The following is a 72,089-nucleotide window of genomic DNA, read 5'->3' as shown; positions in this document are numbered from 1 at the left end:
GGTAGAAATTCAAAACCCTCGGAGTTGCTACGAATTTCTTCATAGTATCAACTTCTTTGGCGACAGCAGTAACCCTGCCATCAGTTTGTTGTTCCACGGCAGAAATACTTTGCTCTATTTGTTTTACAGAAGAAACTCCTTCTTGTATTTGTTTTTTACTGAAGAAACTCTTTCTTCAATTTGTCCAACTTCATTTTCAACCGCGTCTATTCGGCCATCCATAGACTCTTTTTTCTATTATGCAAGTAATTCCTTTTTAAATTTCTTTTTGAACGCCTTGAAGGACCTTCATCTCTTTCTTGAACTGATTCTTGACCCGCTTCAAACTTTACGTGAACGGCTTTTATTTCCTCTTTAACAAGAATCTTTAATGTCTTCTTTAAATGATGCTTCCAGCTTCCATCTTTTCGTGGAATGCAGTGACAAGTTGTCTCAACTGCTCTTCCATGGCTCTTGTGATTGGCATTTATATCCCACTTCTGACACCAAAAAGTGTTGCGTGCGTACGGGTTCATAATGAATTCAGTTCACAAGTCGATAAAACGTTAATAAAATTTGTAAAACAAAATACTCAAATATCCTCAGAGATATTCGTACAATATCGCAATAGCTCACAGTAGTTATATTTTAAAATACTAAAACTCTTAATAGATCTCAGTTCAAAGTAAAGAAAGCTATTCCGATTTCACCGTGAATTCGCTGAAATCAACAAAAAGAAATAAGTAAACAATTGAATTGAGAAGTTTTCCTCCAGCTTTTAAAAGCTTTTTAATCAACACGAGAACATTCTGGTATTTTTCTGATTTTTCTGGATAGCGAAATAGTTCAGTTACGAGATATCTATTTAATAAAATATTAAAAGCGCATGCTCCTGTATTTAAATTTTTCCGCCATAGCTTTCTCTTGAAATAAGTTTCGTGCTTCATAGCACGGGAATATAAAACGATTTTAATTACAAATTCTACTAAAGTTAGCTAAATAAATACAAAATGTTTAACAATATGAAGGCATGGAGCGCGAAAGAGGAATCCGAGCATCAAGATAAATGGAGTCTTTATAAAATGATTAACCAACCTTATATACCTAGGTATTATAATTAAGAACAGACGTTCTTGGGTGCCACGCATTAAAGTGCTTAAGCAGAAAATAAATCAGCTTTGCATTTCCATGATTAGAAAAACAGGACCTCATTGGGGCACTATAATCCCTACGCAAAAAAGCTACTGTAGATCAATTTCAGAAAAGATTATATTATATGGGGCTGCTGTATGGGGAAGGAAGCTGACAGCCCATATGAGGGGGCAGTATCTCACTATCTAGGGAATTTAACTACTGATAATATGCAAAGGATACAGAACATCCCCAACTGCAGCACTCCAAGTGCTGGCGGGTATCCTTCCACTGGACCTTCTGTTGACCAGAGAATCATTATTAGTAAGGTAACTGTGCCTGCAATATAACATCTCTCTGTGGCAAAATACATTCTACCCCACAGATTATGAGAAGCGCAAGCCGATCATGCTTGGACAACCTGCAAATCGCACACAGTACTCCTGCAATACACTCCGATAGATAAGAAAGCACTAGCTGCATATACAGATGACTGAAAGTCCGACAATGGCACAGTCTGCCCCTATTGTGCACTCCAAGAAGGAGAAGTGGTAAGAAGTTGGGAAAAACGACTGGAAGACAAAATTATCGTCTTTCAAGCGAAACTTCTTTTATTAAATACAGACACCAATTCGGCAAAATATCAATTAGCAACAAAGGTAAATATATATAGCGACTCTGTATCAAGTTTGGAGAACATCCGAGGGCATAAGACAAGGAGTCTTTTAGTGCAAGGAGCCCACCAGCGGCCGAGCGGTAAAGTCGCTGAACACTGGTAGTTCGATCCGAGGTTCGAATCCCGTGAACGGGCTGGCTGCATGGGTGTTTTCGTTGTTTTCCCCATGTGTAACGTGTATACGAGCCAGATTCCCTTAGAAAGTCCTCCACGAAAGCATCCCTCCCCTTAGGCAGATATCCCTAGTGTGCTTTGCCATAATTATATACACCACACCACACCTTTAGTGCTAGGTATACAAAAAAAAAAAAAAAAAAAAAAAAAACTCCTAATGATCCCGCCAGATGACAGACCCAACCTGATCTGACTTCCAGCTCATGCGGATATTACTGGCAACGAAGCGCTGTACTTGCTTGCGAAATCTGCAGCCTATGACTCCAGCTAGACTGGGAAACCCAATAAGTGTGCCACAGTCTTTTTAAAAAATAATAACCTTTAATAGCCTAGTACACGAATGGCAGAAAAGATGGGAAAGGAAAAGCACACGAAGGATCAGGTACAAGTTCTTCCCGAAAGTTTCATGCTCAATTTAAACATACAACGGCGCACAAACTCATTTCCGCACTGGCCATGGTCCTTTCCCACATTATCTTAAGAAATTCGGCAAACGACACTCATAATTAAACGAATGTGGTGCGGTAGGTGATGCAGATTCAACTTCCACATACGGATAAATTGTATTTAAAAACACCAAGCAGTGAATACTGGGCGAAGTGGGGGGAGAATACCTGCGCCAATAAGAAGGCGAAAATTAAGATAGAGGATGTGATCAGGCTATGCTGAGCAAGGTATTAAGAAATTCCTCCTCTTGAGAATTGGATCTTCGGAGCATAATTTCAATAGTAAATAAAAGACATGGGAAGAGGCCTTTCAAAAGTGGAGTACATTGAACTGACAACTGACAGATAACGTAGCAGCAAATTAGTATAGTTATCTCTTACAGTAATATCCAAGTAATTGAACAATAACAAAGATAATCTCTTGAACATGTACTACAACTACAATAGCAGTTGCAACTATTCCAAGCAAATCAGCTAAGGTACCAGTAAACTGAGTTACGTAACACCCTACCCAGTTTAAGCTGAATAGTACTACAACAACTGAAAAATAAACATTAGAAAAATAACTCGCCACGTAGAATAGTAACTGGATTGTAAGAACAAAAACTATTGCAATGTAAACTTATTACTATCCATTTTGCATGTACTTTGATAAAAATAATGTTGTAAAGCAGTTAAAAATGACGCAGAAAATCCAGTCGATGTCTAACTGAACTATAAGTTTGCTTTGATTATCTCAGTAAAAGTATTGTAAATATGAAATCAGATAATCTTTAAATGTGCGCATTACTCTCATGATCATATCTATCTCGTGAAACTTGCAGAAGACAATGCCTGTAATGAACATATCTATGCTCATACACAGGCCTTGTATACTTTTATATGAAAGTACACAGGCCTCTTATACTTTTATATGAAAGGAATATTCCCTTCTGCCAGGATGCCTAGTAATATAGTAAGAATTTTGCAAGAAAATGAGGTCAGTTGTTATCTCAGGCGGCGCTCTGTAAGCAAAACATAAGTTTCCAGGTCGGCAAGTGCAAATATCTTTACAGAACACTCCTTTATTTCGATTTAATTTTACTTTAAGACATTTATAAGTTAACCTAACAGCCCGAGGTTCATCAAATATGTATTGATCTATGCGATGATCCTTCTGTAGGTAACTGATGATCATCACATTTAATAGGAACTGATGCATTTCATATTAAACAAATTTAAAAATTACCTAAATTTATTATTTTCTCCCACACCATGACTTTAATTTCATGAATAATTTCATCAAATGATGATCTGATGAAAGTTTTCATCATTTTTATGGATCAATGTCCAGTTCTGAACCTGTAACCAGAAACCTGGGCACTGTTTGTGTTTGCTTTATTAAATTTTAAATGACAATCTAATTTTATTTAGATTCATCTGCGGTCAAGAAATTAAGTTACTGATAGTCATGGATATGACAGTTCAGAACAAACATTGGCAAAGAAATCGGTTACCAGAACCCTATGTACATGAACCTTGTAAGGAAATACTTCCATTCTTGCTGCTTGTCGTAATGGTATAATTGGAAACCACGTTCGGATATCACTAGAAGTGCGGGATTTCGAATGCTGGTGAGAGCACTTTTTTCTGAAATAAACTTAATGATCATAGATGGGAGGGATCTTATTAGGCTGTAATTAATGCTATTTGTTGTTGTTACTCCAGTATTTTGACATGCATCCCTCACGTATTTTTCGTTGATGAGCTAATTTTCGATAAATGAATAATTTAGCCAGTTAAATTCGATTCAGCACGAAAAGGAATTTCAAGTGGCATTGGAAACTTCATAAAATATTTAGTATCTCTATTTTGGTTTGAGTTTCCAAAACTATTAAAATGCCAAACTATGTTAAAAAAGATCTCCACCTATGCTCTCCTTCTCTCTGGGTTTTTAATATATCTGTCATAAAAACTGAAAATAAAATATTCCATGATTACAAATACTCATGTCTAAGTGCATATAAGTGTTATGCAGCTATACGTAAGCAAACAATACTTACGGAATTCTGATTTATATAAATGATTAAAATAAATTCATGCAAATAAAAAAATGATATGCTATATAAATGTAAAAAGTAAGACGTTGATCAAAGTATATTAATTGCTTTAATCTTTACCAATGTTTTACCTTGAATTACTTTATTTTATTTACATACAGAATTTAAAATATGAGGTATTAAAAACCATGTAAAAAATTGTAACACATTTCTGAAGTCTAACGAACTTATATTTTTTTTTTCTTTTATATATGATTGTATTAAGTTCCTTACTCACCAATTCGATTAAAGTTTTCTTTGCGTGTGGAAATTTAAGACGAGCTATAAAACAATACCGAGAACATCCTATCCACCAGTTGGGTTTTTCTGAACTAACTTACACATCTTCTAGTTCTAGATATCTACTACAATCACGAAGAAACGGAATTTATTCCTCTCAGTGAAATTTCACAAGCAGTTATTGCTCGCAGCTTCTCTAAATTATTTCCTTTTATTGGCTATGAGAAGTTTTCAAAATGAAATGTTTAAACAAAGTTATCCAACTATTCGTTGCAACTACCAAACAATTCTTTGAATCCGTATTACACCACAGCATTTGAAGAATGTGTTGATCAAAGAAACGACTCTAGTACAAAGTTTTTATTATTGCTTCGTCATGAAATTGGAAGAAAATTGGGGAAAGAAAACATATATACTACTGTGTCTATTTCAAGCACAACTGTTAATTTTTATCTCTTGCATTTACTATATTTATTTCTAATAAAATGCCATAACTCTGAAATAGTTTTCCTTCCCATATATGATGGAAACTTATCTTTTAATACCACAATATCTTATATAATTCATCAATAAAATAATGAATATTTGTAATCCCTATGCTAGTTAAAATTTTGTCTTATTATTATGGACATTGTTCTATAATATGTATTACAAGCATACTGGCAACACAATAAATACATTTTAGTTAACTCCCAGTTTCAAAGGTTTAGCTGAAATTTGAGACAAATATTTAAAACTCCTTGCTTTTAACATCCAGCTTTAATAGCAAAAGTGGATAAATAATAGTAATGGAAGCAAATCGAAGAGTACAGACACATGATAGACATGGAAGCCACGTTAAAATAAGCTACAGCCTGTAGAAATTTAGTGATTTATATCTCCTTATTAGAGGGCCCACCAGCGACCGAGCGGTAAAGTCGCTGAACACTGGTAGTTCGCTCCGAGGTTCGAATCCCGCGAACGGGCTGACTGCATGGGTGTTTTCGTGGTTTTCCCCATGTGTAACATGTATACGAGCCAGTTTTCCTTAGAAAGTCCTCCACGAAGGCATCCCTCCCCTTAGGCAGATAGCCCTACTGTGCTTTGCCATAATTAAATACACCACACCACACCACCATCTTCTTATTAGAAAGATGAAATCATCATTATGAGAAAGCGAGATTTCTTTATAAGCTTTAAAAGAATATATACATAATATCGAAAAAAGCTTAGGGCATGACAGGAAGGTTACATTCCTCTCAAAGCTTACTCAGTAGAGAGTTGTTAATGCGTCATATGTTTCACTATCGTTTTTGTAGGAAGCGCAATCTTTGAAAAAGCCTGGAGTTGGAAAAGCAGATTTAGAAGCCTATTTTGTTTTAAGAGTATAAATTGGAAACAAAGCTGCAGAGCCACTAGAAGAATATGCTTCGCATTTGAAGAGATGTCAGTAAGGGAACAGCCTGCTGAAATATTTTTTCTTTATTTTAAAAGGCTAGGCAGAATGTTACAAATAATTAAGATCTTTTAGACAAAGGTTACTTACAATAGAACTGAGAACAAAAAGAACGAAGTCACTGCTTAAAGAGCTTTTTTGCCTCTCAGTACCTCGACTATTTTGTAAGATCACGAAGAGCCCCACATTGGAGCTGGTGATCATAGTACATTTCTTCTTCAGAATCACAGAGCAAGTAGACTCAGTTGAAATGCTTATGTGGTGCTAGTTAGCGGCACGGCATAAGCAACATAAACAACACCGCATCAAACATGTCTTGTAGATGAGCGGAAAGCCGCTACTACATTTTGTTTTCGGCTATCGGGAATAAGATAAGGATTTATCCTTCTCCAAATTTTTAAGGCCGTAATAGTCTGGAAATGTCGTAAGACATTAGACATAAAATAATTTGTAAAAACAAAAAATAATAAATAAGATAAGAAACCAATAATAAATAAGAAACGGCTATATTTGGATGTCGTAGTAAGCTGTCACCTTTTTTTGCAAGCAACCCCACTTATTCATTACCCGAAAACCACAATAGGGTAGCCTTTGGCGCAAAAGTGCTCAAAAGTGGTTCAGGAAATTGCCTGCCGGAGACGAGAACCTAAAAGACGAGCATCGTATTGTTCATTTATCCACACACCAAAAAGTCTAGCTGGATAAGGAAATAACGTAGAATCCTTATGAAACATACCAGGAGCTTGCATACAGGTTTAGAATATGTGACAAATGCATTCGATCATACTTCATAAACATAGAATGGCGATTGAACATCTGCTTCTTGTAGTTGTTGTGCCATAATAAAGCATCATACCAGGGCCATATGGCGAAATATGGACCATGTATGATTACCATAAGAAAACATCACTGATCGACTTCTGGTAAAATTTGATTGGCCTCTAAACCGGACTCTCAACAAAAAAAGGTGATGCTGTGTGTTTGGTGGAGCAGGGCTTATATTGTCCATTATGAATATCTAGAAAGCGGAAAAACCATAACAGCTGAATTCTACTCGTCACAAATGCAAGGAGTTTCAGCTGCACTGCACCAGAAGCAGCCAGCACTGGTCAACAGAAATGCAAGTTTTAGACTGCATAAAAGAAGATTTTTTTCAGTAAGTGCATTTATAATCTTTAGTCTCGTTGGGTTCAGTTTAATGGAAGTCAATGGTGATTATTTCGAAGAATAAAATGGGTGTTTAATTTTTTGTGAACCGTTTTTTATGGGTGACAAAAACCGCTCGAACTTTCTTTGTTACCTGGTATACATGTACAAATTCAAGTGTAATAGTTTTCAAAAATAATCATAATATTAAAATGGCTTTCTGAAGTGGTCTTATGTTAAATATGAGTCGCAACTGAATAAACAATTGTTTGAAAAATACGTTTAACGTGACCAGAATCAAGTTATGTATTGTTTTTTACATGAGATCATTATGAACGTTCTTCTTTCTGTCATCTTACAAAATACGTACCTATTTCAAAGTATACGTGCACGAAATATAAAATTATGTACTTCAAATACTTACAATTTATACACCAGATGTTTGTTTAAATTGCATTTTTAAACCTTTTTCTCACAGAAGCATTAAATTTCCAGATAAATTACAGAAATCTTAACAACATTAAAAAAATCAGAAACATCAGTTTCTTAGCCCATAGTAAGAATCACGTTTATACATAAAAATACAACAAACATATGAAGACAAAGTAGTGTGGTACTTATTACCTTCAAACTAAATGACACCATATCGTGGCGAATCCTTTAATCAAATTCTACAGTATTAGTTACAGTGCAACATTTTGAATGAAAGAAGAATTTGTTCAGTCGGTTATTAATTCGAAATCGAACAGTTTTCCCGTTGTGAAAATTTCCATATCCAAATCACATTTATGAAAATATATTCAATTTAAGAGCCTAATTATGGAATTTTATTACCAGTAACTGAAAGCATTTGCAAGTAAGAATTTTCAACTTTTAACTGAATTTAAAGCTGCATAGTGAGAAGCGTCATAGAAAAAGGGAGAAGGGAATCTACGTGAATAAATAATAAAATAATTAAAATGTTATGATTCTTAACGGCACTTATAGAATATGCTAGCAAGCACCGTGAAAAGAACAGGAAGTTTTTATTAAACACGTGTACTCATTGTAATATATCAATAGCATTTTCAAGCAGATACAATATGGCCGATTAAGAAAAAGACAGCATTTGCTAATTTTAGGCTGCTGCGCCGTGACTATTTTTTAAATCTAACACATTCTAAGAACTGCAAGATGAGCATTATTACAAGAAACCTGTAACGTAGAAACAAGGAGAATTTAATACAGTTTACAGTTTTGTTACCACCCCAGTTTTTCCAAATAAGTGTAGATAAATTACAAGTTAACACTTGCCTTGTTTTTTTTAATAAAAACATGAAGTCATTTCTATTCAGTATATGCCAAAAAGTTAATATATGATTCCAAAAGAACAATTTGACATTCTAGTACAACCGTATGCACTTTTACCTGGGTTCATTTAGATAACGCAATTTAAAATTCCTTAACTGTACCTAGCAAACAGATAAACACATTACCATAGCGACATAAACATTACTTCTCATATTACGTCCCTAAGCAAACCATTAACATATTGAATTCACAGTAAACATGAAAAAATGACCTTTATCCTAATCCCGGAAATAAACTCTTAATATATATTAAAATAGCAATACTTAGTTTTACTTAATCATCACTACATGCGAGGAGCACAAAATGCACACGTGTTCTCCAATACAAAATGCATCTCAAAAAAAGAAATCTAGCAGATAGTTTGTCTTTTCTTTCGTTTACGTTATCGTCCAAGGGCCATTTAAACAATAAAATGGCAGCATCCTCGAAGTCAAGCTTTTTTTTCAAAGCTGCCGCACCCGTTTACTCTTATAATGAAATAACTTGCTCTTTCAGGGTTTCCGACCATTTACGAGTAAGACGCCTCCTTTCAAATTCCAGTCCGTTAGCAGGCTCCACTGTGGCTCGTTTTTCTCGTCAGGTAATAGAAAGGATGTTCCTCTTCACCGAAGGCGAAATGATTCTTTTAATATACAAACTATTTATCTTTCGACCAGCATCTGCAACTTAACCGTTCATATTCCAGTTTCTCGATTTCTCAGTAACAACATTGCACAACATTAAAATTAACCCTGAAGCCGGAATCTCTACATAATAAGTATTTTATTAATATGCAAGCTAACTATTAAAGAAAGTATAAATACCCATACTGTATTGCTGATCTACAACCTGGGACATCTAGAAGAGTTATTCATACAACCTGGGACATCTGCAAGAGTTATTCATATCTTACCATAACTCACATTAATTTACCGAAGTGATAGATTTTGCAATTTCTTTACTGGCATTAAAGTTCTCAGATAATTGAGTAAAAATAATAAAGTATGCAACTTTTAAATATCAGCTGCAATATTAATAGTAAATTTATTATCATAAGCATAAAGAATAGATCTTTCTAATCGATATTTTGAAACATCGCCTTTAGTGATTTCATCTGAAGACAAATTAAACTGCCTTTTAACTCTTAAGTACTTTCACTTCAGATAATTAGCTGAAGGGGGATTAATTGTTAGGAGAAAAGTTAACTTTAATTAACTTATGGATAAGATTATACTTTATCAAACTAATTTTCACAAGTTGATAAAATTACAACGTCTCATGTACATTAAAAGCTATGCCACAGTTTCTATATAGATGCATTATTTTAATTTCCCGTACGTAACGTGTCCAGTTTAAATTTAACATTTAATACATTTCTATAATAAATAAAACATTTTTCCTCTAAATGGTACAAAAACATTTATCCAATAGTTGCGAAAATTCTCCTTAATTAGACGAGAAACTTTGCTAGTAGTATACCATATATCGAAACACTATAGAAGCAGGTTTCTGCTTTAAGGAAAAAGAGTTATTTCTAAAACGTATATTCATATATTGGCAAGATGATTTATACTGTTAATTATCTAATGAAGCAAAACGGTAAAAATGACAATACGTCAAGTAATAAATTTTAATTATAGATATCGGTAAGACTATAAAACACGACAGAGAAAATTTTTTTTAAAGGCCAGGTATGTTCTATCTGTAAAGGAACGCGATTAAGAATACTGATGAAAATGTTATTTATGTCTTTGAAGTGAAAAGAAGCATTGCAATTTGTTAGAGGAAAATATATAAAAATTGCCTGCGTAGGAGGGAAGGATAAAATAAATGACTTCCTAAGAAAAACGGGACCATACATACTACTTCACGCTTGACAAAAACCACGAAAACACCCACGTTAATATTTTTTTTCCCATTTAGCTGAAATAAGCCTGGAATGAAACAACATCTCTCACTGGTTTCGATCTTACTAAAGGAACTATAAATGTAGACGTAGTTTGATACAAAAAAACAAAATTAATGATTTTCAGACACAGAATTCGTACTAAGTAGACTAACCATTTCATAACTTTTCATGGTCCCGAACATTTCGACAAAATATTAAATGAGATGAATTTTATGAACATATGGAAAAACAAACGTACTGATGTCCAGAATATAAGTTTCTTTCCCTACAACGTTAATTACATACGAATTAATACATTTCATCTCTTATTAATGTAATTTAAAAGTAAAATAATATATGCAACAAAATGAAGATTCAAAGGCAAATCCTAATACTTTTCACAACTTACGAAATCAAGATTACAATACTGTGTTAGCTCATGGTCTATCTATCTAACAGGACCCTCAAAAATACATAACGTGTTCATGATAAAATTAATAATGAGTACATTATTGGTTTTTGCTGTGTACATGCTTAAATGAATATTCTCAATTTTGAAATCGAATAATTTATGAGTTATTTCTGTTGCAGAATAAATAAATATATGTATTTTAGTAATTTAATTGGAAATATGGGCATGTGTTATTAGATGTAGGAGTTTGGAAGAAACATGAAAAGTAAAGCATATACACACATAAATATATACAGATACAGCATATAATTTATATATAACTGTACATATAGTCTTCTGTAAAAAAATATTTTTAGGTTTGGTTTGTTTGATTACGGCAAAGCTCTCAAGAGCTAGGCTACCTAAGGGGAGGGATGCATTCATGAAGGACATTTTAAGGGAAACTAGGTCGCCTTCATGCATGAGGAAAAATACGAAGAATTCCATGCAGCAGCCTGTTCGCCGGGATTCGACCCATGGATAGAATAAACACATTTTAATTATTAAAATTCACACGGAGACCTGCTGCTTCGATGCTTCCAACATATATTAATTCACCATTTATAATTTGCTCCACAACGAATTTTTTTCAGAGTTATTCCAACATTATTGAATGTTTTTTTATAAATCTGCCCCACAACTTTTGCTTTTAATAAATTATCGCGAAGCATTTTTCAGACTTCCTGAGTTGGGAGTGAGTAAAGACAGCAATTCTTTGAGCGAATAGATCTGGAAAGTTACTGCGAGGTCAATAATAAAGCTTTTAGCTGTTAAATCACCCATAGTAAAAGAAATCGTTGGTGAAACTTGTGATTCTTCTTATTCAGTGATCTAATTTGATTAAAAGGAACGTTTCACATATCCAGTTTCTCTTACTGAAAACAGAGAATCATTTTCTTATACTGCTTCGCAGTATATATTTTCTTTTTCTAATGAAAATATAAGTTCCTAAATAAATTCCTTTTGACTAGAAGTAAGAGCAACAAATTGTATTAGCATCTATAAGTCGTGTGATGGTCTGGTTATCTCCACATCTCTAAACATCGTCGGATTTGTTCACTTATCCACTTGTGATACGTATATATTATATATTATCGACATGATGAAAGAAGCAACAAATTTATTCCGAAGTAAAACACAAACAGGTATTTTGCACTTTTTATACAATATATATAATTTTTTTGATTCATACTGAAATTCTTCTATGTTCTTAATGTCAGCGTTCGGATATTACAACACACTCAAAAAAAGTCTTTAATATCTCGTCTGCATTTCATTTAAAAAAAAGTCCTCACATCACCACCACATGCATGCCGCATTCCCCCGTCCACGCTTATTTCTCCTTGGTTACCAGATTCTCTTTCTTTTCTGATTGGCGGGCTGGCCTTTCCAAACTCTTCGACACGGTTACTTCGGGAACTCTTCAAATCGAGTATATCATGACAAGTCGCATAGTACTCCAGGTTTAAATTCGCACTTAATTTATTTTCTAAGCAATTTTTTCATTTTAAAACTGTGATGGAAGATACATCAAAATATATACTATTGTATCCATATCACATACTTCCGCTACAGATAGTCGTAAATACGCTACTAATTTCTTTATTTCATAGAGGTGCTGCCTCATTTGGACTTAACGAGTCTTCTTTATGGTTGGCAGACATTCCCTGGTACGTATTTCGTTCAGTGCTCCTTTAGATTCGTAAATAGTACGAAGCATTTCTCATATTTGCTTTGCACCCCCGTGCAATGATATCAGAGCTTGATCATTTAACATCGACATCAGAATTGCCTAAAATTTGTTGCCTTTAACGAATACGCAATCCTTCGTTACATCTGATTCTTTACTAAAACCAGGTACAGTTCTTTAGATGAGAAGAGTGCATCAACACGCCGACTGCAAGTAGTATAATTTATTCCGACAAATGGAATTACAACATACCGTTCTTTTTCACTTGCCATTGCTCACAGAAAATAACTCTCGACCAACACAACTATTTGCTGATGCGCTAAATAATTTATTCTTTGGAAGAATAATCGCGCTCTATTGTAAAGAGATGCAGACTCTGTGATACAACTGACTCTGACATCCAAATAACACTGAGGTTTCATTGGATCAAAAATAAATGTTTTTTTAATATGCTTTATAAAAGATAGCGCAATAAAAAAGTCAACGGTTATTAAATGTGTCTGCTCTGTTCACATCACTATAGGTAACTGCACTAACTACGTCTTTATTTATATAAGCGTAGCTCAACGAATCTATCAGATGATTTCATGGACTTCAAGGTTAGGTTTTACATGCCACTTTAAAATATGAAATATTGCTATTAACTTAAAAATTCTGAGTGTGTGATTATATCTATAACAGTTACTGGTCATAAGTAGTTAATTCATATGCAGCTATTGATTGAAGCGAGTGTTTAAATCTTGCGTATTTTATTCATGTTATGTAATTCTAGCATGTTGTGAGGCATAATTGTTATTTTAGCCCAGTTATAAGAATACATAACCCAAAAATAAAAAATTCACAAATCATTAAATTATGCCTTTTTTGTTTTAGAAAAGAAAACAAAAAATGCTAGTCCAACTAATTTGTGGTATAAATGGAAAAAATGTCGTTTAAGATGACTCAATTCGAAGGTGGTTTAAGAGGTTTAAGCGTAGAAATTTCAGCCTCGAAAAGGATGGTACTTTGATGATAATTATCTGAAAACAACGGCATATTAACAGTAATTACCCCTGAAACTCTTCATTATACAGTTCAGGAACTATCATACAAACATAGTGTTCCACAAAATCAGTACACGATCATTTATTTGAGGTATTATATGGGTACCCCATACTTTAACAGAGCAGAATATGTTTTTATGAGTTTTGGCATGCGAGTTTCTGCAGAAAAAAATATAAAGAGGCTCCTTTTTCACACAGCTTATTGCTCGAGACGAGAGGTGGATACTATTGTGCAGGCAAGCCTCCACATTTATTCAAAATCAAGTGTGTTCACTGCGACCGCTGAATGACAAGGCGAAATTGACGGCTACAACCGCTTTCTCTTCCTTCTGCTGGTGGACTCTGAAGGTGTAGGACGGCTTCTGGCTGTCCTCACCCCGGCTGACGCGTGAGCCATAATTTTTATTTTATCGTCCTTTTTTTAGACTGCCATCTCCAATTCTGGATGTAGAGCAATGTGTTCCATGCTGGATGTAGAGCAAAGAAATTCGTACTGAAGATTCAACCAAATAAACTTATATACTAACTACTGCCGTAAATTAACGATGTTCTACAATTTAAAAATCTTCGAAAGGACTTCATGTGCATGTGTTCCACTTACCGGATTATATGAGTGTTCGCCTTATGCTTCTTCAAAAATATATTGAAACAACCAATCAACTCAATTTCCACCGTTAAAAAAAAATTGACTTTTTTATCACGAAACTAAATGAAAAGTTGATGGAATGAGATGAAAAGTTGATGCTTTACGTTGATGGAATAAGATCTACTTTGATTGGAATATTACGCACATCTCGTACGAGAGGTTAGGATTCAAAATGGTAGGACTGATGCTATTCTATTTATTCGGCCACTATACGACCATGATTGATAATCTTCTGTCTGGCGATATTTGCTTAATTTATGCTGGTACTGATTCAAAAATTAATGATGTCAAGATATAATAAATATTAATTGGTTTGTATTATTTGATTGTCATCCTTTGGGGGTAAGTTACTTTAACTTCATATTCCTTTAAGATAACACACCTCATTTTTCTGCTACAACTATAGACTAATGTTACATGAAAAAGATTAAGGGGTAAGTCAAAAAAACTCCCTTTCGTAGCATCGAGTAGGGTACTGCATCCGAAAATGGAAACGCTTTGTGTGTAGTAGGATCATAAAACAATTTTATGCTTTGAATTATTTATAGAATTAATTCGGAAAAATATTGTACCCCAATGGCAGTTTTAAAACCCGAAATCGAAGCAAAGCGCACAGACCTAGCCAGTGTTTGAGGTATTTTCTCCCATTATTACAATGCTTGGCTCCCCATTTCGATGGATATCAGACAAGATATGAATAATATGATATAGTCAGCATGGCTGGGACGTTTTGTGCAAACCCACATCATATTAATTAGAGTTTAACATCTAGAATTTTTGTCTCTTCAGATCATAGCAGAATTCTCTGAATGACCTGGAGTTTAGTTCTTCAGAGATTGTCAAAAAAGCGAAGTTAACTTTTTTAGGAATAAAAATAATGACATTTTAGAAAAGGAATTTTCTAGCTGCCTAAGCAATGTAAGGTCAGAAAAATATGGATTTAGGCAATTCAATGAAATTTTCTCATGTTTTTGTACCACTTTATTTGTATTTATAATAAAAGAACTGCAAAACATTTCGAATGAAACAATATAATTGTTATAACATTTTTAGCGGAATATTTTTGAATTTGTTGGCAAACTTAAACATTTTTTGTAATATTTTCAGCATAAAAGGTATTTCCTATTTATATAAGAATCTAAATACGAAATACTAAAAAAATATATATTTAACATCAGGAAAAAATTAAGTCTCTGTAGTTAAAGCAGTAGAGCAGAAGGAAATAACAGGTTTGCGAACTTTGAGAATACCGTATAACATGGTGACGTTTATGAACCTGAAATTTTGTAGACATTTTATAAGCCTGGAAAAACCTCCGAAGATATTATGGTAAAACTTCTTATGTTAAACAACAAAGTTTAACCTCAAATTTTGCTTTCGAGTCGTCCAAAGATGACGTATCTAAAAGGGTAAAAAACTGCTAACCTTTACTTTAACGTTTATCGATATCGATGCCTTAAAGAATTTTGCGTTTTGTTTAATATGATAAAATATATCAAATCACGAAAAAAAAGAACAAATTACATACTGATGCCTGAAGCATTTATTCCTCTTACTGTTTAAAACAAACTGAGCGAATAATTCTATTTCCTTTTCGAAGAAAAAGTTAATTAATAAAAATAAATTTCTTTGATAAATATTGTGTACAATTAGAAATCGTAAATTCAATAACCTTGCTCTTTGAAAAGATATATTTTTCCAATTCAGATACAAAATCATGTTTTAAAAAAAAAAAAAAAAAAAAGTATAGTTTGCAAAGATTTATGGCACGATATTTTAACATTAAGAGTAACGGCAATAATTGCTTTGAAATAAATGCGCTTAACGTTTATGTTCAAGCTTATAGATAAGTTAATTTAAAGAAATCTAACGAATTCTGGATAACCATAGCCAAAATTCAACAGCAAAGATGACTATTTTGGTAGGTTGTCTTTTTAACGCATAAAAATTATGTGTTTTTAAAGGGTATTATAATTTTTTGGATACAATCCTAAATGCAATGTTAAATGTATAGTTTGTATTAAAATAAGACTTTAGTGAAACATGTCCAACATGCCAGTTATTAAAATGCACTCATACACACACATACACACACACACACACATATATATATATATATATATATAAACATGCATGCATATATATATATATATATATCGTGGTGTAGTGGTTCTGCACGCTGGGCCGGTATTCCAGAGGTCCGTGGTTCGATTCCCGGAGAAGCCGTTTGCTCGTTTTTCATCTTGCCTGGTTCCAAAACTGCCTAATGTCTCGACACTGGTATGTAAGAAACTTAAAAAAGAAATTTGCTATTGGTATGCCTAAAAATGTACATTTAAAAACAAATTATAAAGAATATTATCACATTTTTTACTTAGAAACAAGAAAACAAAATACCATAAACATTTGAAATTACTTGCTTTTGAAGGCATTTCTGGCACATATTTTTCATGCAAAAAGCCATTTAAGAATGTTATATTTTAAAGCTAAAAAATAAAAGAAATAATTGTATACAGAATTCAGGCAATTAATGACCTTTCTCAGTAATCTTCCGATAAATGAAATTAACATGCATGCATGTTTTAAAATAGGAACAGCTTGTTTCATTTTATTATATCACTCATATTCAAACAAAATTTAAGACATAATGTTTCAGAATTTTTCCTACGATAACAAAGTATTTTTAGATTTTCTACTGAATTAAAATTGCTTTTCTGCATTAAGTCTAGAAATTTAAGAATTTCTGAAGAATTTTTGACATCTTGATAATAATGGTAATTACGATTGTTAGACTTATTTTTGAGACAGCAAGCCTTTGTCAAAGTTCGTTTTTGAATCTATGTAATTGGAGTAAAACCAATAATAATCATACTACAAACCACAGTTTCTTAAAAAGAATTCTGTTGATTTGCACAATCAACAGAGATTTAGTTGCCTTTTAACTTCAGTAGAAATGAGAGTAATTTCAGAAGCAGAACTTCCTGTAGACTTTCGCTTGGGTTACTTATATAAGGGCATTTACAGCCCTCATATAAATGCATGAAATACGTGATTAAATTATCACGTATTTGATGCCTTTCAAGCCTAGGACCATAAACACTATAGCAATTATAAGTGAAAGACCACATAGAGGAGCTTAATAAAAGGTTGCAAATTTGTTCACAGATTCCTTTTTCAAGTAATCTTTAGATTGATCCCAAATAACAAAGATTTGTTTTAGTATGTTTTTATTTCGTTCACTTTTAGGTCTTCTGTTAATAAAACTTTTGTGCTTTTTTAGCCGAAAGAATTGAGACTCTTGAAATATTTTTTTAAACTAATTTCTCAGCTCGAAACTCCAGCTGGAATTTGAGAATGTAATGCTTTTCGTCGAGGCTTTACTTTTGTTGCTGACATTTTCTTGTCTTTGTTTCTTTCTTATTGAATTTCGTGATGTTTAATTTCTATTGGAAGTCCTTGGAATTCAATTCCTTTATATAAAAGGGGCGGGAATTGTTTTAACAAGAAAAGTAAAACTCCTGAAATTAGAAATAATACTATAAGAGAAGAAAGTGATAAAACTTATGTTTTAGTTCAATATATATTTTCAAACATATATATATTTTTTTTAACTTTTTATGTCATAAAACTATTAATAGTTAAACGCAGTGTTGTAAATTTGGCTTAAATTGTGTTTCAGTCTTTTCCTCTCATGATTATTTATATCATATATTCAAGATCGTGGAATTATCGAGATGTTTGGTCTTCAAGAATGTTCTCTAAGCCTATTTTTTTTTCTTTCATTATATGCCAGTACTTCAGTAGATAATATGAGTTTCGTTCGAAAGTATGTTAGTTTACGTACATCCCAGGTATGTGTCCTCTTCATGTCCCATTATCATCGAGGTCAAGATTCTCATATACATAGTGAAACTCATGAAACTCATCAAAGCGATTGGATCTCAAAGTGACCAGTATTTTGGGAACGTAGCTGATAATCAATAATGAAAATTTTAAAATTTTTCTTTAAGATGGCCACTCTCTTATTCTTCAGATGCCATCCGATATGCATTAATATTAATTCTCTTTCCAGGAGTTTAAAATAGTTATAAGCTATTTTTCCAGCCTTCTTTGCGGCCTTCGTGGTGTAGTGGTCAGCACACTCAGCGCGTAATTGAGAGGTCCACGGTTCGATTCCCGGAGGAGGCGTTGCTAATTTTTCATCCTGCCTGCTTCCAAAATACGTAATGTCTCTACTCGTTTATAAAAGGAAAACTTTCAGCAAAATTGTAAACAAAAGAATGAAACCTTGCTGCGTTTATAAAAAGAAAATTTTTATCAAAATTTTAAACAAGACTAAAAGCCATTGAAATAGAAAAGGATTAGTGTAGTAAAATACGTAAATAAAAAGGAAGGAAAACCGTTAAAATGTCTAAGTTTTCTATTAAATTTAAATGTTTCATGGATTGAATAAATTAAAATATTAAATTTCCCGATAATAAATTTAAAAATCTCTGATTGAATAAATTAAAATTAAATAACTAAACCTAATTTTATATAAAAAGTAGTTTATTATTTTTGAACCATCTTTTTTTTCTACTCATAACATATTTTTGAAGTAATTTGGCAGTCATAATTCAGTAACCTATAACTCATTCATTGCATTCGTAAATAGTTTATGCAATTTTGTTGTCGTTTCCTTGCAGCTAGTGACATTTAACTAATGAATCAGTGTTAAATTATGCTACATGTTTTTATCCTCTTTTTGCAATTCAGTGCGTTTTTATCAAAATTTGCAGTTCCATTACGGTCTGCATTTAGTTCCTTACTTAAATTTTCTCACGTTTTAGGAACGAACCTTAATTAAGATTTTTCTATAGTATTAACTTTAGATAAAAATATTTCTTACTTAGATGTCTACAAGGCAGAAAATTAAATACCACAATTTAGAAACTCTTTGTGAAGTTAAATCTCTGAGTAATACAGGGTTTAAATCTAATTTCATTCACTAAGATACAGAATCCATTCAATAACATGATATTTATATGATTAAAGAAAGTGAGGCATTTTTTTTTAATTATAAGCTGTAAGATACCAAGTGACAAAAACCTTCATGTCATGTGGCTGAGCCTTTCAGATATCTGACGAAGGACGAAATTCCGTGTGAAACTGGTTCTCTTAATTTGGTCTTCATTGGCTAGTTTCTGATTCCGCAGTACTGAATTCTGAAAGCTGTGAAGTAGTACTGGAATATTAAATCCTGGAAATAGTCTATAATTAATTAAATTCCATGTAAGAACAAAAACACACTAATTGATAAAGAAAAGTTAAAACTGAGATTTAGAGTTGGGAATGAATGAACTTGAGCTCAGTGTTTCATTTTAACCACACGTGAACATCCTTGGAATGAACTGGAGTAGTAATTACGAATTAAATCTAAAGAGTTTAAAATTCAGCACATAGCTATTCACCTTACAAGAGAGGAATGGCACAAATTTCCTGGAAACCTTTACATGAAATATAGAAAGAGAAAAGCTGAAATAGCTATTAATGACAAGGATAAAATGCCTACATCACTTTAGTTTAACTAAAAATCCTCCTGTGACTGTCTTCTCATTATTCATAATACAGTATATTGTTTACTTAAGGCTTTCAGAAAATTGAGCTGAGTTGGTTATGTTTTCATAATTAAATCGTAATTTTGATTTCATAAGTTGTAAACCAATGTACTATATTTCAATATTTTCCTTTAACAGTTTCCGGAAACGAAAAATGGAATAAATCCATTAAACAATTCCATAATTGCCATCACTAATAGTTATTTTCTCTACTTCTCCCGCAGAAGAAAATGAAATTTTCTGGAACTATAATTGATAACCGCAGTGTGTCTTCACAGCATTTTTAAGATACGTAGATGATTATCAGAGGCTTTATATTAACATGGAATTCATATTACATTTAATTAAAATTTAGACGTCTTTTTCGATTTAAATGGAAATCACTTCGATTTGAAATAGCTTACCTTTAAATCAACTATATTACTTCGAAAATAGTAAATATATACAAAAGAATGCTTCAAAATATTTTTAAAAAGCTGATTAGTTGCAATTCTAGCATTAATTAAAAAAAGCAGTAAATTTACTTTTAGAACCTTTCACCTAAAGACAAACTTCTAAAGACATTTTGTAAAATGAAAATAAATAAGTAAATAAAAAAACTTTAAAATACCAGTTCTATAAACTTTTTCTGAAGGCAAATAATATTATGAAGAAATTTCGCAACCAGTTTTCTGCAAATAAAAGTTTATATTAAAATTAGAACGGATACCATTAAAACTAAAATACTGCTTTCAGAAAAAAATGCTGCTTTTTTCCTTAATTTTTAATACATAATCAACTGGTTCTTAATAAACATTCAATAGCGAATAAAATTATGTATGATTTTACTGCGGAATAACTTAATCAGGCTAGAAATTTTAATAATCCATTTTGAGATTCTAAAAATCTTTAAAAGCCGTGCAATATATGCTGATATTTAACAGCATATTGCTGAAGATTTGGTTTCGAAATATAGTAATATTAATTCCTTATTTTGAGAACAACTTTAGAAAAATCACGATAAATAGCAGTTTTTATATAAAATACATCCTATTGCTATTTACATAAAATGCATCCAATTACTTTGAAATACTGTCTAAATTCTGAAATAAAGATGGTCTAACACAATCAGTATATGAAGATAAAGGCTGCGAGTTTTTAGAATATGCTTCCTTGTATTCAGCAGGGTAACACTTCTTTGAAAATCTAAGAGGGAAATTTTGAGGTCTACAGCAATCTTATAAAGTTTTCATTCATTTGATTTAGCTACGTAAATAAAGGCGCAAACATAGGTTGCGGCAATGCTTTATTTTTTACTTGCACTCAATATACATCGCAAAACATTTTTCTAGAATGTCCACGCCATCCAAGTATTTTTTGTAATTTCCAATGAGTTTAGTTTGCTTTACGGATACAGATTTGTTTCCGTTTCTTAACACAGACGATACATTTTTGAATACCTTTAGCCACTTAAGGAGGCTAAATTGTATCAAAAGCAGTTACCATAGCTATTATGGAATTGTCATTCCACTGAATGCATTGCAATGCCATGCTCTTTATCAAATGCAGCGTCATATGTTACACATTGTCATATTTGTTCTTTTCCATTTTGTTTACAGATATAGTTGGACAACTTTCTAATCTGTACTCAAGAATTGTTTCAGCCGCATGAAATTTCAGCTCATTCTATTCCGACAACAACATGTGTAAAGTAAAAAAGTTCGGAAATCTACATACTGATTTGAAGAGCTTCTATCAAACTTAAAATATCTGTTACAACATCACCATCTAGTTCAAAATCAGTTAATATCTTTGAAAAGTTTCCTGGGTGTACATCAAAACCATATATTAATCTTCATAAGAAAATAAAACACCAAACATTGTACTTGAAACGAACGGGATTTCCCATAAGAAACATTTTGAATCAGTGTCAACCGAAATAAGGAATCATTGGCTCATGCATACAAAGTTGTGTTAAAAAAAAACCTCATACTGCTAGATATTAACATTTAAAGTATTTAAATGAAGACGTATTTTAGTCTAATTTTCGGTTTTATGCAATGCATTATTATCATTAAATGCAAGTTCTATTTGATATTAGCAGACTTAGAACGTGTTATTGATACGCATACTAATGGATTCGTTGCCCTTTGTTGTATTTTTTATTTTTTGTTTAGATCATTAAGAATTTTTTCAAATTATTTTTTGATGAGTTTAATGCATTACACTTTTTAGATAAAACAGTATATGGTACATCTGGTACATCTTTCAGCATTGGTAAGTTATCACCTAAGATATTGTATAAATATTAGGTAATTTTTGGAAGCAGGAGATGTGAAAAATGAGCAACGCCTTCGCCGGGAATGGAACCACGGACCTCTGGAATACGCGTCCAGCATGCAGACCACTAGACCATGAAGGCATTCAAAGAAGGCGGGAGAACTACCTTATAATATCATTATTAATGCATTCTTTATCGGTCGCAATGTCTGGCTGTGGGAGAATGACTACTAAATCTATTTCTTCTATGATATTATTAATTAATTTAATTTGTACTTAATATTATTACTAATTTAGTTTGTACTGAACCTGTATGAAAGTTGCTTAGGAAAAGAAATTTCCTAAAAATTATCAATTCTCTTCCGAATCTTTTAAACATTTCACTTTCTTTTCTTCGACGAATAAAATAAATTTCCTATGCACATGTCTTAACTTATTTTAGGTTCCTGACACCTACATTTTTCTGTTCATCGCGCTTAAGCTTCATTCCTTCAAGAGCGCATCAGGCAGTCACGTACAAAATGAAACGAATCAACTCTGCTACCAGGAATGTAACGGGTTCTATCGATTCTGTTGTTTTGGTTCACAGGATTACGCGATGAATCTTTACGTTTAGTTAGCTCTTTATCAAAACTGTATTTACCAAAGCGAGACCTGTTGTTTTGTGAGTTATCGATTCGCGGACTATTGGCATCAGTCAAAGATTTTACTCGAGAAATATAATATAAATCACAATCTGTTTCTGAATTATAAAGTTTTAGCCAGTCTTCACAATGCTTAATTCCAATATGACACTTTGTTTCGGAATCTAGTGTTTCATATATTTTTTCGGAAACTATTAGGTCTTTTAAATGTTCGGAAATGTTTGATGCTTCTCAAATTACAGCAGTAGACAAACATTGCAGTTTAACGTGAAAAATCTAAAGAATAGTCTTATCTCTTGTTCTCTGAGCTTTCTTAAAATCCTTTAAGCAATCTATGGGTGTTGATTGAAACTCTTTTAATATTTAAAATTTCACTTTATCATAGTCCTTCAACTCTTCCTCACTGATGAAAATTAAAATAGTCTGAGCTTTTTCCTCTAATACAATGATTCTCAACTGGTGAAACGCGTGCCTCTAGTACGCAACAGAAAAGTAAGTGGTACATAAAGAAACAAACTATTTTTAACTAATAAGTACATTGTCGTATGCAGAGACGGAGCTCAATATTTAACAGAAAAACATTCCAATGTTATTTCTCAAATAAAGAAAGTCTCACCTGAAACTAAATTTACTCACCTCTCTGTTCATAGTGAAGCTTTAGCAGCCAAAAAGTCTCCCAAAACCTGAAAATAGTTTTGAATCAACCTGGGATAATTGTTAATTTTATTAAGTTTTAATTTTTTTAATTGTAATATTATTAATTTCTCCATTAAATTCAACAATATTTGTGATTGTTTTGCCAAGAGATGGTCAGTGAACATGAAACGCTTTTGTTACATTACGAAGAAAGGTGGTTATCGAAAGTTTTGAATCGCCTTTTTGAATGTGTAATTTGAATTTCTAATGGAAGAAATTCAAATTTTCCTCTGTGATTCAAAATTCGATTTGAAAAAATTTTTATTAAGTGAATTATGGTATGCGCGTTTAGCATATTCAGCTGATAATTTTGGAAAGTTAAATGAATTAAATTTAGGATTACAAGGAAAAGTGTTAATTTTGTTTAACGTTAGAGAGAAAATAAAACGCAGTGATAAAAAACCTCGAGATATAACCAAAGAATTGGATAATAATATTAGCTTTTAACCACTTTTAGAACGTTTTTTAAACGAAAATATTTTGAAAATAAAATAAGAATTAGCATCCGACATTAAAAATCATTGTGTTTCATTTATAAATAATTTCAACATGCATTTTCCCAATGATTATGAAAAAGAAAATTGGATTAGAAATTTATTTCATTCAAATGCACCTGAAATGTTATATCGTGTAGAAAAAGGAGAACTGATAGGAATTTCCTGTGATCAAACTCTAACTGGAGATTTCAAAAATAACACACTTTTGGCTGCTTGTTATCTGCAGCTGAACTGAAAAAAAATTTAACTCATTTCAAATAAAACTATTCAATTTTTATTGCCTTTTCACACAACACCTATTTGTATTAATAAGGATTTTTTTTCCATGTTATGTTTGCAAAATAAATGCAAATAAAATTAAAGATTCTAATGTACGGTTTAAACCAAGTGAAATATATTGATCTCTCTTAAACAGGCCCAAATTTCACACTCAATTTTAGAATTAAAATATTATAACTGAAATTTGATTATTAAAATGATAACCAATTTTTAATCTGATATTTTTGTGTGAGCATATTTAATACAAATAGCCAATAGTTTATACAAATGGTAAAATATATTTTTTAAATATTTCTTATGAGAAACTGAAAGATAAAATTGTAAAATGTAGTGTTGGTACTAAAAATTTTCAAATTTTGTTTAGCTGGTAGGTGTTAGTCAAAAGGTTGAGAACCGTTGCACTAATATGTTTTTAATGTTGCTCTAATATGGTTAACTTACACATTTAACTCGTTTGGAAAACTATTGCTTCGGAATGCCCTCTCAATTGACTCAAAGCCAAATGCAAAGCTTCCGTTTTCGTCGGAATGAATATAGTTAAGGTTTTAATATTTCTTTTTAAATTATTTGTTTTGAACTAATACCTGAGTGATCATTTTCTGGCATTTTCGAAGTTGACTCAATGCGTTGTCTTTTCACTATTTTCTTTCAAGTTTCTTTACTAACTGAGTCAGTTTCCATTTTTCTGGTTTCCAGTTATGTTAATTAAGCTTTCGACAAAGTCACAGTCTTTTCTAAGCACATTTCTACATAAGAAATCCCAATGAGATTTCGAAGTTCTATTACTTTTAGAGTAGTCGGTAAGCCTTTTCGCATTCTGGCGAATATTTTAACGAAAACCATTAATCACAAATAAAATTTTCTCACGTACCTGTATATCTTCGGTCGCCCAAATCCAGGACGGGTACTCAACTATTTCTGTGAGTGTCTTCTCGGATTCTTAAGAAAGAATTCAGCTTGTAGGCACATATACATTTCTATTTATGTACAATGGGTGTTGAAGATATTGCAGAAATAGATGCAATCACAACTGATGCTTGAAAGCACATTTGAAGTCTATAACATGCAAATCCTGGCACAAATATTGTGACTACTTAATTGAAATGTGAACAAGACAAAATTATTGGAGGTTATTTAAGCATAAAATGTCATTTTGCTCGTTCAAGAGCGTTTTCTTAGCTACAGCATTCGACTGTCCTCAGCGACGACTGACTTATTTCCAATGGGCGTGGCCTTAGCTTGAAGCTAATGATAGCCCCATCTTTCGATAAGGACGGGAGGCATCCCACTTTGTGTTTGGCCGAGAAGCAATGAAGTTTTATCATAAATGCGCAAAAGAAGTTAAACGAAAAAACTGTACAGAAGACGAAAAAAATTTTTGTTCCAATGCTGCGATAATGCTACTTTAAATCGTTAAAGTATTAAAAGCCTAATTGCTTCTTCTATACTAATCGAAAAAACAGCAAATTATCAAATTATATGAAATTTTAAAAATGTTCACTACAATACGCAGAAACAAATGCCTGAATGTAATTTTGCGTCATAAGATTATGTTTGCGTGTTACCTAATTTGGATCATATTCTACTAAATGAAAGTAAATTGATATCACATAGTCCTTAATTTCGTTTGCGAATAAATTGTATTCTGATTCGTGCTATTAAATAATTAATCTTTTTCATGCAAACAAAGATCCAAACTTATTTTTGTTTTCCTTTAAAGCACCATGTGGTTGGGTTTGTTGTAATTTACATAATTTGAATGATATAACTCATTTCAATTTTATAATTACATTCGTTTTTACCATATAAAAGGTATTATATTTTTGCAGATGCAAAACCTTTGCTGTTTATATTTGAAGATCCTATCTGGTTCCTTCGTTAATTTTCCCTTCTAGATTATTTAAATTTAAAATTAAATCTTTTCAATTAAATAAAGATGTTTTCATAAACTCCATTATTATCTGGTCATGCTTTTGGTAATCTGTTAATTACTCTGATCTCTTATGACTTTTAAATATATACCAAAACATATTGTGGATTCCAAACATTCAAAATAATAAAAATAAACGCTTGGCTTATATAATTAATTTCAATGACATTGTATGTATATTTGCTTTAATAAAACGTGTATGTTTATTTATTTTTCCAGAAAATTTCTCAACCCTCAAGATATATCTTGATACAGTTATTATATTAAGTGAAAATAAATTCTGTTCAGAATACAGTTTGGAATAATTTGTTTTTCTTCTACGTTAGCTTACTTTTTTAGTAAAATAATGGAACAATCTAAATGTAAATGCGTCCTATTTGAATGCACTAGAATTATTATGGTTAGTTTTAGAACGCTTAGGAAATGAGCTTTGTTCTTGTGCATTTCACATAAGCATATTTATTGGCTTCACAGTAATTAGTAGCAAAAATGCTTTCAATTTTTATTTTGCTCTGTTAATTAAATGTTTACTATACTTTTTGTAGTAGAAAGACATACTTTCTTTGTACTAGCGCATATATTTAAAAAACTAAATTATTAAGGTACTATATTACAGTAATGAATTTTTTTATAAAATTATTTTATTAAAGCTGCTAGTGATGTCAAATGTTTTTAAGTTGCCATATTATATATTTGCTTTATTTACTTCCTAAAAAAAAGGATAACGAAATAAAGTCTCTCCTATCTGTTGAACTAAATAGTTAAAGAAATATATTTTACCTCGAAAGTTGTTTTATATTTTAAGATCGATCCCTTCTGATTTTCTGCACCTTGTGTCTTCTAATTTATTTCACGACCACAGTGGTAATTCTGAAAACATTATTGTACAATGATAGTTATTTCGACAATGATTTTTGAAATATTTATGCTTTGTAGATTTTTCATACATTCCTGGTGTGTACTTTAATCATATTCCTACTGAAAAATCTTTCAGGAAAAGTTTGCGAAAAACGAATCCATATACGTATGATGAATGTATATGAAATAAATATTTAAATATATGCGACATACGAAAACTATATAAACAACAGATCAATATATCCAACGGTTATTGCATACAAGCCACTACACGTTCAGCCTTCGTCTGGCTTTTACATGTACAGGAAAAATGCCTAAAGGGAACAACGAACATTTAATTTAAAAACTACACAGAATTTTACTCTGCAGGACAAATTTATCAAAAAAAAAAATTCAATAAAAATGTATAACATATGAAAAACATTACAATGAAATAAGCAATATCCCTTAACACAAATATTAATTATCCTAATAAATAAATTAACCAACTTCTTTTTGCCCTCTCTCGACAAACGTCTAGTATCCAAGAGAAATATTAAATTTAAAAACTGCACAGAATTCTCGCCCTCATTTTTCCGGGTGGCAACAGCACTCATATCAGCAACAATGGCTGCGTACCACTGTTGCCGTTGAGTTATCGGTTTGATACGATTTAATCAAAAAACATTGAAAAAAATCTCGAATTTTGAAAAATTCATTTCGAGGCGCACTGGCTCTTGTCTAGATGCACCTATGTTCCAAATGTCGTAGCCCTGGATCTGCGAGCTTACGCACAGCACGATCAAAAAATACACACACACGCACAGACAGACAGACTCTTCCTTTTATATATATAAAGAGTGAGATACGCAATAATTTCTCAAACCACATCCGAAATATGTAATTCGTAAAACTTTTCTACTTTAACAGAAAATCATTGTAAAATTATTGTTTGGAAATTATTAAGGACTCCTACAAAACTTTTGACAATATTTTAACACGGATCTAATACGGACCTTTTTCTAAGTTTTTTTTTCTTTCTTAATAATTAGTCGCATGCGCAGTCATTCGCATAAAATAGTATTATAAAAAGTACGTATAAATATTTCAAAGAATTTCATCTAAAATAATTTCTTCGATCCAACTTGTAATTAATAATAATTGAAATGAATCTGCGTCTATTGCTTTTAAGTCTCTTAGTTTATAAGATATTTCTTCCGCCTTTTTCGCATGCCTTTGTGGTGTGGTGGTCTGCAGGCTGGGCGCATATTCCAGAGGTCCGCGTTTCGATTCCTGCTAAATTTTCATTACTCCTGCTTCCAATTAACCTAATGTCTCTATAAGTTTATTAATAAATAACTGAAAAACTTTCAGAGAGAAATGAAATATTAAATTACGATTTGCACAATAATAACATATTACAGCGGGGAAGAAAAAAATATATTAATTTGAGCAGCAAATTGCTGAAACTAAATCAGTGTGCTGTGACAATTCTGCTACTCATTTCACAATCTCTGTGTAAAATATAATAATACAATAAATAATATTACTGAAATATTTCCCCTTTTAAGTGGTAAAGGAAGCTGGTAAATTTTCTTTGATTTATTAGCATACAATAAACGGAGAAAACAAAATACTGTAAGAACAAACAGAACTTCGAACGAATTACCCTGGCAAAAGTATAGCTTAATGTGTTCTATGACAAAGTTATTCTAATCAGCACACTTTGCAAGATCTGGAAAGATCTCAGAACTGCAGGGTAAGTCAATAGGCTAATGCTGACGAAGCAATATTTATGAGCTTTCTGTAACAGAAGCTGGTAATTCTTTTACTTGAAAATTTATGGAAAATGACGAGAGTTATATTATTATGTTATATTATTGAGACTTTAAAAATAAATGTAATTAAGGCATTTGTTTTTCATCTAATATGTGTCCATAGCCTAAATATTTACTGTTGAAGCATTTATTTATTTCTTTGATTGCCATGTGTCAACGTTCTTCATTCATTTATAATCCACTACTCTTTTCTTATGCTGCACTGTTTTCAATGTATACTTCCTAACCTAATACTTTGGCATTTCAATACATTCGCTAAATGTTAGGCTAATGCAGTCATTAAAAGTCACCCACCCCTCTTCCTTTACTATAAACCTCTCGAAAGGAGTTTCGGCTCGTAGTATATTAGAGTTCCCTATGCCACACAGACACTAAGCATTTACAAGCATCCCTGCCTTCTTCGGGATTCAAACCTGTGCCCTTCAGTACGGCAGTCCGAATTACTAACCGCTATCCCACTTGGGTGGCTAAGAATGTTGTAGTAACCGTTAAACGTTACAATGACAGTTTGCCAGAAAATTCCTTGCTCCACCAAAAGTTTCTCCCTGAATAATAGCAACCCACTCATATAACTTCAGACTAATAGCAAACTTCTCATTATAGTCAACAAGTATGTCTTATGCATCAGCAATTTTTTATTTAACTAATTATCTCTTTAAATCATTTTTACTTTAATAATATTATTAATTAAATATATCATGTGTATATCCACAATGTATAAATATAAAAATAATCAGAAGACTATATTCCTGTTAAAAACAAAACATTTGTTTAACTGATTTATTAAAAACTCAACAATGTGTTTTAACAATAATAAGTAATTTGAAAATAAGAAAAGCATAATTTTCTGTCGACTCAATGCTTTAAACAGATTTACATTTTATAATATTCATTTTCATAACTACTAAAATAAATTGTTGGTGAATAATGCCATTTTTGTTGATAATGGGATTCAGTTTCACAAAACAGTTCATTTTTATAGAAAATTCTTGAACTTATCTTATCTGGGGCTTCCGCACTTTTCAGTTGGAATTAACGATTTGTTTTAAAACCTGCGAAGTACAACAGCAGAAGTTTTATATAGATTCCTATTGAATTTCAGCACTGTTCATCATTTCTTTCCAAAATTATCTTGCTCCTGATTGGCTTCGAAAATATATAGACATATTATTACAATTGCTTATCACATTTAATCAAAAATCGTATTTGATATCATAAGGTATGTGGCTAATAAAATTTATTTTCAGTGATACAAACGCATGATTACGGAGTTAGCACATGAATATGCAGGTGCAGTGGTAGTTTAATGCTTCTTTTGTTTTTGACAAAACAGTTTCGATGTAGACAAAGTTAAATTGGTGCAATTTGCTAGAGATAAAATGCATAGATTCCAACATGAAAATGTATAGTAATATTGCTATAGTTTAACCGTATTTTTATTAGTTAATGAATATCTTAGTTGGCAAATCTTAACATTGTCATTCGCTAAAACAACTGTGTGACTATGTGCATCATAAGCATTATATAGGAGTCAGGTGGCAAAGATTTCCTCTGAAATGGCGCAATTTAGAGAGATTTATTTTTTAAAATGTTAAAATTTTTAAGACAGAAAATGGAAATAACTTATTTAAAAATGACTCTAATGACTCTAACAAATTAGGATTTAAATTTCATATTATATTTACTTAACTTAGTTAATATTATACCATTTTAATAATCTATTGTATTAACTAAAATAATATAGCACATCGGTGAAAGTTTTAAAGAACCGAAACATCTGATGTTCGTTAAATAACGTGTCATCAGATTCCAAGAATTTAAAAATGGCATTAGATATTTAATTTAAATCTCATGCAAGTTTATGAAATTGAAATGGAATTTAAAGATTTTATATGGAATTTAAAGATGGGGTTAGATTTTAATTTTAAACTTCATGCAAGGTTGCAAAATCACATGACTTTCTGTTTAAGGCACAATTGCAGTAGTACAGTAAGTAAGCAAATTCCTTGTCATTTCGTTTGAAATGAAACAAGTCATTATTCCCATTGAGATGTGATTCCCTTCAACCAATTGTAGAGTTTGTTAAAAGATTCTAATTTTTTTCTTTTTCTCTTTTTTGTATGAGCTAGAAATTTCCGTCCTGATAGTCTAGTAATTTTATTTCTTTCTCGTTGATTCATTTGTTCTGAGTCTTGACTTCTAACTATTTTTCAGCACAGTTAGAAATGAAGAGATGTGTTTACTAAAACGAAAAACTTTGTTAAAAGAACTTCCAGGTGTCCAAAAGCCGCTGGATTTTTTTTAAATTGCTTGTAGTACCTTTTATAAGTCTACTAACATTGCAGTTCATTCTGTTAACAAGAGAACACTATTTTATATGTTTGCTGTGACCAAAAATGATTAATCTAAATTTATTTTAATAATTTAAGCTAAAATATGCGCATAAATAATAGAATCGAAAAGCTTGCAGTCTGTTTCGGCCAATTTCAGCTTAGCACCTGGACGATGTCACAAATTAATACCCATGCATACCAAATGACAGCGTACAATTGAAAAAAAAAATTATAGGAGGGACAAAATTAACCTCGATTCATTATTATTTTCATTTAACGATACATTTCTTCGAAGTTTTATAAAGGTTTAGTAAAATGATATTGTTGCCAAGTAGCACAGCAACGTCGCGAATGTCGTTGTAAAAACGTTGCAATATGTCGTTAAGACGTCCAAATGTCCGCGAACATCCACTGGTTTGCAACCATTGCAAAGACGTCTTTCGCCGTTCCGGCGAACGGGCTGTCTGCATGGGCGTTCTCGTGGTTTTTCCCATATGTAACGTGGATACGTGTCAGTTTTTCCCTTAAAAAGATCTCCACGGGGCATCCCTCCCTTTCCGTGTAGTGCCTAAGGGCGGAGCACGTAATAAGAAAAAAAAATCTTCATTAAATGTTCAAGTTAAAATGACAACTGAACTATTCATACCTAGATTCAAGAAATTTTCAATCATTTTATGACGTGTGTTTCTCAGACATAAAGGTAAAACTAATTCCCCACTAATATACATGATGAAATTTTGTAATTAATATTTCAAACCTTTTTGCCTATTTTTCTTTTCAATTTTGTTTGATTTTGTTTCAAACGTTGATATCGTTTTTAATATTTTAAATTTTTATTTATATATTTTTATATCAAAAGTACCCATATTGGACAACTCTCAAACAGAAATATGTAACACTTTAGAGATATCAATAATATGAGGTAGTAATACATGTAAAATAAAAACTTTCAGAGTATTGTTTGGATTTTATTAAGTTACAGACTGTCCTATTAATAGGACAATAGTCCAACACACTACTAAATTTTACAAAAATATTTCTTACTTACACAAGAGGCACTTAGAAATGAAAATTTGGGAATACAGTTAATACAAAGTCCAATATTATACAATTTGTAAGCAGTTGTAAGTTTTCTCTTGTATCTTTTTAACTGGCATTCGAGGGACTCGTCTCTAGCATCCCTCAAATGTTATTATGAATGCGTGTTTGCGGCCGAGACGAAGGAGCTCTTTATTATTTTGCAACAAACTGCGTTGCCTGATGTTGTTCGTACATACTGCCTTGACCTTATAGTAAAAGATCTTCGAAATTTTAAAATATCCTGCGTTTCCTTAGGACAACACAGTTTAGAAATTTTTGACGCTGCGATGTGAACTGTTTCAAAGCAGTTTAAGAAAGCAGTAACTACACTTCTACGTGGCTGTCAAATAAATGTATTCAATTTTTGTATTTGTTGTATGAAATTACACAAAATGGAATATCAGTTTCGTTCCTGCTTCCTTTCACCCTGGGCTCCACCTCGGTTTTAACTTTTGTTTCTTCGATGTTTGTCAGCAAAGACACTACACGATTACCACTCCATTTTATTGCAGCTATTTTGTTTGCTTCATCAAACAGTGTGTCAGAAAAACCTCTCTTCATTTTATTCAATATTTTCGAAAGCACGAGTGGAGATTTTGCCATTCGATTATCTCGTATAGTTCCAGTTACACAAAAGTCTGTTCCTTTCAAACGAATGAGTAATAAATGATATATGAAAACATTCTGCATGTCTATCCTACGAAAGTTCGGATTTTCTACTATCAAATCAAGCTTTTCACAACGCTTGCTAAGAAAAAGGTTCTTACGTTTTTTAAGTCCCTTGATAAAGAATATTATTGAAGGGATAGCCATCGTAAAATGTCAGCATCCATAATTTGTGTCCGAATTTTTGAGTTTATTCTTCATGACCAATTTACAACCATGCATACCAAAATAGCGCACCATTCTTTCAATTGTTAGATTTTTTAAAAACACTTCAAACTGTTTCAAATTCGAAACTGATTCAGTTTTTCTCAGTGGTCGAAGTTTGTAGTAACGGTCATGTTTACCGATTTTAGAGTTGTAATTTAAATGAACACAACGTTTGATGTTACTCTATCCATTCCCGGACATAACTTGACTCACTAAAGTTGTACCAGTATCAGGGACATTTACCAGTGCTTTTAGTATTTTTCTCTAATGATATGACATGACATCCACTGTAAAACATGATATACACTGTAAACCAATACACCTAGGAATTGCTTGAATTCACCTAGAGTGATTTAGAACATTTTGATCGTCTTGAAAAGGTATACAGCTTGATTAAAACAGGAATTGGGGTTAACACGTTTCTCACTTAGGTGTTTTTACATCAAAATTAGGTTCTTCACAGTTTTTTGATAAAAGTTCGATAGTTCCTCCATTATCTTCTCTTTCAGATTCGCCACAAGGTACTGATATGTTACAGTTTGTGATAGTACCATCTATTTAATCTTCATCACTTATAAGGTATTTCTCCCGCCTTTCTAGCATGCCTTCGGGGTGTAGTGGTCTACACGTTGGGCCGGTATTCCAGAGGTCCGTGGTTCGATTCCTGGCGAAGGCGATTGCTAATTTTTCATCTTGTCTGCTTTAAAATAATACCTAATGTCTCTACAGTGGCACTTGAACTAAAAATAGGTGTTGGATGATGATTCACCGCACCCAGGATTTAGCGATTGGGTCCCCTATAAAAACCCCTAGTCGCCCTTTAAAAGGAGGAGTATATAAGTTTTTTTCTCCCGCCTTCCTAGCATGCCTTCGGGGTGTGGTAGTCTCCACGCTGGGCCGGTATTCCAGAGCTCCGTGGTTCGATTCCCGGCGAAGGCGATTGCTAATTGTTCATCTTGTTTGCTTAAAAAAATATCTAATATCTCTACACACTAATTGAATTTGGAAAAGGATCCGGAATAATAACCATTTTAGGCTCATCAATTTCTTCAACAGAGAGAGAATATATATTCAATAGCCTCTAGAACTGATAGAAATTTTCTTGCCATTTTACAAATATTGATCTGTCAAAGAAAATTAAAATTTTTACTCAAGTAATAAACGGGGAAGTAACTGATCTATTTTAGGAATTCTAAAGAAAGGTTTCATCTGATGTCGCAACTTTGAATCTCAAGACCATGGGAATCTTTAGGATCTAAGGTTAAAAAGAAACATTATAATTTTTATCTATTTTATGCAAACGTAATACCTGCCACTATTATTGCCAAGGACATATTACGTACATGAACCTTCTTTTACTTAAAAAACCCTGTTTAGGAGGATGTTACTTTTGTAATGAAATACAAAAGGTACCCAAAGAAAGTTACTAAATAATTTCTTTCTGAATTTTTCCTTATGCCACTCTAATGTGACTGTATGACTAGCTATTGTTCAAAATTGGTTTGAAGGGATGTTCATAATGAATTTGAGAAGTGTCAAAGACAACAAGTTGGGGATCGAACCGTTGTCCTGTTTACAGTACACATATAAAATGCAAACAAAATACCTTAAAAAAAGATAATTTATCATGGATATATTTGTTTCTGTAAATAGCACTATAAATCTATTAGCAGAAATGTCTACATCTGTTTAGAAAAAAATATAGAATTTATTCCTAAATAATGGCTCGAAAGAAAATCATTAAAAAAGATTATCTTTAAAGAATTTTTTTAACCAAATTAATTATGACAAGCGTTTTTTTTAACCTGCATATAACACTTACGTCTATTTTAAGGGAGTTATGCCAAAGTCCACCTATTTGTTTACATTTCTTTTCTATTTAAGGAAATTTAATTCGGCCGCCCTGTATTTAGTACAGCGGTCCAATATGGGTAAATGAAAAAAAAAAAAATTAAATCAAAATCTTTTTTAAGTTTTAATTTGTTTAACACCAAAAATTAGTTTTATGTGTTGGTAACGACATATCCTTTTTACTAGATAAGAAAAAAAGGAAAATATTTTGGTAATGTTTCCCTTTTGTAATTTTCATTGTAAGATTCCTGCCTTTACGTTAAAGTTGAAAATGAGGAACGTTAAGAACTGGTTGGTAAACAAATATTCCCTTAGTTCAGTGAACAGAGAGTATAACTCAAAAAGGGAACCCTTTATTATTCAAAATAAACTTAAGAGACGACTCCTTCTTGGAGTTTACAATAAAGCCTCCACTTGGGCTTGAACTCAAAAGTACTAAGAAGTGAAACTTAACTAAAAATGTATAGCCGAAGCTATCAAAATTCTAACAGAGTTGGCCACTTAACGCTAACTAATGGCGAAGCTATCAACGGCCTTAAGTACGGCCGAGCGCAATAATAGCTTAAGGCCCATATCACACGAACAACGGTTTCGGACAATTTTTCTGCATGGTTTACTATTGAAAGAAAGACGTGCGATTTTTTTCTATCTTTCCCGAAAAATTGCAAGTTGTTCGTTTTCAACCAGTCAGCTATCAGTTTCGAATGCTATCAGCTTGTTTGTAATGTTTGTTTGTAATGGTTTGGTTTGTAATGTTAACCCCAAAGCAATCTATGGTGATTAGCTGTTGTGACAAAGCAGAAATATTGTACCAAACAGTTGTTCTTCCGGAAAAAAAAAAAAAAAAAAAAAAAAAAAAAAAAAAAAAAAAAAAAAACGACATAGTATAGCAGCCTAAGAGAGAGAGTAGCCTAAAAGGCGAACGCTCGCTGCTCAATATATCTGGCTCTCTAATGAAGTCAGTAGAACTTCAAAGTTAAATACTTTTCCTCCTGTTTTGCATTTTACCGCGATTCTGAAAATACGTACTGGCCGGAAATTGTAAGTTGAAATTAAATGGACAGGAAAATAACTTTAAGTTTAAATTAACTTTTAGATAACGCAGGATAAACCTTACATCTTTTTAAATTTTAAAGAAGTTTTGATGGCACACTCTGTTTACTATATTAGATAGTTTTTAGATTCCGCATTCTTTGTGATGAGACGCGTAGTGAAACCTTTTTAAAACAACCTCTCTAAACGACTACCTCTCTAAAACGACCACTTTGAAAATGATTACTATTTCATAGGACATTAATAGCAATCAATACATCACCTCTCCACAGCTACCAGCTTGGTACAATAATATGTATTAAAATATTTGCTCTTCTTAGAGAAGGATGTAGTATTTACTGTTACATAGTCCTATGTTTAAATCAAATAAAAATTACGAAACCTCCTATTCTACAAATCCAGTTTCGTTTAAATACAGATTAACAGAAAATGCAGATACCTTGCCCTTCTTTTAAAATTAAAATATTAAAAAAAAATTATTGCCTTATGCAAATGAAGTCTATATTTGTTTTTAAATAAAATATTAAAAAAAGGGAAGAAAGAAAGGTGCATCGGAGATTAAAATAAAGAGTGTTTAATCATGCATTTTATTACTAACATTTAGGATTAACGTTTGATGACGATGACAGCATATGAGTGGGCTGATTAGAAAGAAAAATCTACCACCGTAGTACATAACGTGTAATTCTATTAACGTTAATGTATTTACATAATTTTTGTTATTTATTAAAATTAATTATTTCTAACACCTTAATAGAGCTATGGTCGATAACCTTTCGAATAAGCCAGATAAGCTGGCATATTTGTTTTTTTATCTGCTCTTTAAACTACCATGCGATTTAATTCATTATTTAAATGACATTGACATTTATATAACGAGCTTTAAAAAACATTATAAATTTTGCAATACTTTTTAATTAGTATGTAATAAAAACATACATACCAAGATCTATTTATGCTTCGAAATAGTTAGACATAATCTTTTAAATAACGTCTGTCATTTTGGAAATAAATAAAAATTTTTTGATGTTTTCCATAAAAATACGGATGATCCTATTTACTTAAATGTATGAAATTTATGTCTAACATAAATCACCATTTGGTTCTATTCACTGAGAGTTTTGTTACTCAAGAATGTATTGCATGAAAATCTATTACCTAAGGAAATAATTTATTATTTTTACAGAAAATTCTTTTGGAGCAGTAATTTATAATGCAAATATTTTAATACATATTATTGCAGATAACGCAGGCATCAGTCATTTATATTATTTCTGAGATTAGATTATAAAATTTTGAAAACTTGGTAGTCTTACCGCATATAATGATTCAATGTTATGAACACGCTTTTCCAACAAGAATAATGTTATTCTACGCTTAACAGTTTCAGTAGCAACAAACAATAAAAAACTATAAAAGACAAATATGAAAACTTTCAGATTTTACATTACACACACGGCAAGGGATTTGCTCATTTTTCATGTCTCTTAAAAAAATCCTAATGACTTAACAAAGCACTAATGCGTTTTACTCCTTTCGACCCATACGTAAATACTGGAAAGTAGTAATTTATGTATTTTTGGCTATTCTCAAAACTATTGTCTCTCTCTCTCTATATATAGTATTATATATACATACGCTTGTTAATATCGCTTTTCCGAAGATTTTGGAAAACTTCAAGGAGCCTAATCTGAACATTCTCCCAAGGTGAGATTTAAAATGTTTCACCGCCTGGGTACCCAAATTGATCATATGATATTTCTCAATCGGTGAGTTAACCATAAAAGAGAAACATGGTACTTAGGATGGTGGAGCCTCAAACAATAAGTTTTACCTGTCAACGAGCAAATGAACCTGATTAAAATAGTCAAGAAGCTACAACACATTGAAGCAATAGGAAAGAGACAGATGCTCATCCCTTAAGTAAAGGGATGGCACGTAGCAGTCAGCATAAAATATCTGAGCTGTTAATATCCTAAATTCCCGGAACATAAACGCAGAGCCTCATGATGAACAAGATCTAGCTTCAGCAACACAGACCACCGTGCAAAACTGTAAATAATTCAGCCACAGTAAAGTTGTGAGTGTATTCTATAAATCCGAAGTAAAGGGATAACCCGAATTAAAAGCGTCCGAATTCCAGGAGGTGTTCACGAGAACTTTTAAAAGATTATATGTTTTCAAACACATTTTCCTCAGATACGGGATGAGTGTAAGAACTCGGGTTCACAATGCAAGTTTCGTTTCTTGTAAATGTGTATGTATACGGTCTTCAGTTTTAATTTCATAATCCCTTGTTTCTTTGATCATTTCTGAATCCTGTTAGGAGCAATCTGCAATTTTTTCTCAAAGTAACTGATATCTGCACCTTGGCAGCATATCTGGAGGCCATCAACTTACAAAGACCCTGAAGCAGTTGAAAGAACTTCTTTTAGAACAGAGTTGATTTTTAAGCTGAACAAAGTAACACTCTGTACACAACCTTGAGACACATCCTATTCTTGAGAGAAGACATAGTGCTATTACTTAATTGAAAAATCCTAGCGTTCAAGAAATTTTGATTCAAAATTGGCACTAATGTGTAAGCCACTAATGTGGAGATCTTGCAAAATCCCGTATCTCCATGACTTGTCGTAGGCATTTTCTGTCTTCAAAAATACAGACACTTGGTGGCTTGCTTTTGTAAAGTTTTATGGACGGGTATTGCCAAAAAAAGTATTTTAACAATAGTTGCTCTACCTTCAGGGAAACCATTCTAATATGGAGAAATTGCCTTGTTCTTTTTTAAATAGTAGGCTAAGCGGATGTCCTCCATTTTTTTCAAACAATTTACAAAAGCAACTCGTAACAGCGATTAACTGCAGTTGGAAGGACTAGGAATGATAACAGCTTTCTTCCTTCAGCTGGGAAAGTAATGCTTCTTCACACTCCACTGTACAAAGTGAGAAGGGCACTCAATGAATTGTAGGGTAGGTGCTTCAGCATTTCGTATCTGATACTATTTGATCCTCCGCAAGACCTATGCGTCTGTAACATAGCTTTCCTTAATTTAAGCAAGGAAAATTCCCTATTGCTTGGTTCCGAGTTGGTAGAGTTGAATTTAATGGGAATACTTTGGTACGCAGTTCTGCAGAGGGAAATAAAAAGGTATAACTGCCACCACTAGAATTGACAGCAAATGTTTCAGGTCTTAGTATAGTCCAAACGCTTTTCTGACTCTTTTCCAAACTCGTGCTTTTATTTTCCATACATTTCACTTAGTATTCTGTCTGAAATTAGACGAAACTATATTTATAAATAAACTATATTTGTATACCGTTACTATATTTATTAGAAAAAGGTCAAGAAAAAGATAATGAATTGCCCGTTCTGAAGTAACAGACTATAAAGAACAGAGTATACAAAATATTCTGAACTAAAGTAACAAGAATATTTGAACTCCATCTTTACCCTTCCAAAAGCCACTTCCTTTCTTTTAAACTCAGAAATGAACTTTTATTTGCACTTTTGATAAAATAAACCGTCTTTAATCAGACGGGTAAAACAAATTTGTAAAGCGAATAGGACGTGTAGAAAGAAATTTAATTACAGAATTAAATGGACAAAATTTTACCTGCCATATCATGTGTCCCGGTTTAATCAAATGTGACGAACGCCTCAACTTGATTGAAGGAAAGCTTGCAGTTTTTAAATATTTCACTCTTTTACATTTACTTCGTGAGTAGATTATATAAAAATATAATTATTAGAATATTCCAGTGGATTAAAAGTTACCTAGAACGTACATATCCATCAATGCAATGCAATATTGTCTGTCGTAAAGATTCCCTTATTGATTTCTCTGAGCTTGAAGCATTTCTAAATCGCTTCCATTGCGAAGGAACTGTCAAGAGGCTTTGTATCAATGAACAGAATTTTCTAGAAATGCACCAAAAATTAGCTAGGTAAATAATTAATACTTATATAAAAATCACTAAAATATTAAAAATGACAAATTTAAGATTCTTCAAAAATTATCACTCTTAACATTAAATTTGCATTTTGTTATGAAGTAAATATTAAGGAAATTTATATATTATAATAATAAGAATTTCTTAAAGGTCACTAAGAAAAATTTGCATTTAAAAGGTCTTCCAATCAAACCTCAGATGCATAACTGTGCAATAGGAAGCTAGTAACACTAAACTCATTAAAAGATTCGTGCAAGCAATTGTCTGAAGTACTAATCTTGCGTGAAGAAGGCATTTAGGCGGATACGTAATACATTTATGACAAATGTGGTGTTAATGATGCAAAACAATAAAAATATCTTTATATTATAAGTACCTGAAAGCTATTTGAGTAAACTATTATCTTTGCAAAAGAAAATGCGATATTAGAATACATATGTTTTTTTTTTTTTTTTTTTTTTTTTTTTTTTTAACGATTCATTCCGAGAATGCACCAGTGACAGGTTAAACAGTTGCGCATAAAATGCAATTAAAGTAATTATTCTTTTTATATCTTTTATTTTTTCCTAATATTTTGCTGTATATTGGTGCTCTTCAATTGCTGCAGTGTTTTGTTTATCTAATGGGGAATTTTCTGTTTGATGCTTTTAATTCACAGTGGCCTTGCAATTCTCCCAACTAGCGAGTAACAAGGCTACTACGTTATCTTCCTCCTCAATCATTTCTTTAGAGAGAACTTCAGCTCAAATCTCCTGAATTAAGATCTACAATGAAAGATTTTATATTAAGGAATTAGTTACTGGAAGGCATTTTGCAATTTCACACATATTATGGTGCGCAAATTAATTGGGACAAAGCGACGCTTTCATAATTTACAGACATATCCCCGTATGCAGTGATTAAATTAAATGGAAATTACAAAATTAATTGAAAATATGCCCTCTTTTAGCAGTAATGAACTCTAGAATGCACTTATGCATGGACTTTAGTAATCTTATGTATATTATTTTACTTCTTTACTATGAGACCATATTTCTGAGAGCTTTCTTAGTCATGCCCTCGTTTATGGTATAATCCATTTTTCTAAGATATTCCTTGAGTATGAGAGAGTTTGCTAAATTTTCAATCCAATCTAGAGCAGAATGTTTAGTTTTCATCGTAAGCGTTCTTACAGATTTCTAATTGTGGCATGGAACCAAGTCATTTTAAAATGCCTCTGAAAATGTCTTCCAGAAATTGAACACCCTACTCTTTAATATACTTCGATGAAATCATCATTCCATCAATAAGAACTTGAAACCTACCTGCAACCGAACGATAAAGCCCCTGAACACTGGTACCTCGGTCCCCGAACGGGCTGGATGCATGGGCGTTCACGTGGTTCACGTGGTTCACGAGTAAAATAATAAGTAACATGCTTTAAAACATGTTTTGTTAATATCCAAGAAAAAGTCTCGGTATAAATGGTAAATTAAATAATAAAGGTCCGTCTCTTTCAGATGCTGAAATAAATTGTCATAGAACTCTTTCTCCACTGTACTGTCAAGAGATCAGCCACAGCCGCTAAAATGATGTACTCGAAGTCTGTTAAAATATGAACTTACAATTAAAAGGACGCCGACCGCGCGCTATCACAAATTGAACACATTAGTTCATTCTCGACTTTCAAAAGTTGATTGTGTGTTTCTCGAAAGTCACAATTTCAAGTACGTTAAACGTAAGATCAGTTTCTAAGTTAAAATTTATTTTTTATTTCCGATTTCTAGTGGCTTTCAACCCACTGCTCTATGTTTGAAGCTTCTCAACATATTGAGAAGCTGATTACACTAGATTAATTGTCACTTCATTAGGATCCTCTGCCTGATGACGACTCGAACATCTCTATAGAGGACAAGCCGGTTGGATAAACAAATTGAATATTTAGCTGTTGTGTCAGGTAGCTCGTTACCTTTTCTGCCAATATATCCAGGAAACCAGCTCTAAAATATCAGATGCATTAATGGATATTTAAATTTTGATGTATTCTTAGAATGTGAACTAGTAGAGGATTCTGTGTATCCAAAAAACTCTCTAAAACTGTTTGTACACTGAGCGTGTCAATAAAAATTACAAAGTTTTTTGGCATAGCATTGTAAGCCTCTTCCATATCAAAGGAAACAGAAAGAAGATAGTATATTTTACCGAGGAATTTACAAATAGACATTTTTGAAAAAGCATGCTATTGACGGTGCCCTACTGTTCCAAAAATCGCTCTGATAAGGCGAGTTTACGTCAGGTTTCCCCAAATAATAGAATAGGCGGCCGTTTATCATTTTTCAAATAGTTTGAAAATATAGGTTTTAGGTGCAATAAGCCTAGTTCAAGGGGCTCTTAGGGTCTTTCCTTGGCTTATCTGAAAGAAAGCAAAATACTTACAAAATGAATACTCACAAACATAATATGTAATTTCGGTTAATCTTTGGATTATGGTAACTTGGCGATTTTTTGGCGAACATTTGGGGACCAACCCTGCAACAGCAACCTGCTAGTTTTTGTTTTGACGCCATTTTGTTTTCACGAAGTAAAGGCATGTTTTTTTTACTCAACATTTTTTTTCCTACAATCTGCTAGCCGAATTACGCTTATGCTAGAACTTTTATGGAACAAAAGTGCTTAATCATGACGAAGATTAGGTGCGAAATTGGGAGAAAGTGCAGAATCGCAAACTGCTTGCCGCGTTTTTAAGAATTGCACATACACGGTATCATCCATGTACACCTCGACCTATTTTCACTTCAAAAACATCCCAGAATTGCACAAAAATGGCATTGCGCACACTCTTGACTTTATCCATGTACACTGCTAAAGTCCTAACTAGTAACCTTTATCGCCTTACCAAAATGTCGCCAAACTACCTGTTACCATATTCCAAAGATTAGCCGTAATTTCTTCTATTGTGCTGATCACTCAACCATCTGAACGCATGGCAAGCTTAAAAGCGTGAAATGCTGTTGTAGGCTCGAAGAAGCTGATTTTCTTTCTTCTGCATATGAGGCATTCTTTATTACTTTAATCGCCAGCACTTTCCTCTCTGATTTGCATTTTGAACATAGTCGAGAGTATGGTCTGTGAGAAACTTCACACTGTGAGAACATAATGGCTAGCAGCGCAGCCATCAGTGACGAGGCCTTTCGCAGAGAATCGAGCACTTGTTAGTCTGCCATGATAGCACATCTTTCAAAGGCCAAAGCCCTGGCATTGGAAGCATCGTAAAGGAATTGGTAATGTAAGATCTTACAGAGCAGTGCAAATACCCTGAGTTAATACTTTTGGGCCCATTCGGCGAACAGAAGGTCAAGTTTACGTGTTTCATATTGATCAGCTGACGATCGTTAGGCATTCAGTCCTCCTAGCACAGAGCCTCTGTTCAGACAGAAGGCCAATCTCTGAGAATCCTCTCCGAGAATAGTTTAAAATTTTATGCTCTCTAACACATATATCAAAATGCCCAAGCTTTGTTAAACCAAGAGTGAGAGATTAAGTGAATGAGCTCGTTTCGATCATATTATCTCTTTTTCCGCAGCCATTTTATACTCTTTCATTTCCCATCCTTTGAATGTATAAGTATATGATTTGAGAAAGATGATATCTTTTGAAACTCACCAGTTACATTTTTAATAATGGCAAATAGTGATGGAAATTTATATGGATTCGCAATGACATTCGCTTTTACGTTTTGGGAAAAAAATCTTCAATATTCTGTTGACTATTTAGGATCATGCGGGAGATAGTTAAATAATGCGAAAGCGGTAGCTCTACCTGCTATCGAGTCCAAATAAGGAACGTAGTTTTTTGCGCAGGAACTAACCGGGTCTATTTGCAAACTGAAGCCCCTCAGTCAGCTTTAGAGAAACGTTGTTTCCCATAAGAACTAGTCACCAACGATTGTCACTTGCGGAGACAGTTAAATATCCCTTTTTTAATCTGAAGTAGGGCTGACATCTTTTGAGTATAGTACCTCACTTCTAATTAACAGGAGCCTCCTTTCCAGGCTTACGAGATTCTACGCTCGGATGACAGTTTACTGTAATGAGAAAATGGAAACAAAGGGATGCGAGAGCTTCTCACTTTGAACCACGACCTCAGTAAAGGAAAACCAAAACAATGAGAAAATAGCAAATAAGAAGAGGGGAAAAAGGAAGGAGGAAAGAGCACTGAAACTTCAAAATCGTGACCCGTCTTATCAAGAGAGTGGTGCCTAAAATGCTAGTGTACGTTATGATTGCAACACCCACACTCACAAAGATTGAACCTCTGAGTACTAAAGTGGAAGGTAAAGTCTGCCTTTTTATTGTTAATATATTCATAAAATTCTAAGTCATTTGATGACACTGCATGAAACATGAACTTGACGATTTAGCCACTATTCATTATTTGGCGGAATTAGAGCTGTCTTTCTCAATGAAATTGAGGTCATTGAAAGTCCAGGGTTTAGCTAAGTTTAACATTAGCAGTGGTTTTGTTTTATTCTCTACGATTAACCACGTGCACGAAAGCATTCGATCTACTTTTGTATTTGTGAGAGTGTAAATCAGAGAATATCCTAATTCCTTCACATTAAAATTGCCAAAAACGCCCTACCATTAAGACATCGGCAGATAGCCTTTTTTGAACCACCTGAATCATTTTCTACCTGGTGTTTTCCGCTATCATTTTAACCCGGCGGAAGTCGCACCAAGTAAAGTTACTAGAGTGGGCGCGTGGGGTGTCACATACCCCAATATTTAAAATACGATAAAAATAGTTTTATTTAGTTTTAAAGCTGTTTTTCTTGTTCTCGCGTATTATAAATACGTGAATAATAATTTGGTTTCAAAAAATTTATTTCCAAAATAATCTTAGACTTAAAATTAAGATAAATGAAAATAATAAACATCATGCCTCTAAGTTTCATTGCATCTGTAATACACAATGCTTATTTTATTTCTTCACACTTTGAACGAAATACATTCGTGTGTTCTTAGCACAGAATGTTTTCACATTTTAAACATTGGATTCACGTTCTTCTGTCCTTGGCGCGAGGGGAAAAAATTTATCACATCTTTTATACTTAGTTGTTTCGAATTTCATGTATTCGTTTCAATTCTTCGTCGAAACTTCTGCTTTTGTTTTGCATGCAGTACGTCAGTTTCTTGGTAAAGTATTAATCTCTGATCTTTGTTCAATACATTTTTTCATTAATTGTAATGCTAAGTCCTTCAAAAACAGACTTCTGTTTCTGGTTGGTGGATTAGCAGTTGAATGTAATATAATTCAAGTATTTATTACAGCAACATTTAGTGCAGGAAAGAAAATTACCATTGGCCACTTCCTTGTTATCCTTGCAATTGAATAATTGGCTGACATTTCATCCCCCATATCGACTGCTCGTTTAGTCATATTATAAAAACATATAATTCCTGACGTTTTATTTTTCCAATAGTATCATCTATAGTATGATCGTTATATAATGTTGAAAGCATAAGAACAGTTTTTCCTCTTTTAGGAACATCAAGAATAATTGTTTTTATCTTTTTCGAAACCAAAACAGTGTAGAAAATATTCTTAGTTTCATCTTTAGCTTCCGAAATGCAATCTTCATCGCTTTCAAATATTTCTAATAAATTTCACAGGCTTTGCATCTCCAATTCATAGTGAGTCATCCTTTTTACCATAATGCAGTTAGAAATTTTTAAGAATTTAATGTCAAGTACTTTAAAATTACATGCGAGTAGAAATATTTACTGTTACATTCTAGAAATAAATTTCTGAACTAAATATTCAGTCAGAAAAACACTTACGTGGACAGGCGCGTGGGGTGTGTCATACCCCAGTTCCAACAAAATACCGATAAATCTTTTTCTGAAACACACAGGCAAAGAAAAAGCGTTTCTGAAAGTCAACCACAACTAAAAACTCAGCTACTGAAAGCAGCACAGAATTTCAGTTTAACGAGTTAGGAATATTCCACCTTTATGTACGGCTGGGGTATGATACACACCACGCGCTTTCCCGCGGGTTAATGCATGGCTCATTGCTTTCTAAAGCTATTAAGTGACGTGCCACTTCTGCTTCTGAAACGACTAAAAGTAGTTCTGTTATTTAAATGCACCTTCCTTCTCTTTTGTTTAGCATCAATGTTTAGCTATTGATTCCCGAAGTTGTAATCCTGTCATAAGGGAAAACTGCACACAATGGGGAAAGCGTATGAACAGCCCAAGAGGGAAGATGTTTATTTTCTTAAGTAGGTTATTGCTAGCTCTGTAGCATTCTACTTGGCATGGGGGGAGGAAATGCAATCCAACAAAAATACATATGCGAACGTTTCAGATGTTTGAGGAAACCAGAATTTGGCCTCTACTGATACGAAAGTGTTAAACTATTTCAGCAAAACCATCAAGTGAATTTTAGAGAGAAAATGTGTGAAGTAAAAAAATCACTTAGATGAAGTGTAAATATTTTATTATTTTTACACGAGAAGAAACGTAAGATAATTAATTATTGGGGAAAATTACCACTGAAATTAATTTTGAAGCAATTACGCTATTTTTTCCACTAAGGCGCTTAGTTTAGAAAACACGTTTATTTTTTATGCTATTCGTCTAACATATAATAGTCGTTATTTTAATGATATCACAATGATTGATTGAAATGATTCATTGATTTAAGGCGCCATTTACTTAGAAAGTAAACACATATTAGTGTTGAATCATTATGAATCATTCTTTCCAATTATCGGTTTGTTTTTATAATTTAAATTTAAAAAAATTGACTTAAATTGCACATATTGCAATCGACAAGAATTATTTCATTAATAAATGTGATTTTCTTTGTTAATGTCCTCAATACGAAATTTTAGTTCCAAGAATTTTAAGTTCCGTCTTCTTCTATCAGATATTTTTTGCATTTTAAAATACACCTATGAAACAATTTGTAACACAATTTCTGCTCAGTTTGATTTTTGAGCTGTTTAGACTTGATTTCCTAACTGAAGTTAGTTTTCTTCTATTACGCCAAGTTTCATAGTCTACACCTTATGTGAATACGACTATTCTCCTCGGCATCGAGAGTGGATCGTAGGAAACACTTCTGCTCTTCTGTCTCCTGGTCAAAGGACAAACATCAGTACATTTCTCAGACAAGGGTATTTTGATTATTTTCAAATGAAAAACTAGTCATCAAACTAAATCTTGAGAGGATAACAAGCAGTGTGTCGAGAATTTACGGATGTCGATAAAGGGAATATATTCTAAATTTCCATTTGGTATTCTTTTGATTTGGCGAGAGCCTAAAGACCTCTAAAGTAGCTATTACTTTTTAAAGTGAAAACATAAGGATATAACAGGAAAAAAATGTAAAATAACAGTTTACCACCACCTATATACCAGTGCTAGTCTCAGTATCCGTTTATAACAGGCGAGAATTACGCTCTTAGAATTACCCTGTGCAATTCTAGTGAATATCGAATTGACCCCAAATACGGAGATTTTAAATTTCACATGTTTCCGTTCGTAAGGGATATTATCAGGTTCAATGTTCCGTCTTACTTTCTTCGGGAACATGCAAGGACCTGACTCGGAACAGAGAGCTTACTAAAGCTATGTTCAATAACTGTGGGAAGTAGACAGGATACACAAGAAGGGTATACAAAACCCTTTATTTTTCTCTATTTACAATAACTTCCGTACTTCGGAATACAAAGACCCACTGCTTGTGGTCTAAACGTAAAAATATAAAAATAAAACTAAACTCTAATTTAACTTTAAAATAATAAACGTGGAAGATTGGTCTTATATTAACAGGAAGCCGTATGTAGTACAGAGAACTGTGAACACTACAATACGTTTAAGAATTATCAAGAGGATTAAACCCCTGGCCTGGAAGGCAACCAGCAACTGAGTAAAACTTCTAAGGTAAGCGGCCTGCTTCGACTAACTGCTTCTTCTCACTCGCTTGGCAAAAAGCCACAACTTAAATACTTGGCGTTCGCCAGACAAACTTTGCATAAATACTTTAACGCTTATAATTCTGGCCGGAAGTAGAAAATAAGAAGTGATAGTAAAGATTTAAAATAAAATAAACGTTATTAAAACTTAAGATCCTTACAATATGACCAGCATGCTTTTAATCATATGCTACGAGATTCAGAGCTGTTACTATCAGGACTATGCGAGAAAAAATTCTTTAAAAAAACCGCTAAGGTATTCAACTTTCGTTTAAGAGATAGTGTGTTTCTGCAATATTTTAGAAGTGATGGTGTATTTGTGTATTAACATTATGACATGGTTCAATGCTGGATTTAAGAATTTCAGCTTATAAAACAACTCAATGACTGTAGCTGAAAGCGCAGCTTGAAGATTCTCCTCTTAGAATTTTATGAAACTTCATTTGATGTAATCCCAGCAGGACATTTAGTTTGCTTGTGTGAAGAATATGATGACATAAAGAGAGTCATTGATTTATTTCAATATCATATGCACCAATGAATCACCTGTGATGACCTTAAAATGGTCTTCTTTCTTCTCAGCCAGCAACGCATATAAACGTATTCCTTTTCCTTATGTATGTGGGACATCATGTGAGAAACGCATATATACCAAGTATCCCTATTTCTTATGTATGTGGGACAACAAAGCTCATAAGAAGGATTGGGTTACAAGATCCTACATGAAACCTGGTTATCGACAGAAGAACACTAGATTTCCACTGCTGCACATAAAACTAGGTCTCATAAAACAATTTATTAAAGCTTTCCCAATTGAAGGAGATTATTTCAAGTACCTCATTTCGGCTTTGCTAGCCTGTCATTTAAAAAAATTAAATGCTGGTGTGTGTTTGATGATTCATGTATTCAGCAGCTCCTTATCTTATCGAGACAACGACAGAACTTCCAAAGAATACTTGGTTTCCATTCGAAAGCATTTGAAAGACTTTCTTGGAAATACATTAGCGCCGAATTACAAAGAAATTGTGAAGCAACATTTGGTGAGTTTTAAAATGGTTGGTTGTAACATGAGCATCATTGGAAATTTTACATAGCCATTTTGACAATTTCTGACAAATGTTGGTTCAATCACTGATGAGCATGCTGAGCGATTTCACCAAATTCTGAAGTTTACGGAGGCAAGGTAAAAGAGGTAGATGGAATGTACGTATGATGGCTAAGTATTCCTCGAGCATCAAGCGAGAATGTTCATATAATTTCTGGAGGTATATAGATTATACCCTCCAGAAAAAGCTGTAAGCAAAAAATTTTGCCTTGATATGCATGTTTACTGTTTTGTAAAAACACTTAGTAATTAAATGACTTAACACTTGGTAATTAATGACACATTTAGTAATGAATAAAATTTAACAATGATAAATAGTCTTCGTATGAGTAAAATTGTTCCTTGTAATCAGTATATTGAGTTTTCGCTTTATTTACCGTTATAATGCAAATTTGTATGACTTTTGAAACAGAGGTTATCCTGTATCCTTGGAAAGTTGACGTTATAGAAATAAAGAGGTGTTTTTTTTTTATTATTATTTATTTATTTATTTATTTATTTTTTTTTATTCAGAGGTCAAAATTTAATCAAAAAGCTGTGACAGATCTAAGACAATGAAATTGCTTTTCCCCGGTGTTATTTTTCGTACTGCATTCTTTTTCTGATTTTGCCGTTTCATTATTTTTAGAAATTTATGTATTTTTAAAATTTAAGCCTGTTTAGTTTTTATTTATTTATTTTTAGTTAAACAAACAATTAATTAATTTTTTAAATATAACTGCTGTGTATATTCCAGCCTTTGGAATTCCCTAATTTGACTATCTAAGAAACAGGCTAAACTTCAATTATTTCTCTTGGGACACTAATCCCCTGTTGAAGATGTTCAGAGAAAGGTAACTTCCAAACAGAAAAACAAAAGCAAACCAAAAAACGTTATTTTTCATTTTTTGTATTTCTTGAATTTTTAAACAAATATTTATTCGATTTTCGTTTTGTCGCTCAGCTGTGGTTTATATGATTTTTAAGGATTGCTCTCAGTGTGATTTTATTTTATTTTTTACTTTAAATTTATCACAAGTGAATTTTTTAAATTTATATCAATTAGTGAGTTAATTATTTGCAATTTTGGATAAAAAATGAAAAATGAAATAATAATATTTTAAAAAGGGTATAATGCGCTGCAAATGTAACAGCTGCAAACAACTCAATAATGCAGAGATCAGGAAAATATACTTTAACTTAAAAGGAGGAGGGCAGATTTTCTATATTATGCGACTCAACTAATTCTGTCTCTCAACAAACTTGGAAACAGAACTGGCTTTTCGGCTCAAAAAAGCTGCTCACACAGATTTGCCCGGAGATCTGGAAATTTCAAGGAAAATTGCTTATTGTAAAGTTGAGCAGAAATTAAATATCTCAAGCATGGCGAGAAAGAAGGCCTGTATTATGGTTTCTAGTTGAACTGTATGGAAGATTTAAAATTTCTGGATTCGGAATCACAGGATCTATAAATTCTGTACAAGAAATAATCTTTTACAGTAAAATACATGGGCAAAGGTAAATTACACCAAAAAGTAGCTAAGCTTGAAAATAAATTAAGCAAACGAATAAATCAAAGTTTGGTTTGGTTTATTTAATTACGGCAAAGCACACTACGGCTATCTGCCTAAGGGGAGGGATGCCTTCGTGGAGGACTTTCTAAGGTAAACTGGCTCGTATACTCGTTACACATTGGGAAAACCACGAAACAGCCCATGCAGCCAGCCCGTTCGCGGGATTCGAACCTCGGACCGAACTACCAGTATTCAGCGACTTTGCCGCTCGGCCGCTGGTGGGACTGAATAAATGAAACAATACTTAAAAAAATTACATAAAAATATCAAAATAGACTCTATTATTTACTACCAAATATTAGATAATAAATATATCAACAAATGTTAAAAAGATTTAATATTCACAGCAAAATAGACAGAATATTTATAACCAAATATTTACAAAAAATTACAGAACTATAAATATTTAAATCTATTTAGAAGAATCAAACAAGCAAAACAAAAGATTTAGTACATAAGCTAAAAGTATTTCGTAAATGATATAAAATGATTATTTTTTGTGTAATTAAATATATTCAGCCCTACATTCTATGTTTAGCTCTGTATAAATGATTTTACTTCCTTATTTATTTATTCTTGAGATTTTAAGAAATACATTGCTTCAGCTTTCCTTGCTTGTCCCGTCGTTGTCTTAAATGATGTTTATTCTTTCAGAATTAAGCGCTCGTGTAGCGTTCCTCATTAGCAGTATTGTGAACTGTTATTTTCTTTCATCAGTACAATCAGGAAATATCTATTTTACTCGATTAGTCCTTATTAGTAATTGGAACTATTTTGTAAGAGGAATGTTCTTTTTTGTTTTGGTTTCCCTCTCAAAACTTAATCTTTTATAAGTAATCAAGTAACTCATTTACTTTTCACAAACATTTTAATGACATCTGTGTTCAAAATAAATACTTCGAGCATGGCTGTCCACATTTTTATCCATTTAATAATTGGGCTGAGTACAAATCAATACTTTATATAATAGTTTAATTGATCCATGTACTTTTGAATATTAGTTTTGAATATGTTTGATTAGTTAAACGAGTTCCTAGTGCAACAGCCAATAATTGTAGCCAGTTATTAAAGTCAGAAATGCTGAATGATCCAAAGAATTGCTGAACTGAAATATCAAGCACTAATTTAGAAGTCAAACAACAAAAATTAGCTTTACATCTGTAAATTTTCGATGGGTTTACCAAACCATCAATCTCAGCTGCGAAAAAAAAATGATTCAGTAAAACCATCGAAACTTGTCCTGTAAAAACTTACAAATATAACGTTGAGTTTTGTTGTTTGACTTTTAAATTAGTATTTGTTTGACGTGTTATTTTGTTTTAATTAAATATAAAGCATTGCGATTTCAAAGAATGCATTAAATTTCTACTAACAACTCAGAATAAAATGTGGATAAATAGAATTAAAATTCCACAAATATAATTTTCCTATTATATGGAGAAATTAGGTCATATTGTACCACAATACTCTTTTAGAACATTCAGTAGTAGATACGTTATACGTATCATTGCCTCTGATATTTTTTTTCAACTTGAATCTGAGTATCTTTAGTCTAAAACAGCATACAAAATACCCTCACTAACACGTTTACTATTGTATCTGTGTATCAAGAATCAGTAAAGGAAGAACAAATGATAAGAGTTGGTTGCTATATATAGTATCAGAATATTATCTTTATATTTTCATAAACTTCATGTTTTAGTAGTCACTTACAGATAAGTAACATAATTAATCTAATCAGTCGTGTGGTATATTGGTTGATTCTTTAAAAATAATTTTTAACATAAATTTTATTAAGCTATAAAAAATGAAAAGTTCCGCATATATTTTATGTGTTAAATAAACTGTAAGCTAAAAAAAATAATTATCAGAATGCATGGAAACAGAAAAATAATAAAATTTTATGTTAGATATTTACATATTTATGATTTCGCTCTTCAAATAAACATTTTCTGAACGATCTGCTATTGCATGCCTTCTATACTATTTCTTAAACTTCAAATGCTACAATTTCACTCATATTATTTTTCATACTATATTATTAATTATTTTACATACTATAATTATTGTTATAGTCCTTGCTCATATCGCTCAGGGTGCAGTTGGACGGTACGAAATACTTCGTTGTCATGTTGATGTGATAGAGTTAGTCTCTGAGTCAAAATATAATTCCTCTGACATATGAAATACACTAAATTACATTTAGTTGAAATTCAAATTCTGATTACTGTTAGGTTGTTTGTTATGTAACACCAAAATTTTAAAATATGCCTGTTGATATTTCCAATATGCATAATAGATTTATTATCAAAGCTTTCTGTTGATAAGAATTTCAACGTAAGGTGTACTCTGGTGTTATTAACATCTGATGTACTCCAGTAAAATATTTAAGAATTTCCAAAAATTCCTACTAGTTAATAACAATTCTGCAAGGCTTACTAGTTGCAGGGATAAAAATTGTTGAAGGAAATTTTTGTTGATTGTTGCCAAAATTAACAGAAATTGCTGGCGAAATGAAGAGAAATGTTTGTGCGATTAAATAAGAGTTAAAAATATAATATGATTTTGAGGAAAAGGAGAAGTGGAATATTTTTATGTAAGCGACTATAATAGAACTCAATAATCACAAAAATTTTGTAAAGTTATAAAAAATTGTAGGAATTTAACTTCAAAGAGAAAGGAGGCAAATGAAGAAGTGATAAATTTCGTTTATTTAACCTTTTTGGATCAAACCATTTAAAGCATCACTTCTTTTTTGTCAGATTTGTTATTTGGCGTGTTAACTACTTTTCGTAATTTAATATATACTATAGATATATATGTGTGTGTGTGCTATAAAACACTTATCAAATATTTGTATACTTTTTAATTAATCAATAATCTATAACTGGTTAATAACGGTTACTAACAACGTCTATGATACATCACAATTTCAGTACATTATACAATATGATACATATAATTACAATACATTACAATTACAATATGAGTATGTCAACAAACTGGTGTGGATATCGCTCAGCAAATAAACTTAAGACAATCTGAAATAGTAATGCAACTTTTTCGATATTTTTTATCTGCAGTTCTATCTTTAATGTATTATAAATCTAAATGCAAATTTGTATTTCTCTTTCTGGCATCATACTTAACATAACAGCTTAGTTTCCACGAATTTCCTCATAGGATGGAAAACTGTATCTTGCGATGTTTACAAAATCATAATTTATAGGTTTTAAGAACGTCCGATGCTTTCATGATTATCAGTTTAGTAATTTCAATATAGCACTTTTCCAGTAACATGGATATCAGTTTACGTAATTTTCAATGAATGTAATTATATTTTGAAGTCATTTCCTGATTATATATTATGTTACCCTCATTTTCTTTTATTTTAATCATCTTTTGGTTATCCATTATTATTCTTACTACATAACGTTTTCATAAATATCTTGAGATTGCATCGTAAAACTGTTGCTACCTCTAGACAAAGATTAAATAAAGAAAGTAATTTAAAAACCTCGGCTTAAAAAGCTGGAAATACTCAAGAATAAAAATTCACTGATTCATATTACTTATCATTACCTTTCCCATAAATCAATATTTGAAGTAAGTAAAATTTTAGAAGTGGCGTTTAATTGCAAATAATAAAAGAAACATAGTTTCCTAACCATTGATTAACCATTGATTGACTTTCATACTTTTTTTCAATTTTCTTTCGATTTTCAACATGCATATCGTTATCGTTTCATTGCTTCATTGTATCGTTCATTGTATTGATCCTGAATGCAAATATGTTGAAAGATATTTTAACAAGAATGTTAATAGATATTAAACTTTTCTAATCCGCTTTACGAAAGCAATGTTACTTATAAATTGAAATGCCGCAGCATGAATATAGAAATGTTGACAATTGTTTACTGCGGGGAAAATGTATCTTCCTCATCTCTAAAAATAGCATATGAGTTGATAAGAAATAAGACCTAAGCAATAAATTAAAAATGGCAGATTGCAGAATTAAAAAATACATGATATATAGACATGAAGTATTTATCAAGTTCAAGTAATGTATTTGCTTTGAAAGCGTTTGTATTTGAAAGTTTCATTATTGGTAGAAAACAGAATCAAATGTTCATTTATAGAAATATTCATATAAAAATTTCACTATATAAAAATGGATTGTGATTAATTAAACAAAAACATATAGGATAGAGTAGGTAAAACGTAATTGATATTATGCTGATTGGCAAATATATTTCCTTAATACATATAACAAGTGCGAAACTAATTATAACAGTTTCACTTTCTGGAATCCTGAGGATAGCAAAAACACTTAGACAGTAACTATAATGATGATATTGTTTTTCTTTAGAGTGAATGTTAGATGATGACGTCTTGGAGGGTAGAAGAGTCTGGTTTGGTTTGGTTTATCTGATTACGGCAACCCGAATCAGTGCCCAGTGACTTTAAATCTCGACCGATGGTCGGCGCTAGAAGAGTCTGAGACATAAGAAAGTGAGAAAAACGATCGTATATAGTAAATCCGGACGGCCTCGACGCTGTCCATTCTGATCATGTAAAAATATGGATAATTTTATTATCTTGTTTTTACAGAAAAGATGAATATTCTCAATAATTTTAATAAGGAAATTATATTTTCTAATTTTCCTTTTTTCTGAAAGATTATATCCTTCAAAGAAATAAAAGAATGTTAATACGCAAAATTCAAAGTAAACTGGTTTCGATAATATTTAGCAAAGAAATTATTTTATTTGCTTAAGTATTTTAACTGTAAAACACTTGTTATAAAAACAGATTATTTCTTCCTGAAAAATAATAACATATTTAACGCTCCCATATACACATGCTATCAGAAAGCTATTGACTGCGATTACACAGCAAATAAGGGATTAGTTTTTTCCCCAAAGAGAGTGTAAACATAAATGTCACCACAAAGCAAATAACTAAAGTTTCAGGTAACTTAATTTTGTATAAATGATTTTTTTGTTCGAATCCATTATTTGTTTGAATCCTTTAGAGATAGCAGGTCACAGATATCTATAATTCTTCTAGTCTGAGTTCTCCTTGACTTTCGGATTTCCGAAATTTATCCTCTTTTCTGGTTAAATTAATTGTTTAAAATTTGGCAACATATCTTACTTTATGCATTTCTTATTATCCAGTTCAAAGTGTGCATACCTTCAAATTTGTCTTAAGTGGGGTTTTAAAATTAAATTGTTCCTCAAAAGAAGCAGTGAAACCACGAAGGATGTTTTCGCTTTTCCTATGGCCAAAAAACATGACAGACGAGTAAATCGAATTTTCAGAGATCAAATTTCACTACAATATTCTAAGATCACTAACATACGTTTAAAATTTTAACACAAAATATGAAAAACAGTCGAATTTTCAAAAATATCCGTAAAAGCAAAATAATACTTCTAATATTCAAAATGGAAGAAAGAAAATCTGAAAGGATTTAGATTTAACATCGCACCAGAGGATTTGTTAAGGTTTTTAACGCTCTAGCTGGGCATCGCAGGTTAGCAATCTGCTCTTGGGCATACTCATACTAAAACACAACTGTCCTTTCTTTTCAGCTTTATTACTAAGCATTCCTTTCTCCTCACTTAACACCACATAAATAATGATAATTCAAAAGCAAAAATATAAAATATTAAGAAGAGTTTGTCTTTAAAATTTCGGTTACACTGTTAGAGACTGTCATACTTTTCTTTGGGAGGGGGAGTATTCTCTATATTATTTCTTTGAAAACTAGCCGTCCGAAACACGAAAATTATATAATGATTTTAATGAGTCTAGTAAAGGTAATTTCATAAAAATATTTAATGTATCTAATTAGAAATCTCATGATTTTAACGAATTTTCATTTAAATTAATCAGATTAAAAAGACGAAAAAATATTTTTAAGAGCTGCATTTATTGTTTCTAATGACTTGATGCAAGTGAATGAAAAGCAATAAGCGCAGAAAAACTACTCTCAGTAACAGGTAGATTAAATTTGAAAGTACTGAATGACGCTTTACTGAATAGCTTACGCTTTACTAAATGGCAAAGAGCTAGTGCGAGGAGACAATAATGTATCTATTTAAGGCTGAGGGAATATATTATTTTTATGCAGTTGAATTTGGGAATTAAAATTGAAAGATATATATTTTACATTTTACTGAACGGCAGCAGTCTGGCGCGCTGGAAATATTTTATTTTATTTATTTATTTATTTTTTTTTTTTTATAAATTTAGCACGGTGTTGCACTTTAAAATCGTTGAGTTCGTTAATTTAAAATTCGTTACATTTACACAACCTATTAAATAAATGAAAAATAAATTTAAAATTTAAAATTCGGGATATGAGGTACCAAGGTGAAGGACTCGGTGTATCATGAACTTGATAGCTCAGGTGACGTCTTTTTTCCAAAATGCGACGAGCATAGATATATATACATAGATACAGATTCTTCATCATTTAATTCCTTAAAAAAAATAAAACGTTGCATTCACATTTGATGCTAGCAAATTGAAAAGTGTTTTTGCCACAAAAGTGATACGAACAAAAAGTGAGTTTCGTGACTAGTAACATCTCTAGTGCTAATAATTAAAGTGTTAATGAAACAATTTTAAATATTAATTTTTGTTATTGTAAATACACTAAGGTAATCTACTGTCTTCTCTTTCACTTCTAACTAAAATTACTAATGAGTATGTTTAAAAAAAAAAAAAAAGTTTTCCATCTGACACATACGTGTAGTAACTGAAAATTAATTTCCGCTGCCTACAAGAAATTCATAAACTAAATGAGTATTAAATGTGTCAGCTCTGTTTTTAGAATTCAAGAAATCTGTGCTCGAAGACATTGACTAATTTGCAATTCTCCCGTAAGCTGACGAATATAAATTTAAAGCTATAGCTAAAATAATACGATTAATGGTTAACTAAATCCTAAATACGACTGGCATTTCTACCTATAATTTTGTAGTTATTCCTATTTTTTAAATGTTTTATGCTCAGAAACGGAGAAGCGTTACCAATGTAAAGCTGCTAGAAATTATAGATTAAGTCATCTGATGAATTTCGCATAAAGCTGGAAAAGAAGAAAAACTGCTATACGCAATAAAAAGATCTTTTGTGCTCGTTTTCGCAAAGAAATATACCAAAAAATGAAACAAAGTTTTGTGTGAAAAGGAAAGTGTGTTATTAATAATGCAGGGAGTAAAAACATATTTTGATAAATAAACATTTTAAAAGATCTTATAAGTATAAAGGAATATTTGAAAAAAATGCATTTGTTAAAGCTGAAAAGTTTTTTACCGCTCCGTCTACTGAAAAATTGAATCGAAGGAAACCAATAAAGGAGATCCTTGAAAGTCCATTGTGAAACAGTTCATAAACTTTACGGTTTATCTTGAGCTTAAACTGTCGTTCAACCACATTGTGGTTACACACGCATTGTGAAAGCAAACATGAATAACATAAAAGCTTCACTTCAGTCCAGGAAATTATTTTTTTGTGTAAGCAATATAAAAGTATTTTTTAAAAAGTAAAATATTTTAGCAAACATATGAAATAAAAAACTGTAAAAACATTATGCATGTCTCATTTTTAATTTTATTGGGTTCAAATAAAACAAATATACGTGTAAACAAATATATGGAAAAATATATATGTGTAAAATATTTACAAGCATTTTAAAAACTAATTTCTGACAAACTTAAAAAATGAATTCACATAATGAATGAATGTAATGAACAAGCATAAACGTTCATCACTAATATGTAATTTACATTTGTGGAGCATATAATTTCAGGATATAAAATTTCCACTCCAGTGCTTTTAACATTTACTCTATTTCTACAATGCAATGTTTTAAATTTTATGATCCAATTTTAGAAAAAGTATAATACACAGTTTTCGAACTATTAATTATGCATTATATATTTTTCAGTTTAATTTTATTACATACATTTAAATAACATTTTTCAACAATTTTTTTTAAATGCATAAAGTTTTTTTTTTATTTTTTATTTTTAAAGGTGCATAGATATACAGTTGTGCATTTATGTTAAACTTTAACTATTTGCATACATTAATAAATTAATTAACTTGTTTTTTGTTTCCTAAATTTCATTATATCGAAAATGAAAGCAGGAGATGAGAAACGTAATTTTAAAATATATTTTTGAACTAATGTGGTGGAAAGGAATGCATATGAACATTACATAGATTTCTATTTTATTATAGAAATGAAAATTTTCGGACGGAAAGCATAAAAAACAATAGCATTATAAGCATAGATGATGCTGATTAGCAATAATGAATCAAACATATTTGAAAGAACTTTATAATGGATTTTTGGTTTAATAATCTTCTTCTTAAAAAAATGTATCATATCAAGAATTCTTGATGCAGTTCCTTGCTCGGTTACCTCGCAGCATAACCAGTAAAGTTTACCTGAGTTCTTATAATCATTTATGCAGCTTTCTTCGTACAAGAACATATTTTCTCCTCTATCTTATGCAAAGGAATATCAGCTCGATTACATGCTGTTTTACAGTGGACGATGGCGAAAGCTGTTGTGTGTGGGGCGAAAGCCCACACACGCGTTAACACGACGTCAGGCAGCAAGCGGGGAAAGAGGGGAAAAGAGACAAACCAGTCCTTCCAGTATTTATACCTTTCGACGCACGTGGTAGGGCACGATAACGATTCAAGAATCGATACTGCCACAGTGTTCACTATGAGAATTCTGTGTTCTCACAGCTGGCAGCGAAGCTGTTAGTGTAATCATATTTAAACATTTTATATTGAATCCAGTGATCATAAACATCAACAATGCATTCAGGTCTAGGGACGTTCTCAATAAGTACAGATGGAAATCGCTATAACGAACAGTTCTTTATGTATTTTATACATTTTCCTAGGTGCGAAAGTGGAATTGGAACCTTCATTCCACTAATATGTGGCAACTTCTATTTAGGTTACTCTCCGCAGTAACTAGTATTCAATGGTATAAGAGAAGCATTTACTAGTACAGGTTTTTACTTTTCTTAATTATGTCAAATTTTAAACATGGTTCTATGCTAAAAAATGTATGTCAAAATACTTGTAAAACTATGGCGAAATTTGCTTTTAAAGCGAACTAAGAACTAATTAAAAATAACATTATGATAATAAAAATTAGAGAGACAGACAAGAAAAATTCTTAAAGCGAGCTAGGAACTGATTAAAAATAACATTATGATAATTAAAAATAGAGATACAGACAAAGGAGTGTTGCCAATGTTAATGAGATATAATGTACACTGCGTAAAAAGGAAAAAAAAATGGGGGCAGTTCTATATCTCCCGTTCAGCCAGGCCGATTGACGAAATTCAAATTGCGTTTTTCATGTCTCGAGAGCATGACTTAGGATCTATATTAGATTTATATACAGCATTGTTCTAATATAGGTATTTTAGCACAAAATCAGACTTTTTCTAAAATGGCGTACCCCTTTTTTTCCATATTTCAATTTTACGCTAGAGGGCGCTTTCAGCGCCCTCTAGCGTTAGGCGGGTCTTACCATTCTCCCGCTTAAACTCCCATGGAGTTTACATTTCAATTTCCAGATATTCAAATAAATTTAAAGTCACTAAAATTAGACTAAACTAAATATTAAATTGGTAAACTATTAAATATAAAATAAAAATTTTCAAGTTCATTCAGTCTTTAAACGGTAGAGGAATAATTTTGTTGATGGCTCGCCGAAGAACACCTGTAGAGGTTTTAACTTCAACTACTCTGACCAGACCATCAGCACCAGGATACACTTGTTGGATGCGACCTAGTGGCCAATGCAAAGGATTGGGGTTGGAGTCCTTCAGCAGTACTAGTTGACCAATATGCATGTTTGTCTCCGAACTGCTCCATTTGGCACGATTCTGTAGTTGATTTAGATACTCGGAATGCCACCTCTTTCAGAATTTAGTTTGGAGTCTCTGAAGTAGTTCACACCTGGAATGAAAAAAAAAAAGAGAATCCGAAGTAGTATGTGGTTCAGGAAAGCATAACATAGCACTTCCTGTTAAAAAATATCCCGGAGTTAAAGGCTGTAAGTCATTCGGATCGTAAGAAAGTCGTGATAATGGACGGGAATTCAGAACTGCTTCTATCTGAGTAAATAAAGTAGTTAACTCTTCAAAATTCATGATAGCTGATTTCGCTACCCTTAACAAAATCCGTTTCACTGATTTTGTGTTTGCTTCCCACAGTCCGCCAAAGTGAGGAGAAGCTGGTGGGATAAATTTCCATTGGATGCCTTCTTCTGCACTAAATCCTTGAATTGGTTTAGATTTGCAAATATCATTATATGCTTTAAGAAGATTTCTCGCACCTTTGAAATTTGTGGCGTTATGGCTCCAGATAACGGCTGGTTTGGATCTTCTGGCAATAAATCGTCGTAAACAGGCTAGAAAAGCTTCTGTTGTTAACTCAGAAACGACTTCTAAATGCACTGCTTTAGTGCAAAAATAGATAAATAATGCAATATAAGACTTTAAAGTCACCGTTGACCTTTCAAATTAGGTTTCGTGATTATATGTCCTGCGAAATCTAATCCGACCTTCTCGAAAGGTCTAGAAGGCACGACTCTGTCTCTAGGTAGAATACCCACCATCTGGCTTACCGTTTGATTCTTCGTTCTAAAGCAAGCCATGCACTTATTTATTACTCTTCTAACTCGATCTTGACCAGACGGTATCCAATAAGACTGTCTTATTAAAGATAATGTAGTCTTTACGCAAGAATGTAAGGATTTTCTATGATAATATTCAATAACTAAATTAGTGAAATGGTGAGCCTTTGGCAAGAGTATCTGATGTTTCTGAAATTCAGAAAACTCAGAATACTTCAGTCTTCCTCCTACTCTCAGTACCTCATTTCTGTCAAGAAATACGTTCAGAGATGATATTTTACTATTCTTTGGAATAGATTGTCCGTTTTTCAAGCATTTTATTTCCCTTTGAAATTCAGTTGACTATACGAGTTTTACTAAAACTTCAGTAGCATGTCTTAACTCAGAAGCACATATGAAGTCTGTTCTCAACTCTGGTTTTGCTGTACAGTTATTTATAAATCTCAAACATAAAGCAGTTATTCTAATTAATTTACTGAATGAGGAGTATCTTGTGATCAAATTGTTTTCATTTTGGCTGTTTTCAACAGTTGCATTTACAAGAAATGACTTCTTAAACTCTAACTTATAGACATCTACTTCGCTTTCTTCCATTGATTCTAAGGAGGATTGCCATGCTGTATTATTCATTGTCAACCAACAGTGTCCATGCCACCAGAGCTGATTATTCTTGAGCTCGCTTAAGGATAAACCCCTAGAAATCAAATCGGCGGGATTATTCTTTCCTATACAGTAATGCCATTCTTCTGGATTGCTGTATTTTTGTATTTCTTTTATTCTAGTCTTCACGAACCCCTTATGTCTATTTGGATCACCTTTGATCCAGTAATAAGCTATTGAGGAATTCGTCCAAAAATATCGAGTAACTGGAAAACTTAATGCAGTTAAAATTTTATTGCTCAATCTTGAAGACAAAAGTGCACCCATGAGTTCCAATCTACGAATCGAAAGGGGTTTTAACGGAACTACACTGCTCTTTGATGATACAAACCTAGAAATGATATTTCCACTCTTTAATTCTATGCGTAAGTACGCTACAGTACCATAAGCTTTCTTAGATGCATCTGAAAAACAGTGTAATTGAATAGTGATTGCATGACTGAGCAGCGAATTTTGAAAATAATATCGGGAATAATTATTTCCTTTACATCTTGTATCTCATCGCACCCTTTATTCCAAGCAATTTCTAACTATTTGTGCAATTTTTCATCCCAGTCTAATCCTAAACACCAAATCTCTTGTATCAAGTACTTAACTCTAATAGTATACGGTTCTATAAAACCTACTGGATCGAAAAGTCGACCTACTGCTTGTAGTAAGTGTCTTTTTGTGTTAGTCCGTTTTAAAAGAAACGTTTCCAGATTTCTGGTATCGAAATAAAACGTGTCAGTTTGTTCATCCCAACCAATTCCCAATACTTTTGAAGCTATCAATTTTGTATCTAAAGACTCTTCACCCTGATCTACATTGAAGTTTAAATTCTTTAATTCTTTACTTAGCTCAGGAGAATTGGTTCTCCACTTTCGAAGGTACATGCCTGCCTCTTTTAGAATATCTACACTCTCTTTACAAGTCTTTAGAGCCTGTTGAGCAGTGATTTGCCCACAAATAAAATCGTCGACGTACAATGACTCATTAAGATGCTTAGAAGTCAGAGGAAATATATCTACGTACCTTTTCAAGTGATGTTTGATTGTGGCTGCAAGGAGGAACGGCCTAGATCTCACCCCAAATAACACCCTTGTCATGCCAAAAATTTCCAATTTCTTGTTTCAATCATCAGTTCCTGGATCTTCTTCCCAGAAGAATCAGGTGTAGTTTCGTTCATTTTCCTCTATTTCAATCTGGAGAAAAGCCATCTTAACCTTTTGAAGACGGGATGGCCATTACAGTGGCCATAGAGTCCTCTCTTTGAAAAGACGGGGTTGTCCACTTTAGTGGCCATGTCTTTTTCCCACATTTTCCAGGCTGAAAAGTGGAGTGAAATGTCAAATTTGACGTCCCTGGGGTTTTAACCACTTATCTCTTTCAAAGGTCTTCCTTTTGCGACATAGATGCACCCCTCTGAGAATCCATTAAATTACACATAAGAATCTTTGTTGGAAATAGGAGGTGATCTCATAAAGGGGGGATAGCATTCAGTTCAAGATTCCCCGTCCTTTGGTAGCTTTTACTGCTACCAAAGCCCCGATCTCTAAAGCTTAATATCTGCTACAAATGCTATCGGATTCGTTCTAAATCTGATCAAAAGAAGAAATAGGTTAGGCATAAAATTAAGTCCTGTGTATAAGCAATCGTTCAAAGATAATTGACCTTTTGCATGCGCCGAAGCATCAAACACAATGCGTAATTTGCTTGTAGTCTTATCCGTACGTATTACAGCTCGATGAGGTAGATAAAATGAATTTTGGCGTAAATTTACTTCATCAACTGGGACAGGTTCAATAATATTCTCTGAAAGATAATTCTTTAGAACAGTGTTATAGTCACAAAATAAGGACGGGTCATTTTTAAAAGATGATTTCAATCTCAAAAATCTTTTCATTGCTATCTGTTCGTTATTTTCTAATAATGTCTTCATATTTAGTTTCCAGGGCAATTTGACTTTGTATCGCTTATTTTGATATGTAATTCCGGATTCAAATTCACTCATTATTTCTTTCTCAGTGGGTTCTATTTCAGCTACTTCTGCCTCGATACCCAAATTCTATAAATTCCAAAATTCCTTGAGTTGATCGGAAATATTGGATTCATTTACCATAACACTCATTGCAAACGTTTCATTTAAGTTTGTGCTTTGGCCTTGCAAACACCACCCAAATATTGTTTCAACTGCAACGAGAGTTTTGCTTAAGCGTGTAATTCGACCAGTAACAATATCATAAAAGTAATCTGCACCTATTAGTATTGATATTTCTTTATTGTTAAATTCATAACAGTCCGCTAGTTGTACAATTTTTAAACGTCTAAATTGTTTCTCAATATTTTTATCGGTAAATGTGTACCCGAAATATGTTCTGTCTCCAGTGCTTCAATTTCTATGCATAAATTTCGATCATCTCTATTCTTTAATTTAAGTTTAACTTCATTAAATGATTTTGCTTCCGTTTCCTTAGCACCAAATGTGCAAATGGAAAGGCTTTCCTTTCTAACAACTGGAAAGTTAAATCTTTTGGAAATAGCTGATAAAACAAAGAAGCGGTGTGAACCATTGTCCAGGAAAATTCTAACAATTTCCTGCTCTTTTCCATTATCAATTAAGGTTGAACATATTGTAACATAGTATTCCTTATCGCGGATACGATATTCGCTGATACGACATTATCGGTTTCTCCTTTTGGAGAAATAATGTGTGGATTATTTTGATTTCGAAAACAAATTGAAATATGGTGAGGTTTGCTGCAGATGGGACACAAATCCTTTTTAAAACATTCCTTCACTCTATGGTTTGGGGTCAAACAACGAAAACATTGACCTCGTTGCTTTAATATATCTCTCTGTTCATTTGCATTAAATGTAGAGCATGATTCTGATTTATGACTTTTGCTACAAAATAAACACATTACATTTTCGACTGACGCCAGGAATTCATGCGTGTGTGGGGAGGGGAAAGAATTATTCCTTTTATGCGGAGGTCTTGAAGAGTTATGTCTAACGAAAGTAGAATTTTTAGTTTTTTATTTTCTCTTGCGAGGAACATAAGTGCACTTGTTGATTCGACGATTTATAATTATTTATTGGAAAGAATCTCTCGCGGATTCGAATTTCTTTATTAATGAACTGCAAAAGAATTTTTAAGTCAAATTCTTTGTCGCCTTGAATGCGATTAAATTCTAAAACGAATTCTAAAGGAATTAATTTCATTAAAATTGGTGTCAATAGATTTGCATATGATTCACCTGTAATTCCTAAAGAAAAAAAAAAAAATTCGGCTATTTTTTTTATAATGGCCAAACTAGAAAAAATGGGCATAGACCTCTGCAGGCCGGAATAGGGCACATGCAATAAACACAATTGGCATAAAAGCATCTTACAACTGAAGTCTCTAGATGGTTGCAGGGCCAGGGTAATACCCGAGTAGTCATAGAAAGCCGTCCGGGTGCCCTGTCCTGCTGTCACCTGTCACCTGTAATTCCTAAAGAATCTAAGCTTCTGATCTGCGTTTCCGCGTTATCATAAAAATTTCGTAAACTTATAACATCGTCAGGATTTAAATTCAGCAAAACACTCAAATGAGTGTTAATCAAAATGTTTTTATTTCCGAAACTTTCTTTCAATAAATCAGGTGCTTTATTATAATTTTCATCACTTAAAGCAAATCCACTAATACATGCTGCCGCGGTATCACCGAGATAGGATTTCAAATAATTAAATTTATCAACTTTGCTTAATTTAGGATTATTATGAACAGATCTTTCAAATAAATTGTAAAAATCTAACCAACCAGATTAATCACCATAATATTTACTAACATGTAATTTACGCAATTATGTATTTATATTTTCAGTTCCATTATTAATGAACTGAATGTTTTGTGAAACTGTATAAACTTGGATAGAATCAGAATTCAATTTCTTTATTTTAGAATGAAGTTTCGATTTCCAAAAAAATTATTTTTTCTTTTATTTCTTCTTCAGATATTATTTCGACGCTCAAAATATTCTCAATTCCATCATTTCAAGAATTTAAATCAGTTTCTTTTCCGATTAATTGTTCCAAAAATGCTTCCAACTGATCAACTGTTTCGTTTTCGTTGTTGATAGCAGCTTCTATTTTGTTAATTAATTTCGTCAACATCGAACGCACGGAAGTGCGTTTCTTCTTCAACTTTGACAGATTTTCAGCCATATTTAATTTCTATCCAGATATAATTCAGTTTCAATAATTCAATAAAGATTCTCTTACCTGGTTCTTGACGTAGATGCACCAAATGCGCATCGTGGTTTTAAGATTCAGTGGTAATCCAAGTTTGTCGAAAGTGTGGTGGTTCAGCATAACATATCATATCTCATATCAATAAATCGAATCAATAATCCCCAATCAATAAAATATAAATTGATTTAATTAAATATAATAATATCTCAATCTCACAACTGCGTCACACCTTCCATCGAGCAACTGCATCGAGTCTCAGCACACACTCAATGGCGCTCTCAGCGCCCTATAGCGTTAGGCGGGTCTTACCACATAATATTCTTATTTTAAAAATTATTTTTCTCAATCAAAAGCTGTGCAAGTGTTACTGGCCCTGTAAAGTGTTGTCGATAAATCACAGGTTTCACAAGCAGTTCTTGAAAGAGATTCAAATAGAGATTCAAAGTAAAGATGGGTAAGATACCATGTGACTCTCTTAGTAAATCTGCACAGTAATTATTTTACCAGCTTTCAGCTCCTGAAAAATGAAAATAATGCCTTCGTGGAGATCTTTCTAAGGGAAACTGACTCGTATACATGTCACACATGGGGAAAACCACGAAAACGCCCATGCAGCCAGCCCGTTCCCGGGATTCGAACCTCGGACCAAACTACCAGTGTTCAGCGACTTTACCGCTAGACCTCTGGTGGGCCCTAGCCGAAAGAAGAATCACAGGTATCTCTGCTTCTCAGAAAAAAGTGGCAAACATATGCTAGCCGCATGATAGGTTAGAATCTCGTGGAAAAATTATCTTACCGTACGTCAAAAATGTATCTGAATAAATTATCATGCCCGTTACCTCCACATGGTTCAGACTCTAAAGATGTTTACTCCACATCATTCCATTGGAAAATATCATCCATCAAAAAAAAAATTTCGATGGATCAGCAAACACAGGAAACGATGGGAGTGATGAAGTGTCACAGCTCACGTACATCTCGTTTATGAAGTGGACCCAACAGCGGCCGAGCGGCAACGTCGCTGAACACTAGTAGTTCTGTCCGAAGTTCGAATCGAGCGAACGGGCTGGCTGCATGGGCGTTTTCGTGGTTTTTTGCGTGTGTAACGTGTATACGAGCCGCTTTCCATTAGAAAGTCTTCCGCGAAGGCACCCTTTCCCTTAAGACAGATAGCCGTCGAGGCTTTAACGTAATCATATAAGCCAAATCAAACTATTATGAAATCTATATTATATATTCCTTGTTTTGTTCAGATGATAACTTTATTTTGCTGCGTGGCGCCATACTTTTGAGGGTAGTAACAAGCTCTCAATGATTTAACTGTACCTCTTTGAAAAAAAAGAAATGAGGAAGTGTAAGTTCTTTTGTATGAACGAGTTTGGGGGTAGATTTCATTTCCAAAAGGACTTATGACATAAATAAAAGGAAGATTATTTTATTTTTTAGATTTTCTCTCGCAAAAATTATGCAGTTCTTTGTTTCATCGGAAAGGAATTCCCTAGGTATAATTTGATCCCTAAATTATTATCTTAGCAACTGACAAGACGGTATTCTTACTTAAGTACCACGAATCAGTTATATTAATCTTAATTTTTTAATATTTTTGTCATTTTGTGATTTTTTTAAAACTCAAATATATCTGTATTAAAATGGCAGGAGCAGAATTTATGCAGTTAAAAACTTCAGCTAAAATCCATGCCAATTGCTGCATTAAAACAATAGTTTTGCTTTTTAACTTTTTACATCAAATTGATATTCGCTTCAGTAATCACAGGTAGCACAATCTGCCCTGAATATAATAACATTTGCTGGCATTAATATTAAGCGTTAGGTTCTATACTTGGAGCTAAAGCTGAACGAAAACATAATTATAAATGGTAAGGAGATTTTGGATTATTGCCATGAAAAGTATGATGAATGCATATAATTTCTCTGGAAATTCAGATATTACAGTGTTAAAAGGTTAATTTAAAACAGCAACGCATAATAGTACTACTTGACATTTCGCTATGAATAATTATTGTGTAACTCCATAAAGGTATTCTCTTTGCGTTAAACATGATTTACTATTCGAAGAATTAATGGGAACTTAAACTCATTTTAAATTATCAAATACTTTAATTTCACATGAGGAAGACCAGATACACGCATATGAAATACTCGCTCTAATTTCTGGTGTAATACTCCGAAATCGGGAGGTCTGTTTCCGGTCGGACAGGGAATTTCGCTTAAATTTCCATTACAAGCTATCATGTAGAAGATAAATGCTTCGGGAACGCTAAACGCTATTTAAGATTCGGGAGATTAGAATCAAGCACAAAGTGACATCAGCTATTAATAGAAGAAATTAATTTTACCGATTGATTTCAAATATGAATTATCGAAATTTTATCTCATAATTTAAAGTTCTTATTTTAAAATAATATTAAAATGTTAATGTTATGTTTCAGTAGCATTATCTCAACCATAGATCTGTCCATGCCGCCTATTTAGAATAGACATAAAATATGTAAATTGATTTTTTTCAGATTTTGCCGATAATTCGTCCATTTCAGTTTCTCCTTGGTTGTGTACAGACTATTTTTCTATTTTGGATTAGAAGACGTAAAATGTTCACTGTGAAAAGAAAAATAATCATACATGAATTAATGAAAAGTCAACCTGAACGGTACTTTAACCACTCCTTTTTCCATTTGGGCCCACCAGCGGCCGAACGGTAAAGTCGCTGAACACTGGTAATTCGGTCCGAGGTTCGAATCCCGCGAACTGGCTGGCTGCATAGGCGTTTTCGTGCTTTTCTCCATGTGTAACGTGTATATAAGTCAGTTTCCCTTAGAAAAACCTCCACGAAGGCATCGCTTCCCTTAGGCAGATAGCCCTAGTGTGCTTTGTCATAATTAAATAAACCAAACCAACATTTTCCAGCTGCTGACTGTATGTATTATCCACGAGAGCAAGCAAATCGAACCTGTAATGATTCTTTATATTTTCCCCAACTTAAAGTATGATTGGAAAGAGAGGCGATACGCAGTGAAAGAAATCCTTTAAAATAACGGGTTTTCGTCCGCTATATTTAATGAGTTCTACTTTAGAGACTATGTATGCTTTTCTGAACAAGAAATCTAAAACATTTATTATATCTCCTTTAGGGATTGAACCAAATATCATACACTTCCTAGATCCTGGATACGTTAACCAATCACATTTCGAGAACACCCAAGGGGGAAAGAGATAAATTATTAAATAAAAAAATTATTTTTGATTTTTTTTTAATTCAGAAAACATATATACTGATATTTCTTTCTTTTTATATTAAAGTTTTGAAGGAATGCTTCTGAAATTTTTAATATTGTTACGAATTTGGTATTTAAAAAGCTAATGTTAGTTCAATTATAAATTAAATGGTTTTATTTCTCGCGCAGTGCAGCGCGTGACGAATATTAAAAGAAAGCTAAGCCGGAAAATTGAAAATACAAGAGCGCGTGCATTAAATAAATAAATATCTCTGTTTGATTTCGAGAAAGTACTGGAAAATTCTAGCGCGTGATTTTAAAATCTTATAAAAGGAGGAAAACATCTCAGTTTGTAGTTAGTTGCTTGCTTAGTTTGTTGTTGTTTAGAAAACTGCTCTTGTTGATTATAGCGAATTCGCGGATTAGCGTTCTTTAGCTGTTTTGAATTACGTTCTATTGGACATTTGAGTAGTTAAAAGATAACTACTGTGAGATATTGTAATACTGCATGATAATTTGAGAAAATTTAAGCATTTTTGTTGTGATAATAATAAATTTTTGTTCATTTTTCATCGGACTTGTGCATTCATTTCGTAACGAACCCGTACGCACGCAACAATTTTTGGTGTCAGAAGTGGGATTTGAATGCCAATAACAAGAGCGATGGAAGAACAATTCAGGCAAATGATGACTGCATTTGCTGCTTTCCAAGAAAAGAGGGAAGAAGCCGTCAACTCCGTTAAGGAAGATATAAAAGCTGTACAAGAGAAAATGGATGCTGGTCAAATATCCGTTAAGGAAGAAATGAAATTGGGCCAGGAATGCGTTAAGGAAGAGATGAAATCCCTTAAAGACGAGATGAAAGCAGGTCAGGACGAAATGAAAAGAGAAATTACCTGCGTAATAGAAAATAAATTTGAGGCTATGGAAGGCAGAATAGACGCGGTTGAAACTAAAGTTGGACAAATAGAAGAAAGAGTTTCTTCGGTAAAAGAACAAGTAGAAGAAAGAATTTCTTCTGTAAAAGAACATATAGAAGAGAGAGTTTCTGCCGTCGAACAACAAATTGATGATAGGGTTTCTGCTGCCGTCGCCAAAGAAGTTGACAGCCTAAAGAAGTGCATAGCGACGGTAGGAAACAATTCTGAAGGTTTTAAATTTTTATCGATGCCTGCTCGTTCCGTTCTGAAACTATCTACATATGATGGGAAGACGTCCTGGCAGGTGTATAGGACACAATTTTCTATCGTTGCGGATGCGAATGGATGGGATTCCCAAGCTAAGGCCTGTCATCTCGCCGCTTCTCTGAGAGCAGACGCAGCGGATATCCTGCAGACGCTTCCCGAAAATCAAAGGCTAGATTTCGAAGCTCTATCCGGTGCTTTGGAGCTGCGCTTCGGCGAGAAATGTTTAAAAGACTACAGCAGGCTCCAATTAAAATCTCGTCAACAGAAGCTCAACGAAACGCTTCAGGAGCTCGCCACGGATGTTGAAAGGCTGTCACATCACGCCTTTTCGGAGTGCCCGACAGAAACAAGGGAAATCCTGTCCCTGCAATATTTCATCGATGGCATCCGGGATCCTGAAATACAGAAAGCTCTTCGAATGGCAGATGTAAAGGACATAAAAAGCGCTCTGTTGTACGCCATGAATTTCGAGGCAGCCCAGCAAGCAACTAGTAGAGATCGCTACCCAGTTAGAGCTGTGCGAGTCCATGAGCCAGTGGATCAACTGATGGCTCGTTTAGATGATTTAGCCAGACAAGTCGACGCTTTGATACGGAGTAGCAGTGAGAACAAAGTAGCTGTAAGATGTTGGAGATATGGTTCTGAAGGCCACCTACGACGGCATTGCAGAACACCCCAGGGCACGGATAATAAAACGGATGAGTTGACAAGAAAAGTGAATGCTTTAAGACGGAATAGAGGTGAAACGAAACCGACCCTAAAGTGCTGGAATTGCGGTGTTGAAGGCCACCTACGAAGGAACTGCAGAACTCCCCAGAGCACGGAAAATAAGGCATACGATTTAAACAGACAATTAAATGCCACGGGAAGGAAAAGGACTGACAAGAAACCAAAGTGCTGGAACTGTGGAGCTGAAGGCCACGTACGAAAGAATTGCAGAACACCCCAGGGTACGAAAATTGAGACAATTTCTGAGCAACGACGCAGGAAACAGATTAATGACCATATCAAGGAACGGAGGTTGCCAGATAATGAAAAACCCTGTTTTAAAGCGCTTAAGATCTCTATAGTTTGTGGCAACAATAACGGACTGTCCATCAATGGGAATATCGATGGAGTTCCTTGCAATATGATCATTGACACAGGAGCTAATGTTACCATCATTAGGAAAGATTTAGCTGAACAGTTTAAAGATAAACTTATTTGGACGCCATCCTGTGTTACCCTTCAGACTGCGTCTGGTGACAAGGTCGACATAACTGGGAAGTTAAACGTAAACATCACGTTTGGAAGTGCCGTCTACCATCACGCGGCATATGTGGCGGATATTACAGATCCATGCATACTCGGATTGGACTTTTTAAGGAAATACAATTTTTCCTTAGATTTCAAAAACAATAAGCTGCTTTCAGCATCT

At 32.7% G+C, this 72,089-nt stretch overlaps 1 pseudogene; it reads right to left on the bottom strand.

Moving 5' to 3' along the window:
• Positions 1 to 60,406: 60,406 nt before the first annotated feature.
• On the bottom strand, positions 60,407 to 63,958 carry LOC146999531 (uncharacterized; annotated as a pseudogene).
• Positions 63,959 to 72,089: the final 8,131 nt, after the last annotated feature.

This window comes from Stegodyphus dumicola, chromosome 1 (assembly GCF_044657685.1).
Source record: "Stegodyphus dumicola isolate Sdum_Otavi_A_Nest chromosome 1, ASM4465768v1".
Taxonomy (NCBI): Eukaryota; Metazoa; Arthropoda; class Arachnida; order Araneae; family Eresidae; genus Stegodyphus; species Stegodyphus dumicola.
Note: the sequence above shows the minus strand (reverse complement) of the source record. Positions and strands in the feature narration are given on the sequence as shown.